Consider the following 72,089-nt stretch of genomic DNA (forward strand, 5'->3'; position numbering starts at 1 on the left):
TTGCATTTTCCTTTGGCTGGTTACACTGTTCTCTACATAGTTTAGTATAGGAACTTTCCAATATTCATTCAAAACTATTACTTGCATTTATATAGCGCCTTTAACGTAGTAAAACTTTCCAAGGCGCTTTACAGGAGCGTTATCAAACACATTTTGATACTGAGCCATAGGGTAGGCGACCAAAAGCTTGGTCAAAGAGTTAGGTTTTAAGGAGCATCTTAAAGGAGGACAGAGAGGTAGAGAGGAGGAGAGGTTTAGGAAGGACATTCCAGAGCTTAGAGCCGAGGCAGCTGAAGGCACGGCCACCAATGGTGGAGCGATGAAAATCAGAGATGCGCAAGAGACCAGAATTGGAAATGTGCAGAGATCTCGGAGGTTTGTAGGGCTGGAGGATGTTGCAGAGGTAGGGAGACGCAAGGCAATGGAAGGATTTGAAAACAAGGATGAGAATTTAAAAATTGAGGTGTTGCCGGACAAGAGAGTTTGAGAAATGCATCGATTCACATGATTCTCTCACTAGAGCCATAGTGAAAATCCCCATCCAAAACCCATTCCACTCAGGAAGCCTGCAATCGATTGTGTGAAAGAAAATAACTCGCAATTAATTAAATAGAATATTCTGTAACTGAAGTAAACGATGGACCAGGTTTTATTAGCGTGTATTTATCATTCTTTTACCTGCAGTGAACAACATCCCATAACACACAGGTTATTTAATATGTTATGGAACATTATTAAATAAATTAATGGAAAGGAATAATTTGAGTGTTCAAGAGAGCAGACGTTGGTGCCTGATGATGGTCTGCATTCTAAAACAAGTATGAAGGATCACAATGTGAGTTCTTAATGGGCTTGCCTTATTCTAAAAACGAATTCCCAAATTGTTCCATCTATTAATGGATGTACTGAATGCTCCAGCATCTTTTTAATGCCGGAATTGGGGACAGAGTGCTGATTAAAGCACGGGGTGCAGCCAAGTACTTTAATCAGCTCTCAGTCCCCAATTTCAGCATTAAACACACTGGAACATTCATTATAACCATATTCACCGTAGTGCACTCCTCGTTATAACATGCAAAAAAGCTTGGCTCCCAAGCACTGTGTTATAATGAGGGTGGAGTGTAATTATTAAGTACTTTACCTCAGTTTGTGTTCGTTGATTGCTTAAATCTTGCATTTAAAAACTTCTAAGCCGTAATATATTTTAATGATGTGCAACAAACTGAGTTTTAAAACTGAACAGATTTAAAATCTGGCAGTTATAAAGGACTGAAAGATTCAAAACCTGTTCCAAATCACAGCGGTTTTGGCACAATTCAAGCATAATGATGTTTGAAAAAGCATGTGTGCACTGTAGGTTGGACTAGAGGGTCGATTCCTAAGTGATGTCTTATTTACAGCAATCTAGGCCTGCTGTAGGCCTAGCAGATGCAGTACGAGTAACTTGAAATCAACTCAACGTACTGAACATTTGGCAGTTTGTGCGTGGTTATGTTTTAAAATTGGTATTCTATTTTTCTCTTCAGATTTCTACTTTATTGAATTCAAGTTTTATTTTTGGTACCAGCCAGAGCTGCAACGCATTGTCTAGACAAAAGAATATATAGTTTGTGTGGAGGAGTCAACAAAATGGTTTTTATTAATGACTGCATTACTTGAATACTTGGTCTGATATCAAGCTTTCAACAATAATGGCTTTCATCTTGCACCTATAGAGTTGTGTTACTCAGGCATATCCATCCATGGCATTTCATACCTACTGCTGCTTAGTTCATTATATACAGGCGTACACAGCAGTGTACAAAGTATTATTCCCTGTTAATTAAATGAAGCCAAACATTACTTAGTTAGACAAATTGATTTGTCTTTGTAACACTATCGCCAAACTTTCTTTTTGTCCTCCTCTTAGTTTAGGTTGTATGTGCATTCAGTACCTTAACTTTCTTTCCCCCCCTTTTTTTCCTCTGATCTGTGTCTGGAGTCGTGTGGAGGGATCTAATCTTTGGAGTGAAATTATAGGTCTACAGATGTTTTCAAGATGTTTCCCTGTCAGTAGCAGATTATCCCCTGTAGCAAAATCTCATTAAAGTGCAATTTACAGAGCTTTGCTGCTGTTGCCATCAACCAAAATTAAAGGCATTAATTTTTCAAAGTTCACCAGAAGTCTTTACATAAATGATGTAGCAGTTTGAGAGACCAATTTACATAAGTGATATTTGCAGAATTAACCCATATTAGTTGTACAAATGTTGCAGGGGTAAAAAGAAAGAGGGGGCGGGGGTGGACAATGAATTTGCAGATGTACTTGTAGAACATGAGTCACATTGTAAAGAAGTGTTGAAATAAAACAAGGGTCACATGCTGGGAGGAATGTCAAAAGAGAATGCTGATGTTTTTGCACCAAGCCCATAAGCGATGCAATTGCAGCTTTGATAACCAGAGCTAAGATCAGATGGGACACCCAATGAGCCTTTAAATTTCACTTTGAAACATCTGCAGACAAGATTGCACAGAAAACTTTATTATTTGCTGAATGCGTTTGTTTAGAGCATGTTGAGTCAAGAAAATAAAACAGCAGCAGAAGCTGACGTTAAAACAATTAGTTGACTGTTCAGCCATCCATCAATTACTGTACTTAAAGCCCGTAGTAAAGATTTTATGATAAATTGCTTGCAAATAACAATTGTCACTTTTCCCTTAAATAGTCCATATTTCCATCTTGGTGTTACCCATACCCAATTCCATCAGATTATAATGTTTATTAATGTAATGATTAATTAGTTAATAACTGTTCCAACATAATTGACTGCATATAATTAAGACACAGTACATTTCTGAACTATTGTTCCTGGTTTATTTATACTTTAGAAATTGCTGTGCGGTTGTCACTTTCCAAGCATTTCTACATATAGCAGTCATCCATTTATGTCAGTGATTATGTCACCGCTACTGAAATAATAAGATCAGTTGAAATTAACACATCATTTGAATCTTGGCACATGCTACACACTAAAATTAGGAATTCTTCAAAATCATTGGAATAAGCCGTTGGGTATATTTATGGAATTTTCAATAATCCAATATTACTGTGATATTTGCCATTTAAAGTTTCTTAATCTAAACGTTGAAATTACGCAAAAATCAGATTGATTTAAATTTGTTCATTATTTATTGTGTTACATTATTCTTTCCCATTCCCTCTTACAAATTGCCAATTTGACATGGTATTGGGTGGCGCCATTAAGAAGAAATTCCAATTTGTCTGTCTTGGACCCAAAATGGATGTCATAAGAACATAAGAAATAGGAGCAGGAGTAGGCCAATCGGCCCCTCAAGCCTGCTCCGCCATTCAATAAGATCATGGCTGATCTGATCCTAACCGCCAATCCACTATCACAGAACCATCTCCTGAATCTAACAGAATTAGACACACGAAATAGGAGCAGGATCAGGCTACACGGCCCCTGGGCCCGCTCCGCTACCCACAGGGCCATGACCGATCCGAACCTAGACTCATGTCCAAATTCCTGCCCGCTCCCCGTAACCCTTAATTCCCTTTACTTCTAGGAAACTGTCTATTTCTGTTTTAAATTTATGTAATGATGTAGCTTCTACAGCTTTTTGGGGCAGCATATTCCATGGACCTTATTCTAAGACTATGCCCCCTAGTTCTAGTTTCACCCATCATCGGGAACATCCTCCCCGCATCCACCCGATCCAACCCCTTCACAATCTTATATGTTTCAATAAGATCGCCTCTCATTCTTCTGAACTCCAATGAGTAGAGTCCCAATCTACTCAACCTCTCCTCATATGTCCATCCCCTCATCCCCGGGATTAGCCGAGTGAACCTTCTTCGTACTGACTCGAGAGCAAGTATGTCTTTTCTTAAGTATGGACACCAAAACTGTATGCAGTATTCCAGGTGCGGTCTCACCAATACCTTGTACAACTGAAGCAATACCTCCCTATTTTTATATTCTATCCCCCTAGCAATGAAAGCCAACATTCCATTGGCCTTCTTAATCACACTTCCCCACATTGAACTCCATCTGTCATTGTTTTGCTCACTTATTATGATGTCTATGTCCCTTTTTAACTATCTGTTTCCATCTGCACAACTTACTGTACCTCCTAATTTAGTGTCTTCTGCAAATTTGGATGTACAACTCTCTCCTCTTGTATCTAGATTATTGATATATATGGTAAAAAGCTGAGGACTCAGTACAGATCCCTGGAGAACACCACTTGTCACATTCCACCAATCAGCGTACATTTCCTTCCTCTCTGTCTCCTACCTCTCAACCAATTACCAGTCCATGTCACAAGATTGCTTCCAATTCCATGCTTTTATTTTTACTAATATTCTCTTGTGTGAAACCTTATCAAATGCCTTCTGGAAGTCCATATAGACATTCCTCTGTCCATCATGTCAGTAACATCCTGAAAAATTCAACTAGATTAGTCAAACATGAATTACCCTTCACATCCCTCTCTTTGATCAGTTCATACTTGTCCATATGCTCAGTCACTCTGTCCCTGATAATAGATTCCAGTAACTTCCCCACAACTGATGTTAAACTGACAAACCTGTAGTTTCCTGGTTTCTCCCTCCCTCCCTTCTTAAACAATGGAGTGACATTTGCAGTTTTTCCCAATCCAAAGGCACAATTCCCAAATCTAGAGAGCTTTGGAAAATTATGATTAATGATCTACAATTTCTTCACCTAGTTCTTTAAACACTCGGGGGTGGAAACCATCAGGTCCTGGAGATTTGTCTCCCTTAAGTCCTATTATTTTCTTCATTATCAATTTTAAACTTATATTAAATCCAATAAGTTCCTTCCCTTAACCTATTTATAGGTTTGTTTGTACCGCTGTTATTTTGTCCTCTTGCTTTACTGTGAAAACGGATATGAAGTATTAATTTTAAAAGTCTGACATTTCCTTATTATTCATTATAGACTTATCTGCATGGACCCACATTCCCCTTTACCACTCTTGCACTTCATGTACTTAAAAAACTTTTGGGGAAAAATTCAGTTGGTTAGTGCCTCCCATTAGTGCCAGCAGCTGGCACTAACAGGGCACTGATGCAGTAGCGCTGGGGTGAGGTGAATCCAGCGACGCACAGCAAATCCAGTCCCCCCATTGCGCCATCGGTACGAGGTACCACTGGGGACTTCAATGCCAGGCAGATCATGACATCAGAGAGTGTGCAACACTCCCTGGGCACTTGATTTGCAAAATTGATTTTCGCCACCTACCTTAGTGCCTTGACCAGACAGCGACAGGGAGAGGAGGTGTCTAGACGGAAGCTGACTCCAGGGATGTTATTTAAAGGGATCATGAGTAATGAGTCGCAGCTGTCAGGTTAGTGGAGTTTCAGTGCTTTCTTGTCAGTTTGACATTGTGCAACAGTTTAATTCAGTCAGTTAAAGGTTCTTTTGTATCAGGAGTGTTGTGGTAACTAAAAAGTAGTTACATTTATTCTTAAAAAATATCAAAGTGCTACATCTGGCCCTCCAGGATCTATGGCGGAGGGAGCTGAGGCAACGAGAAATACAGGAACATGTGGCCAGAGGGAGAAGGAGGGCCATCAGGGCTCTCAACAGGAGGCCTTACCCTCCGAGGGTATTCTGACAGCACTTCTCCTACCTTCAATTAAGTGAGGAGCAGTGTATTAGACGGCTCCGCATCACCAAGTTGGTGGTAACAGAACTCTGCCACCTCCTCCAAACAGACCTCCAGCCTCACAGCATGATAACTTAAACCCCAGATCCCTTTTGCTCAACACATCCCCATCATACATCCCTGTGTCATGCCATATCACAGCATCCTCCTGGGCACAAAGGTGAAATGAGAGAGACCATTAACTCCATTAATAAATTTATGCATGGACATATCACACATATCATATTCATTCTAATGCTAATGACCATTGTTGGTGGGCGAGCACTGGGGATGTGGTGCTTTGGGCAGTGTGTGAAGCTTGTGGTACAGATGGTGGCACGCAGCATTTGTTGAAGCATTCAATCACCCTGACCACCCGACTGAGGCGGATCTGCCATGAGCACACCTGCTTCAGACCTCCGACTCCTTCTCCTTGTTGTGCTTCTCCTTGCTGAGGCAACTGCACAGCCAGCAATGCTGAGAATGAGGTGCTGCAGCATCAATGAACCTCCCCTTTAAGTACTGGGCAAAGCCTGTGGCAATGATGAGTTGTGATTAGACCGCACCCGATATTGGTCCACCCGTTGAGTGTACCACCACTGAGCTAGGCCTTTAAGACTTGATTAAGCGCCCCAATAATTTTTTGAGCAATGAGAATAAATTTTGCGTGCAGTCTAAAGCATTAGCGCCTGGCGCTAATTCTCCAGCTTTTCTAATTTTACCGCCCATTCCTGGACTATAATGAATTTCTAGCCCATGTACTACTGTTAGCTTTGATATCCCTTGCAAGTTTTTTTTTTCATATTGCCTTTTATTACCTCCTACTGCTTTCTTTGTATCCCTTTGTTGCTTTTTATAGCTCTCCCAGTCTGCTGGATTGCCACATTTCCTTACATTTGAGGAAGCCTTTTCTTTAAGCTTCACACTGTCGCTTTCCTCATTTCTCACAATCTCGTTTTCAGCAGACAAAAGCAAAATACTGCGGGTGCTGGAAATCTGAAATAAAAACAGAAAATGCTGGAAATACTCAGCAGATCCGATGCTGCCTGACCTGCTGAGTATTTCCAGCATTTTCTGTTTTTATTCTAGTTTTCAGCATATTACACATTCATAATTTACAACTGGCCGGGGGTCCGATTTAATGCGTGGACCTACAGGGGCCCGGCTAAATATGGCCTCCCCAGTAAAACGCACCATAACACAGAAAAAATTGGATACAGCTGCTAATCAGTTTCATTTTAGAAAAGTATATTGTGATCAGGTTTGCTTTATTATTAATGCAGTATGCAAACATTCTGCAGGCCTAGTCATGTATTTTACTACACGTTTGTGTTTTATGGATTTGGGAACGGGGGTGGGGTGGGGTTGTTCGTGGGGTGTAGAGGGATCCTGGATATTCTAGGTGCCCAGGGTCCCGAGAATTCTTAAACTGACCCTGTAACTGGTGCAAAACTATTGGGGAAAGAAATCAAACCCCCACAGGCCTGATTTTCCTGAGCTGGCATTGTATAAATGCAATGGATCTTCCGCAATGCATGAACTTCAGAGACCCGGTGCTGACTCAGCAGGATCCTATCTTTTCTCGCGTGCGGTCTCCAGCATGGGCAGTCGGATAGCGATCACAGGTGTCCCTCAATTGCCCGCCTGAAATAAACGGGGAGCACACAATTGGTTTAAGATGAACAAGCCCTGAGTTGACCCCGGTAATTTGGCAGTTACCAAGAGAATCATCTTCTGGCCATCGCACGCTCGCTGTATTCAGAGGGAATAGCGATCATTCAGGGTGATGTCCAACACTGGATTGACTGGTGCACAGCACACCACTTGTGGTTCGCCACAGTCAACACTCTGGAAGACAGCTGTGTTACTATTCCAGGTGTTAATACTGTGAGAGTACTTGCTATTTAATTTGGTGCAGCAAGGAATTTATATTGATGTTCAGTTGAACCTAAAAAAAAATGATATGCATTCAAATCTAAGCTGATAAAAGCTCAATTTATTCTGGGTTTTTTTGATAGAAGTTACTCCAAATTCAAGGAGTGGAAAAATTGGGTTAATTTGAGCCTCTCGTTAGCACCCCCGGGGGGGCAGTAACGGGACGCAAATCCCCTAGCACCCAGGCGCAGTGCCGCTAACGCCCCCTGCGAAATTCAGCGGGAGGTTAGCAGCAGTAGCCGGAAGCGCCCCAGCGATGATGTCATCGCCGTGCGCAGCACCTCGTTTGCGCCCCGGCCACAAACTTCGCTTGTGCCCCCTGACCTATCGCCGCACGATATGTGCGACAGGGTCAGGGGGGTGCTTTTGCAGCACGGCGGCGCAAATTAAAGGGGCAGGTGTTGGGCGGCCATTTCTTTTGGGCTGACTGCCAGCACCTCCCCACTTTCCCTTTATTTCTCGGGGTGATGGCCACAATCGCTCAGCCTGGCACTCTTCTTGAGTGCTGGGCTGTTTTCACGGCACCCTGCTACCCGGTGGTCCAGCAGGGCCCCGGTGCACGCATCGCTAGGCCCCTCCCCTTTAATCAGGGGAGGGGGCCTGCAATGACGCGGCGCTATGTGCCAACGCACGTGGCTCTCTTGCACGTGGCGCTGCTATCTTCAGTTGTAGTACCCCAAGAAGGAGGTGGAGCGCGTCCAGTAGCACCCCGCCTCCTGCTTGGGGTGCTACTAATGAATTTCTGGCGGAGGGGCGCTAAATGTTTCGGGGCACTAGCGACGTTAGCGACCCAATAGGGCCGCCACCCAATTTTCCCCCCAAAGTCTTTCAGGTACAAAAAAAAGTGGAGGAATATGCCCTTTAATTTATTTGCAAAGTCTTCAGAAAGTTCTGCACAGCATATTATTCAAATGGATGCACATGGACTGCTGAGGGTAAGAATCCCTATCAGCTTTATATGTAGTGAACATTGTGAATGCATTTGTGAAGATTTTCTCAGATCACTAATTCTACCGAAGCCACAAATGTTTTCTTTCATAATGATTTCACTGGAAGCAGAAAGCAGAGGATGCCTTCATGAGCTCCATTCATGAGTGTTGCTACACAGAACAACCAGAATAATTCCTACCCTATGTTTCTGCCAAGAAAATGGCATCAGCATATCATTTATATATGCTATTGACAGAATCGGGGGGAATGTAATTGCATTTTCTATTTACAGTGAGATTTGCTGCAGTACTCAATTAAAATATGCTAAAAAAACAGGGGCTTTTATATTAGTAAAGGGGTTACACAAAGTATTTAGCATATGTCTTGGGAGTTATCCTTCTAATCCTTTTCTACAGAGCGTCAGCCAAAAATATATATAATGCAACTTCTGAGTCCTACTCTCTGAAAATAGAGTTCTCTTAATTTAATTGGGTTTTAAATAGTCTCACTCTGCTGTCCTTATGATTATTATTATATTATTCCTTCTAAAGGCCAACCCTTATCTTTCCTCGTTTAGCTGTGTACGAATTGCAGCTCACAGATTTAGAAAACAAAAATGATTTTGGTCTTAATTTTCTTAATTAATAGTGCATTTTCATTTTGTGCTATTTTAGTCCTCTTTTAATCATTGCACTCCCTTGCTCTGTTTACATGAGTAATAAATCCTCGAGGAATATTGAAATATGGTTTATTGTAAATATGGTGCTCTCAAATAACTCGTAAACTATAGTTGCATTCCTGGCCAATCAGGAGTAATATGCAATGCTAAAAAACCTCTTAATGGGTCGACAGATGCCTGCAACGTGCAGTCTTGGGCTGAATGCATGCTGTTTCCCTGGCACCTCTCAGAACCCTTCCTGCACCCTCCAGTTCACTTTCTATTGATTCTATTGCTTGACAAAAATATTTCAAAATCTTATCGAATATAAGAATCTTTTAAGGGAATGATGATTTATCAGCATACTATATTGAAAATGCTTATTTCTATGATAACAACTCTCGACTCCATTCTGCTGCTCAGCTATCGCCTCAATTTTGAAAAATGGGAGCACACATCTATTCAAGGCTCACCCTTTCGTTTTCCCTCCCTCTCCATCTGACACCTGCTCAGAAAACCTGAGATCAGAAGCTCACTGAATACGTAGGGAATTGTGGGTACAGTAACATAGTGGTTCTGTTACTGGATGAGTAATCCAGAGGCCTAGACTACTGATCCAGAGATATGAGTTCAAATCCCACCACGGCAGCTATGGAATTTAAATTCAGTTAATTAAATAAGTCTGGAATAAAAAGCTAGTATCAGCAATGGTGACCGGGAAAAACCCACTTGGTTCACTAATGTCCTTTAGGGAAGGAAATCTGCCGCCCTTATCGGGTCTGGCTTATATGTGACTCCAGACCCACAGCAATGAGGTTGACTCTTAACTGCCCTCTGAAATGACCCAGCGAGCCACTCAGTTGTATTCAAGAAGATGGCTCACCACCACCCTCTCGAGGGTAATTAGAGATGGGCATTAAATGCTGGCCTTGCCAGCGACGCCCACACCCCGTGAATGAATTGAAAAAATATCACAGGTGCCACAGACCCAATTCTTAAGCTGCAATTTTCATTCCATCTAACTTTTTACGCTGGTGGGGGAGTCTAGGATAAGGGGACATAGCCTTAAAATCAGAGCCAGACCATTCAGGGGAGAAGTTAGGAAACACTTCTTCACACAAAGGGTGGCAGAAGTATGGAACTTTCTCCCACAAAAAGCTGTTGAGGCTAGGTGGATTGCTAATTTGACAACTGATAGATTTGTGTTAGGCAAGGTTACAAAGAGTTATGGAACCAAGGCACAGATCAGCCACAATCTCACTGAATGGCGGAACAGGCTCGAGGGGCTGAATAGCCTACTCCTGTTACTATGTTCCTAATTGATCTATCTCTCCCTACCTTTGTCCAAGTCAAATAAGAAATTTAAAAAATGTTGTGATTTACAGTGCACTAAGCAGTTACATTTTGGCTTGTTATAATGATCAAATTCAACTGAATATAAATAACTAAACATGAAGGAACATGTTGTTGTTGTTGCTTACTTATGGTATTTAGAGTGGAGCATGGCTCCACATGCTTTGTCAAGCCTAGAGTACTTACAACACACTGGAATATCAAAACACTGCTCCATGTAAAGGTTAGATGTGGACTTGAATTTTCCATACCCCACTTAGTTTATAATCTCAGGAGAGATGCCAACTGGAGACAAAGGCAATGCCAGGAGAACAAATAAAAATCGGAAGTAACCCGAGCTGGTTATGTATCTCTGTGTATCGCCAGAGGCCTGCAAGTAAACTGCACTATGACCTCCTGTCCATGGAGTGGTGCAGGGAAAGGCCTCTAAGAGGGGACTATTGTAACTAAGTACTACTTGTAACTAAGTTAGAAAACTAAAAATCAAAACCGAGTACAGGAAACTCTCATTTAAACGGCACCTACATATCCGGAATTCTCTATTAACCGGCAAAATGCATACTCTGAAAACACCTCAATAACCGGAAATGTTGCCGAGTCCGAATCCGAGTCTCCCACGGTGGCCAAGTTAGTCAGTGGGGGTAGTTCTCCAAACTGCCATTACTCGGCTTCTTAGCGCTGTCAGAAGTCCGAACACCTCAATAACAGGAGTCTGACTCTTTGTTTGTTAAAAATTGCCTCGGTAGATAACCCTCTCTGTCATCCGGAATTTTTAATCAACCGGCACCATCCCGGTCCCGTCGGTGCTGGACACCAAAGAGTTTCCTGTATTTACTACATTCTTTCCCATGAAAGGATTGGCAAGTGTAGTGACATTAAATATAACTCCCAATCTCAGCCCCTCTTGTTGTCAAACACTGCACATGGCACGGTCACCAGGAAGATAACCAGGACCTCAAACCCGGCACTAAGCTCATGGTCTACAGAGCAGCAGTGATACCCGCCCTGCTGTATGCCTCAGAGACATGGACCATGTACAGCAGGCACCTCAAAGCACTGGAGAGGTACCACCAACGCTGCCTCCGCAAGATCCTGCAAATCCATTGGCAGGATAGGCGCACCAACGTCAGTGTTCTCGCTCAGGCCAATATCCCCAGGATTGAAGCTTTGACCACGCTCGATCAGCTCCGATGGACGGGTCACATTATCCGCATGCCCGATACGAGACTCCCAAAACAAGCGCTCTACTCGGAGCTCCGACACGGCAAGAGAGCCCCAGGTGGGCAGAGGAAACGCTTCAAGGACACCCTCAAAGCCTCCTTGAAAAAGTGTAACATCCCCACCGACACCTGGGAATCCCTGGCCCAAGACCGCACAAAGTGGAGGAGAAGCATCCGGGAAGGCGCCGAACACCTCAAGTCTCTTCGCCGGGAGCAAGCGGAAGCCAAGCGCAGGCAGCGCAAGGAGCGCACGTCAACCCAAGCACCCCACCCACCCGCCCCTTCAACCACCGTCTGCCCCACCTGTGACAGAGACTGTAGGTCCCGGATTGGACTCATCAGTCACCTGAGAACTCATTTATAATGTGGAAGCAAGTCATCCTCGGTTCCGAGGGACTGCCTAAGAAGAAGAATTTGATATTAAACTTGACCCTCGAGTGGATAAGCTGTCAGCATGGAGCCAAAGCTGACACCTACTTTGCAGCAGTTGGAGGTCCCATTGCAGATGAAGGCCATTGCATATGGTTTGCAGTAGGTCTTCTCACAGTAACATAAGGAATGAGAAAAAGCTGCTTGGCCCATCAAGTTAGCATCTTCCACAAACAAAATGCACTCTATTCTATCATAGAACCTATTTAATCATCTGAGGGAAAATTATGTGCAAATACTCCTTGACCGCTAATGATAATCAAACACATTTCCAGACTATCTCTGCATCTCTACATGCCCACTATTCAATTTTAATGCATTCCACAGACACCCAACCTCCCACCCTCAGCGTCGCTAGGCCCAACAGCAACAACTCGTATTTATTAACGCAGGACTTTGTGTCCCATGGAGTACTCAATCATCTCTAAAAGAAAGACTTGCATTTCTACAACGCCTTTTAAGACCTCGGGACGTCCCAAAGTGCTTTGCAGCCAATGAAGTACTTTTTGAAGTGTCATCACTGTTGTAATCTCTATTTATACTTACCCAATGACCTTCAGTCCCCTTCCCAACCAGGTATTTATCTAACTCTTTTTTGAAGAGTTCAACAACTTCAGATCATAACCTCGGCCCCTATTATATTTTTATATTTTTTATCCACACTTTTGGTTTGTGCCTTTTCCTTTTTTCTCTCTCTCCCACACGGCAGCTGTCTCTTACTCTGCCAGCGCATTTCACACTTCATCTCGAGCCATTGTCTGTTTCTTTACCTGTCCTATTACTATCTCGTCTCACCTTGAATATCTCTTCTTTCATCCCCGCCCCCATTTCCCAGACCCCAAACTGCCTTTTGTTTCATTTCCCGCCTTTTCTCTCAGTTCTGTAGAAGGGTTTCGACCCGAAACGTTAACTCTGTTTCTCTCTCCACGGATGTTGCCCGGCCTGCTGAGTTTTTCCAGCATTTTCTGTTGTTATTTTGGATTTCCAGCATCTGCAGTATTTTGCTATCCTCTTTTTTGAATGTAAGAAGTCACACAACACCAGGTTATAGTCCAACAGCTTTATTTGAAATCACAAGCTTTCGGAGCGCTGCTCCTTCATCAGGTGACTTCACCTGACGAAGGAGCAGCGCTCCGAAAGCTTGTGATTTCAAATAAAGCTGTTGGACTATAACCTGGTGTTGTGTGACTTCTTACATTTGTCCACCCCAGTCCAACTCCGGCATCTCCACACCATGGCTCTTTTTTGAAGGCGTTGATCTAAACAGCTTTACCTGCTTTTGCTGGAAGTCTATTCCACATATCTACCACCCTATGCTCTCTACCTTGCTTGAGTGTTGTTAATTTTCACTGTGTTCCCTGATGGCACTAACAGTCTTGGTCATTGTCTGCTTTTCAGATACAAACATATGTGCTTGCATTTATAGCATTTTCTGTTAGATGTCTAGAATTTGCAGTGTTTTCTTTTTATCTTCACTTGTAATAATTACCCTCTCAAAGTATTCCAGTGGATTCATGAGGCATAACCTATTACTTCTAAATCTGTGATGACTACTCCTTGTGCCCTCTGCACGCTAAATAATTGATAGTGTCCCATATAATGCTCTCAAGTATTTGCTCCCCCATAGGTGTGAGGTTAACTGGGCTATAATTTTCAAGTTCATGCCTCATGCCTTTCTGAATATCTACAAAAATGAATTATTCATATGCTTAGCATATCATACAATACTTTGCATTATCCATCTATGTATAAGATAACATAACCAGTAACTACTGCTGCTGCTGTAATTTAAAAAATATTCGCAGGATGTGGGCATCGCTGGCATTTATTGGCCCTCCCTAACAAGAGGGGCATGGATAATTACTTGACAGAAAATGTGAGTTAGTTCCAACGCCCCCAGGCATTTTCTTCCTATGAATTGGTTACCTGTCACCTAAAATGGTGTGGTGATATATGAAAGGAAATATTTCCCAATATTATGAGGCAGTCACTTTGGCTGTATTAGAGACCTGGCTTAACGTTGATTCTTTTGGAGGACATTGTGCTTTCTCAGGAATAACTTCAAGTCAAACATTCTAAAACCAAGCTCTTATAAATGTTACCATCGGCATTTAATTCAAAAAGAACAAAACTTGTTGCTCACCTAAGACAAAGTAAGACAATTAAAATCCAGGATAACAACAGAAAATGCTGGAAAAACTCAGCAGGTCAGGCAACATCCGTGGAGAGAAATTAGAGTTGACGTTTCGGGTTGGACCCTTCTTCAAAACTGGAAAGAAAAGAAACTAGATCGGAGGCAGGGCTGCGATCGGACAAAAGAATAAAAGAAACAAAAGAAGTAAAAGAGATTAGAAGCTAGACGAGATGGTGATAGGCTGGGATTAGGTGTAAAGTGTACTGGCAGGGCAAAAGATAGCTGCCAGGTGTGAGAGAGAAACAAAAGGAAAGGGGGGGGGGGGAAAGGAGTGGAACAATTACAAGAGAAAATGAAATGGGGGCCGAGCTTATGATCTGAAATTGTTGAACTCGATATTGAGTCCGGAAGGCTGCAGACTGCCTAATCGGAAGATGAGGTGCTGTTCCTCGAGTTTACGTTGAGCTTCCGTGGAACAATACAAGAGGCCAAGGACGGTGAGGTCCGAGTGGGAATGAAGCGGTGAATTAAAATGACAGGCGACCGGAAGCTTGGGGTCACCCTTACGGACTGAACGGAGGTGTTCCGCAAAGCGGTCACCCAATCTGCGTTTGGTCTCCTCAATGTAGAGGAGACCGCATCGTGAGCAGCGAATACAGTATACTAGATTGCGAGAAGTACAAGTAAATCGCTGTTTCACCTGGAAGGGGTGTTTGGGGCCCTGGACAGTGGGAAGGGGGGAGGTATAGGGGCAGGTGTTACATCTCCTCCGCTTGCACGGGAAGGTGCCAGGCGAAGAGGAAGGGCTGTTTGGGGTGATAGAGGAGTGGACTAGGGTGTCTCGGAGGGAGCGGTCCCTGCGGAATGCTGAAAGGGGAGGGGAGGGGAAGATACGTTTGGTGGTGGGATCACTTTGGAGGTAGCGGAAATGCCGGAGGATGATCCGTTGAATGTGGAGGCTGGTGGGGTGAAAGGTGAGGACAAGGGGAACCCTATCGTGGTTCCGGGAGGGAGGGGCAGGGGTGAGGGCAGAAGTGCGGGAGATAGAACTGACACGGTCGAGGGCAGTGTCAACCACAGTAGAGGGGAATCCTCGGTTGCGGAAAAAGGAAGACATGTCTGAAGCACTGGTGTGGAAGGTGGCGTCGTCGGAGCAGATACGGCGGAGGCGGAGAAACTGGGAGAATGGAATAGAGTCCTTACAGGAAGCGGGGTGGGAGGAAGTGTAGTCCAGGTAGCTGTGGGAGTCAGTGGGCTTGTAGTAAATATTGGTCGATAACCTATCCCCAGAGATGGAGACGGAGAAGTCGAGGAAGGGAAGGGAAGAGTCCGAGATGGACCATGTGAAGGTGAGGGAAGGGTGGAAATTGGAGGCAAAGTGAATGAAATTGTCAAGTTCGGGGCGAGAGCAGGAAACGGCACCGATACAGTCATCAATGTATCGGAAAAAGAGGTGAGGGAGGGGACCCGAGTAGGACTGGAACAAAGATTGTTCCACATAGCCCACGAATAGGCAGGCATAGCTAGGACCCATGCGGGTACCCATGGCAACACCTTTGATTTGGAGGAAATGAGTGAAGTTAAAGGAGAAGTTGTTCAATGTGAGAACAAGTTCAGCCAGGCGGAGGAGGGTCGTGGTGGATGGGGACTGGTCGGGCCTCTGTTCAAGGAAGAAGCGGAGCGCCCTCAGGCCATCCGGGTGGGGGATGGAGGTGTAGAGGGATTGTACGTCCATGGTGAAAAGGAAGCGGTTGGGGCCAGGAAACTGGAAACTGTTAAAGTGGCGGAGGGCGTCCGAAGAGTCGCGGATGTAGGTGAGAAGAGGCTGGACAAGGGGAGAAAAGATAGAGTCAAGATAGGAAGAGATAAGTTCTGTAGGGCAAGAACAGGCTGAAACGATGGGTCTACCAGGGCAGTCCTGTTTGTGGATCTTGGGAAGGAGGTAGAAGCGGGCTGTGCGGGGTTGGGGAACTATGAGGTTGGTGGCAGCAGGGGGAAGATCTCCAGAGGAGATGAGGTCAGTGACAGTCTTGGAAACGGTGGTTTGATGTTCGGTAGTGGGGTCATGGTCCAGGTGGAGGTAGGAGGAGGTGTCGGAGAGTTGGCGTTCAGCTTCCGCTAGGTAGAGGTCAGTACACCAAACAACAACAGCACCACCCTTGTCAGCGGGTTTAATGACAATGTCAGGGTTGGATCTAAGAGAATGGAGTGCTGCAAGTTCAGAGGGAGGTAGGTTGGAGTGAGTGAGGGGAGCAGAGAAATGGAGACGGCCGATGTCACGGCGGCAGTTAGCGATGAAAAGATCTAGAGAGGGTAAGAGGCCAGGGGGAGGGGTCCAGGTAGAACGGGAATTCTGCAAGCGGGAGAAAGGGTCAGTTGTGCGAGGGGAAGACTCCTGGCCAGTGAAGTGGGCACGGAGACGAAGGCGGCGGAAAAAGAGCTCAACATCGTGCCGAGCTCGAAATTCATTAGGCTTTTCTCTCTTTCCACAGCTCTATAAGGGACTAAAGCCTTTATATTTAGCTCCAAGGAACAAACTATAGAAGGGAAATTGTGAATTAAAATTACCAATCACTGGGCACTGTTGCATTCGATTACATGATTGAATGTCTTACTGAGCCCACCAATATAACATTGCGGCTGCTGTTAATTTATTTCCAATCTGCACCATCCACCACTTGTTATTTTTCACACTGCTTCATTGTCAAAATAATCAAGTCAAAGCCTGTTGTGCCCTGCATTACCTGGTACACGCAGAGAAATTCAGTGTTATCTTGCAACCAGTTGGTTAGTAAATCGAGAACTAACATGGAATCTTTGCATATTTCAAGTGAGTCAGTGCTCATAAACAGACTCCTGAAACTGGAAACATTTGCAAGACAGTCATTGAGCTGTGGCCCCACCTTGATATAATGGCAATGGGTGGCTGCTTTCAATCAGGTCAGCTGAAACCTGTATATTTGGGGACATATAAAAAATGAACGCAGGCATCAGTAAGGGCCCTACATGCATGTAAAGGGAATTCCCATGCAGAAGGGAGCTCTGGTATGTATTATAAGTCAATAAAAAGCAATTTGGAGTTACAGTCAACTGTCTGCATAAGGGTAGTAGAGTATTCAAGTCTTGTTCTTGGGAATTCTGTAAGTGGGCAATTAAGTATTACATTCATATGCAGTCTTGACCCAAAATGTAACTAAGTATCCAAATGAGTTAAAGGGCTAGTGTGAATCTTTTGATTATAAACATCAAAGATGGAAATAATTGTTCAAATTTGCCATTGAGTACCACATGGAAATGAAAGCAATATTGTTTCAGTTCTGTATAATAGACTGAATGTACAATGCTATAGCAGTAAAGTACCTGATTTGTTGCTGTAATAGAAAGTAGAATTAAATACCATAGCTGTGGTATATGTTTGGCATCACCACCAGTGTGCGATGGGACTTATCACATGCTCTCTGAAAGAGTTATCCACTTAGTCCCATTCCCCTGACCTGTACCCATATTCTTAATTTATTATTCTTTTTAAAATATGTAACCACTTTGGTTTTGAAAGATATCATGGATTCTGCTCCCACCACTGCTTCTGATGAGGCCTAATAATCCTTTGTGAATGGAGAGACTTGTCAATTATAAACATTCCCAGAATTAACCTCAGAAAAAAATTCTTTTGGGATTAAAAAAGGATTCAGTGGGCATAGGGAGCTGGTGGAGCTAAGCAAGTATGAAATGGGTGGTTGTGCTGGACTTTGGGTAGGGACTAGGGCTGCAGAGTTCTTGGTTAGCTGAAGTTTATTGAAGGGTGGATATCGGAAGGCTAGTGAGGACAGAATTGGAGAAAACAATTGTTGAGATAATGAAGGTGGAAGGATTGAGTTTGGTGCATAATCGGGCAATGTTTCAGAAGTGGAAAATGGTCGATGACAGATTGGATGTGGGGTTGAAAGCTCAGTTCAGGGTTGAACAGAAAGATTGCAAACCATTAGTCCTGGGTTCAGCCTGAGTGAACAGCCAAGGAGTTTGATGGATTCAGAGCCAAAAGCACGTAGGCAATGGTGAAAGCCAAACAACATAGCTTTAGTCCAGTTGATGTTCCTCTCATAGAATTATAGAATTGTGGAATGGTTACAGCATGGAAGAAGGCCATTTGGCCTGTCGAGCCCATGTCAGCTGTCTTCAAGAGTACCTCAGCTAGTCCCACTGTCCCGCCCTTTCCCTGTAGCCGTGCAAATTTTTTTCTTTCAGGTACTTATCCAACTCCCTTTGGAAAGCCGTGATTGAGTCTGCCTCCACCACCCTTTCAGGCAGTGCTTGAATGTCAGATGGGCAGATGAACAGTACAAGAACAACCTTGGACTCAATGGTGGTGGGGGAAGAGGTGGAGTTGGGTGTCATCGAAGTACATGTAGAAGCTTACCCTTTGCTTGAGGATAATGTTGCCTATGATTTAAATGATGATGATGAGTAGTAATGGGTCATGGTGGAGCTATGGAGCACACTGGATGTGATCGCGTGGTCATAGAACAACTCTTGGAACAGAGGTAGTGACTGTGTTGGAAGAAATACGAGTAGAATTTGAGAACTTAGTGCCATAGAGGTGGGGCATAGAAGGTGAGGTGAGACTGGAGGAGACTGGAATGGTCAAGTGCCAAAGATAACAGGGAGAGATAAGAAGGGTTTGAAATTACACAGGATATAGAACCATGGAGGAACCATAGAAGTTTACAGCACAAAAGAAAGCCATTAGGCCCTTCATATCTTTACTGGCTCTTTGAGTTTCATCAAGGGGTGGCTGGAAACTGGAATTCAGAGTGGGAGTCATGAGACACATCAATGCATAGTTCGGTGCCAATGAAGCATTCAAGGATTGTGGGGAGTTAGGGTAGGTTCTATTGATACTTTTACACCATGGTTCTGGCCTCTGGACTCATTGACTAAAATGTTTCTCCATGCTTCATCCAGTTTCATTTCAAGTATGAAATGTGCTATCTTCACATAATGGGTCACCTGGAATGGTGTGGGCAGGGGTGGGTGGGGGGGGAGGGGTGTGGGGGTGGCGCAGCAGAAAGGTTGGATCCTTTCCTGCCCCTCCATCATTATTTACTTACCTCAAATTGGAACAGGAGAGGGTCTAAAGATGAGAGGGAAATCCACACGGACACTTCAGTGTGAGGCCCAGACTATTTTAACTCCAGGCCTTCACTTAAATTTGACTGTACTTTCTCTTGCCCAAAACCAGCAGGAATGATGCAAGAGTCGGTGAGAGGAAGCGGGAAATCGTGAGTGTTCTCCCATTATAAGTGTTTACATATTTAGACAGTGTTTTCCCAAATGTCAACATAAAAAACATTATAGAAAGAGCCATTTATAGACAGGAAGTATGTATCAGATGCAAATTTTAGAATAATATATCAATATTCTAGATGTTGAATTCCAGTGGAAACATTCTGACATCAGAGTGGTTAATGACGAGGCCAACCAAATTGATACCTTGGATTACACAACTGAGGTTAACGAAACTGGGAACATTTACACTGAAGAAAAGAAGGCTCAGGAAAGATCTTACTGGGGTATTCAAGATTTTAAGGGGGAAAATTTTGGTTGGTGAGTGTTAAATCCGTGAATCTTGATGTTGTGTGTCCTTCAATAAATCGACAGAGGCTGCAGAGGAACAATCAACAAGTGTTTACTGGATGAGGATTACTCTAAAACTAAAGTACAGATCCCTACTCAGGGTTAATATACAGGTGTGGTCACTGCCGGTACTACAGTATACAGGAGCTGTAAAAAGTAGTTCTCCCCTTAAAGGCACATACACTACAATTCCTCCCCTTTTAGATTAACAGTACCATAACATTCATTTAACAATTAACACTTTTAACATGCAACATTAACTACAAATAGTCCATTTATAAATTCAGTCTTTGGGGCGGCTTCCTGATCCTTTCTGGATAGCGCCTTTCCTGAGTGTCTTGCTCTTGGTGCGGAGGTGATTCTGGCCCCCTCTCGTCGGTTGGTTCATCAGCTTCCGATGTTACTGTTTCTGGGGTAGATGCTACCTGTATGTCGGGTTCCTCACCAGGTACGCGAGACCTGGGGTTGACTCGTTCCTGTGACTCTAGGATCTGGTCGACATGGCGTCTCACAATGTTCTCCCCAACATCCACTGTGTACATTAGTGGGCCCTGCCGTGTGCATATCGTTCCTGGTTGCCATTTCTCTGTTCGGTAGTCGCGGGCCAAGACTGGTTGCCCTACATTGAAGCTCCTTGTCGGCTTCTCATTGATGTGCTGGAATTGCTTATTCTCAACATCTCTTCGTACATTTGGTCTGAGCAAATCCAGACGAGATCTCAACCTTCGGTTAAAGAACATCATGGCCAGGGTCTGGTTGGTGACTGCATGTGTCGCATTCCTGTAGGCTAACAGGAAATTGTCCACCTTATGCTGCAGTGGAATGTCGTCATCGCACATGGCCCTTACTGCTTTTTTAAAGGTTTGTATGAACCTCTCAGCCAATCCATTTGTGGCTGGATGATATGGGGTGGATGTGTAATGCCTTACCCCATTCCTATTCATAAATCTTCGAAACTCTTCGGACACAAACTGTGGTCCGTTATCAGAGCAAATCTGCTCTGGCAAGCCGTTCCTGGCAAATATGGTCCGTAGGACTGCAATAGTTTTCTCCGTGGTGGTGGAGGACATTTTGATCACCTCAGGCCATTTCGAGTGCGCATCCACGGCTATTAAAAACATTGAGTCCATGAATGGACCAGCAAAATCAATATGCACCCATTACCATGGAGATGAGGGCCACTCCCATGGGTGTAGAGGGGCATGTGGTGGTGCATTTTGGACCTTCTGGCATCCTGAGCAGCTCTTTGTCAGGTCCTCGATTTGCTGATCGATCCCCGGCCACCACACATAAGCCCTAACAAGGCTTTTCATTTTCACCCCTCCCAGATGGCCTTCGTGAAGCTCATTGAGCACTCTCTCGCTTAACTTGGGTGGAATTACCACTCGGGATCCACACATCAAGGTCCCCTGGCATACTGACAGCTGTTCTCTTCTGGATGAGAATGCTCGCAACAGTGAGTCGCCATGTGCTGGCCATCCCTTCACCGTCAAATCATATACCCGAGACAGTGTCGGGTCATTTCGGGTCTCCTTCTCTATACCAGCGTTAGTTACTGGCAAGCATTCAATTATAGTCGAATGAAATATTTTGACAGGATCCACTGCTGGTGCTTCTTACGCAGTAGGCAGTGGTAGGCGTGACCATCTTTGCAGCCGTTGCACCGTCATCACCGGAACGCCCTTCTTTGGGTTAAAAATGGAGACCAGGGGCTGATGATCAGTCAGTAGGGTGAATTTCTGCCCGTGCAGATAGTGATTGAACTTCTTCACCCCCCACACCAGGCTGAGGGCCTCCCTGTCAATCTGGGCGCAGTTACGCTCGGCTGAGGTTAACGAGCGCGACGCAAAGGCTATTGGCCTCTCTGAACCGTCAAGGAATTTGTGTGACAGCACCGCTCCAATGCCGTAGGGAGACGCATCACATGCCAACCGAATCGGTAGTGTTGGGTTGTAGTGGGCCAGTACTTCTTTTGAAGTGATTAGGCATTTACATTTCTGAAAGGCACGCTTACACTCATCACTCCATTTCCATGTTACTCCAGTTTGCAGCAGGGTGTTCAGTGGGTGCAGAATTGTAGATAAATTCGGCAAGAACTTATGGTAGTAGTTCACCAAACCAAGAAACGACCTCAGTTGCGACACATTTTCCGGTGCTGGAGCCTTGACTATAGCCTCAATCTTGTCTGGCGACTTATGCAACCCTTCCTCATCAATCATGTGGCCACAATACGAGATTTGTCTCCTGAAGAACTCGCATTTGGGGTGGTTGGCTCGTAGCCCATATTCCTGCAATCTAGTGAGCACCTGCTCCAGGTTGGCAAGGTGTTCACTCTCATTTTCGCCCGTAACCAGGATGTCGTCCAAATAACACTGGGTCCCCGGGATGCCTTGCAGGACTTGTTCCATCGCCCTCTGCCAAATAGCCAGGGCTGATGCTACCCCGAATACCAGTCGATTGTACTAGTAAAGGCCTTTGTGAGTGTTTATCGTGAGGTATTTCCTAGATGCTTCTTCCACCTCCATTTGTAGATACGCTTGGGCCAGATCAATCTTCGTAAAGCGTTTCCCTCCAGATAGTGAGGTGAAAATATCTTCTCTCCGTGGAAGTGGATATTGTACTGTGTGCAGGACTGGGTTCACAGTTACCTTGAAGTCCCCACAGATGCGAACCTTCTTCGGCTCCCCAGGCGTGCTGCTCAATGATTTCTTCATTACAGGAATGATGGGTGTGGCCCACTCGCTCCAGTCCACCTTGGACAGCATACCCAAATGCTCCAGACTCTCCAGTTCTGCTTCAATGGCTGGGCGGATCACGTACGGTACCGGTCTGGCCTTAAAAAATTTTGGGTTTGCGTTATCTTCGATTTTTATCATTGCCTTTACTCCTTTTAGAGTCCCAAGTCCTTGTTGGAACACCTCTTTCGCGTCAGTTAGAATTTTTGACAGTCGTCCAGGTGTGACGTCATCATCCTTTTTGTCAGTCACAGTTAGCGCCTGAAGGGAATGCCAATCCAATTGTATTTTTCGGATCCATTCACGTCCCAATAATGGTGGTCCTCCATCTTGTAGTATATATAGATACAGTTTCTGTGTTTCCTTGCCATTGTATTTAACTGGCACCATTATTTTTCCTCTGGGGTAGACTTTTTGCCCCGTGTATGTCTTTAAGGGTATGTGTGACAATAGCCGCTCATAGTCTCATCGATTCATAACAGTTAGGGCTGATCCTGTATCCAATTCCATCTTTACTTGGGACCCTGCTATCATGAGGGTGACACAAATGGTTCGGTGATCCTCCTTTGCGATCACGTTGTGTAACTTTAGACAACTTAGTCTCCTGCTCCCGGAGTCATTATCACTCTCCTGATCTTCCGAACTACTGTCTGTCATTTTTTTTACTTTCTTGTACTTTTCCTTAGTATTTCTTGTAGTGTTGGTTTTCTTTCCCGACCTGCAGACACTTGCTATATGTCCCATTTTCCCGCATTGCCTGCATACTTTGTCCTTAAACCAGCAGTCCTTCTGATCATGGGTTGTTCTGCCGCAGCGATAGCACTTTTCTGCTCCATACGCCATTTCGCTAGCGCTGTATCCTTGTGGTTTCTGTTGTATTTCCGCAGCTCCCCATGCTGCTGCTTCGTAGGATACTGCCATGCTGAAAGCCTGTTCTAGCGTCAGGTCCTTTTCCGAAAGTAGTCGTTTCTGGGTTCCTTCACTCTGGAGCTCGCAGACAAACTTATCCCGTAAGGTATCTGCCAGTCCTGCTCCGAACTGGCAGTGCTTCGATAACTTGCGTAGTTCCGTAAGATAGTCAGCATTGTTCTCATCTCTGTGCTGGTTTCTTTTATGGAACTTGAATCTTTCTGCTATCAGCAGTGGTGCAGGGTTTAGGTGTTCCTGTAAGATATTAACAATCTCTTCAAAACTTTTCTCCATTGGTTTAGCTGGGGTAATTCAATTCCGCAATAGGCCGTACGTTCTCGCGCCCATCAAATTTAATAATACCGACGCCTTCTTTCCATTGGCCACCTCATTGGCATTGCAGTAATCTTCAATTCTTTCCACATACGTGGTCCAGTCTTCTACCTCGTTGTTGAAAAAGCAGTGATACTGCCACTCTTCGGCATCTTGGGTGATTTAAAATGGCGCCTCCCGCGCTGTTTCTTCTTCCCCAATGGAATAAAATGGCGCCTCCCGCGCTTTTCCTTCTTCCCCTTGCTGCCACGCTGCTCCTAGTGTTCTACAGGGTAATGGCGGCGACCCGCGGCTTCGGCGCGTCTCACTTTTCCTTCCCCTCGTTTTATTTTCTCTACGCTGCCCGGTTCTTGAGCACCGACCGCGCCCTGTGCGCTCCACCCTCTCTCTCTCTCTTTCCACCCAGCAACGCTGCGCGGCCCCTTTGCAGAGCCGTTCGATCGAGCTCGAGCCCGCCGCAGTCCGGAAGGGTCAGCGCACTACCTGCTACCAGCATGATTTGCTGGAACACCTTGACTGGGGAGCCAAGCCCAGCTCTCCACAGCCTCTCTCGCTATTCTCCGAACACCGATGGATCCTTGGGCGGTTGCCCGCGGTCGACGCCCGTTGCTCTGACTTCGACCTCCAAGAAGCTTCTTCTCAGGGAAAGATCCCCGTGAGGTGATGCAGTACTGCAGATGAGTTCGAACCTGCCCGTCGCCAGTGTAGTGTCCGAGTATCAATTGTACACGGACTGCAGGAGAACAATAAAACAGGTATTTACTGAACAGAGGGTAAACGTCAGACTGAAGTACAGAAGCCTGCTAGGGCTTTTTATACAGGTGTGGTCACTGCCAGTACTGCGGTATAAAATCAGTTCTTCTCTTAAAGGTACATACACAACAACCTCCAGGGGCGATAGAGGCTAATTTTGCAGTCGGAGGCACTAATTAGTGTGAGGCAATAATTAGCGCCGAGCGCTAAACTTTGTGCCCGGCCGATATTAGTGCCCCAAAATGGCCAATACTGAATTTTTCCCCCTAAGGACCTTAGACATACTGGGGGAGAAATTCAGTATCGCCACGTTTGGGGCGTAATACTCGAGCGGGCGCGAAATTTAGCGCCCGGCGCAAATTATCGCCACCTACTGCTAAATTGACCAGCTTCGCCCCAGGAGGTGCTTGGAGCGCTAAAGCAGGCGCTGCACGACTGTCTTAAGGCGCTAAGCCGGAGAAGCGAGGCGCTACCACCGAGGGCTTGCGCAGCGCAGGTGCGGCCAGTTAGTGATTGCACACAGACACGCTGGTGCCGGTCAGCTCTTAAAGGGGAGGTTTGATCTTGGATTGCAGCCACACCCTGTGCATCGGAGCCCTGATTCTCGGCCTGGACAGACCTGCTGCCACATTCTTATGCCTAGGACCATGGAGAGGGCCAGGGAGCGAGCGCAGCAGTTAAGTGAGGGGGCCTTGCAGGTTCTGGTTGGCACAGTGGAGCGCAGGCGATCTATTCTGTTCCCGGACAGTGGCAGGAGGCCGCTGCCCGACTATCGCAAAGCTTGAAGGGAGGTGGCTCACAGAGTGACCTCCAGCAGCATGGTGTCTAGGACCCCTGTGCAATGTAGGAAGAAGTTCAACGACCTCACTCGGGTCGTCAGGGTGAGTACCCTTTTCAGTATCCTCTTCATCCCTGCATGTCCACCTCACTTTATGGCCAAAGGGTCTTGAAAGCCCCAATGCCCAGCCCTCATCCAACACCTATGGGTCTTTCATGAAACTCACACGCACATTCAGCACCTTACACACTTTAAGGGCTATTCCACCATGGGAGGCAGTGCAGCCAAGATCAGGGCTTCACACTGTAAGGGCTATTTGACCATGGGAGGCAGTGCAGCCAAGATCAGGGCTTCACACTGTACTCAGAGCCCATCCATTCTCTTGCAGGGCAAGCTGGTCCATAACAGGAGGCAGCAGCAATGGACCGAGGGAGGCCGGCCTCACCTTCAAGCCCTCACCGATCCTGAGCAGCGAGTCCAGCGGATTATGGCAGGCCGGATGATTGGCCCCGTCGCCACTGGAGATGCCGACCCCGTTCTGGACAGCAATGGTAAGGTGATCACCTTTTTGACCTCTCTCCTTCCACTTGTGCCTCACACCAGCATCCTTTGCCACTATCAAACCAATACAGTGCATTGCAGCACTCATGCCTCCCTCGCTGCCGCCCTGTCCTCACGCTGAAGCAACTCTTGTACCTCCCTGCTTTCAGATGCTCATTCGCCAGGTGAGGAGGCGGGCCCTCAAGCTGCCACTGTGATTGATTCTGAAGGCGACGACGAGGAGGAAGCCGGACCATCAGTGCCCCCCTCAGCCGAGGCAGCCCATGGCCATAATGGGGACATGTCTTCCCTGGAGGGGAGCAGGGGGGAATGGTCTGAGGAGGGTGAAGCTCCGGGGCCCAGCGGGCTGCAGCAACGCGGGGGGGCCGGCTAGGGAAGCTCGGCGGCCTTCTCCCCGGAGGGAGAGTCTGGCCTCGAGTCCTGCTACAGTGAGCGCAGAAGAGGTGCGGCTCCTCGCTGAAATGAGCGCCCAGGCGGAGCACAGGCACACTGAGCTCATGGCTGCAGTGGCAAGGATGCCCGAATCCATTGAGTCACTGGCAAGGAGTGTCCAGGACTTTGGCGCAGCACTGGCAAGGAGTCTGCAGGACTTCGGCGCAGCACAGGCAAGGAGTCTCCAGGACTTCGGCGCAGCACAGGCGGCTTCCACGCAAGTGCTTAGTGGTGTACTGCAGTCAGTGGCTGGTCTCATGCAGACACAGATTGAGGTCACATGAGCACTGACTGCTGCCACCCTCGCTGGATCGGGCACGAATCGCTGGGGCCCTCACCGCGCCGCAGCAGGCCAGCAGTCTGTGCTTCAGCAGATTGCTCCGCATGCTGCAGTGCTGCCCCATGGGAGTGCCAGTGTGTCGTCCGACCAGGGAGTTGCTGTCCTCTGTCAGGATGGCAGCATTCCTGCTGCCAACACTGTCACTTCTCCACTGCAGCTGCCACCACCTGTAGGACAGACTGCTGCCACCCATGCAGAGTTGGAGCAGTCAGCAGCCGGGCCCTCCAGGCCCAGAGCTGGTCCAGGCCATCCCTCAAGGGCATCTGCCGACTCAGCTTCTGACACTCAGCAGCCTTCCCCCAGCCTTGCTGCAGCCACTGGGGTCCCATTGCGGAGGAGCTGCAGGGTGGGAAGGGGCGAATCTCGCAAGTGAAGCAGATCACCCTCGAAGGGTAAAAAGTAGGAGGTGTGGCAAAATGCTGTTAAATGTTTTATTGAAGGCCGAGGATTGTGGTCATTTTTTGGTTACTGTTTTGTTCATTGTCTCCAGGTTGTGAGAGCCAGTTATGTGTCTGACTGCTTTTTTGGGGGTTTCCCTCTATTACTTTGTCATGCGGGAAGGGCACACAGTTTGTTAAATAAAGAAGTGTCTTTATTCAGAATGTGCATGTTTGCTCTTTGAACTATTTGTTGCCTTGACGGGCTCAGGGTTTGCGGAACGGTTCCATTCATGTTCTTTCAATGGCAGAAGCCATTCCCTCAGAGGGGGCCTAGAACCAACTTGCAATAAGCCGCTGACGGACGGCACTTGCACTTTGTGCCTCCCTCCCATCTTGGTGCTCCTCTTCCTCCTCCTCTGCTGGTGCTCTAATATCTGGTGGCAGTGGCTGAGTCCTCAGGATTGCCAGGTTATGCAGCATGCAACACACTACAACGAAATGGGAGACTCGCTCAGGTGAGTACTGAAGGGCTCCCCCGGAATGGTCCAGACAGCGGAACCGTTGCTTGAGCATGCCGATTGCGTGCTCAATGATGTCCCTGGTCGCTTGATGGCTCTCATTGTATCGTTCTTCAGCAGTGGGTGCTGGGCACACGGAGCGGGGTCATCAGCCAGGTGCACAGAGGATAGCCCTTGTCCCCGAGAAGCCAGCCTCCTGGGTGAGCCGGGGCCTCGAAAAGTTCTGCCACAGAAGTCTGGTGCAGGATGAAGGCGTCATAGCTGCCGCCTGGAAAGCGGGTATTGACAGCGAGTATCAGCTGTCTGTGGTCACGCACCAACTGGACGTTCAACGAATGGAACCCCTTCCGGTTGCGGTAATCCTCGGCATTCTCTTGCGCCGCCCGCAAAGCCACATGCATGCAGTCAATGGCGCCCTGGACCATGGGGAAGCCCGCTATTCTTGCAAATCCCATTGCACGCTCTTGCTGCTTGTCCGGGGTCATGGGGAAGGAAATGTACTGATGTCTCCTTTTAAAGAGGGCATTCGTGACTTGATGGATGCAGCAATGCACCGCGAACTGGGAGATATTGGCAATGTCCCCAGTAGCGGATTGGAAGGAGCCGGTGGCATAGAAGTTGAGAGCCACTGTCACCTTCACTGCCACCGATAGAGACGTCCTGCTCCTCAGTGGAGGTTGCAGACCTGGCTGAAGCAGGTGGCAGAGCTCAGTGACCACCTCCCTGCTGAATCGCAGCCTCCGAAAACACTGCTCCTCAGACATATTGAGGTATGAGAACTGTTGGCGGAAAACCCTGGGACGGTAAGGTCTCGTGTGCCGACGCCTATTGGCCCTCCTCCGTCTGGCCATGATTGGCACTCTCTCTCGGCGTCTCTGAGCCCTCTCAATATAATGGAGAAGCCCAACGTTCCCACCCATTGCAGCCCCCATAGTATGTGGCCACTCAAGGTTATGCCAGTGAAAAAGCAAACCAACTACAAAGTTCTGGTCAGAAGCCAGAAGTACCTGTGCGAGCGCTGACTCAATGCAGAAAGCTCTCTCCCTTTGTCTCTCTGCAAATCTCTCTCTCTCTCACAGAAGGAGTGGTCCAAAAATGGCTACCACAAAGAAGCCAGGAAGAGCCCCCTTTAAATAGCGCCACTCCAGCCCCACAGCGACTGGGAACCGTTCCAGTCAACCAGTTGCTGGGAGCGCCAGGCGGAAAGGGGGGCGCCACTGAATTTCCGGTTCGGAGCGCTCCAAGGGCATTGCACCATGAAATTACATCAGGATCTGCGCGCGCAGCGGAGCGGGCATTGCGGTTTTGCGCCACCACTAAATGTCCGCCTCGCACCCCACTTATCGCCCTCTTAAGGCGCTAACGGGTGGCGCAAACAACTGAATTTCTCCCCGCTGAGCCTTAATAACGTACTCGAAATAATTATGCACTGTGAAGGCTCAAGGTCAGTGTGGGGAAGGAGAACCATCAATTTAGATTTAACTACTTTGCACAAAGATGATGAATATTTGGAGTAGACTGTCCAGGGGAGACAGCGGAGGAGGATATTGTCAACAATCTCAAGAGGGAGCGGGATAGTTATTTGGCAGAAAAAGCAATTGAGGGGTTAAGAGCTAGAGCTGTGAATGATATCTTTAGGGATAGGCCAGATGGATTACTGTAGTCTTCCCTGTATGCTCCCATATTCCAACACCTTCTCTTCCAATAATACATTTTATTTATCTGTTAAAAAAATATGAAATCTGACTTCTGCCTTGCAGTTCATGATGTCATCTGAACCCTTCAACGATATTTCCTTGTAATCACTTCCTCTTATCTATTGTTATCGACATAAAACCCTCCTGTGAATCATGCAAGTGTATTATTCTGCAGTGATGGCATCACAATAGCCTCTCAGTCTTTCAGCTTTGCTTTTAACTGTCGTCACTATTGTTTTCACTTTATTGAAATTATAGTGCATATTATAAAAAATTACAGCTGGTAGCGAGTGAATGCAATTTAATCTCAGGGTTTAGATGTCATCCAAACATGCCTAGAGCAAATTATAGACTTATTAAACTCTTAACCATCCATAAATCTATTTATTTTCTGCTTTACGAAAGAGCAATTTAAATTGTTTTCTTCTACTATAAAGCCCGTGTTTTATTATACACTTAATACTTTCAATCTTTTATATACAGATACATTGGAGAAAAGGACAACTGAGATTTTGTTATCCCTCATTGCTAAAGTTATTTAATTTCTCCTCATGCACAACATTCTCTGCTTGAAGGACTGGACTTAGTCCCAGGCCTCTGCCAGTGTGACACTTGAGTTGAGTGCTAGGACATGTGCAACACGAGTCAGACATGACTTGCTCTCTGCTTTTCCCTCCCTCCATGCTTGTGGTGGGGGGAGGGGGCGGTGATGGGGGGAGGTAGTTGGTGGAGTGAGGGAGAAACACATGGGTACTGGTGGCATGACTGAGTTTGCAAATTCATGGCATGGAGAATCATCTGTGCAAAGTTACATGCTACCGCTCCATGGTACAACATGCTAGTGCCTCAGATACTGCTGTTCATCCCTCCATTGGCCACAAAATGATTTTAAATGGCTTATAGGCCTCTGATTTCCTCTCTTCTTGCGTTGGGGAAGATGTAACAGTGGGGAGGGAAAGTGCATAAATCAATGCGTGACCGCACAGCGCCAAAGTCCCACAATGCCCATACTTGAACATATTAGCATCGAGAGGGAGGAGGTGCTAGCGGTTTTAGCAGGCCAAAAAGTGGATAAATCCCCAGGCCCGGACGAGATGTATCCCAGGCTGCTGTGGGAGGCAAAGGAGGAGATTGCAGGGGCTCTGACACAAATTTTCAGAACCTCTCTGGCCACAGGGGATGTACCAGAAGACTGGAGAACAGCTAATGTAGTACCATTATTCAAGAAGGGTAGCAGGGATAAACCAGGGAATTACAGGCCAGTGAGCCTAACATCTGTGGTAGGGAAATTATTGGAAAAAATTCTGAGGGACAAAATTAGTCTCCACCTGGAGAGGCAAGGATTAATCGGGGACAGTCAGCATGGCTTTGTCAAGGGTAAATCATGTCTGACAAATCTGATTGAATTTTTCGGGGGGGTGACTAGGGGGGTGGATGAGGGAAATGCTGTGGATGTGGTTTACATGGACTTCAGTAAAGCTTTTGACAAAGTCCCGCATAGGAGACTGGTCAAGAAGGTAAGAGCCCATGGGATCCAGGGTGCCTTGGCGCGTTGGATCCTAAACTGGCTGAGTGGCAGGAGGCAGAGGGTGATGGTCGAAGGTTGCTTTTGTGACTGGAAGCCTGTGTCCAGTGGGGTACCTCAGGGATCGGTGCTGGGTCCCTTGTTGTTTGTGATCTACATAAATGATTTGGATGAGAATGTAAAAGGTATGATCAGTAAGTTCGCAGATGACACGAAAATTGGTGGGGTGGTAAATTGCGAGGAGGAAAGCCTCAGGCTACAGGACGATATAAACGGGTTGGTCAGATGGGCGGAAAAGTGGCAAATGGAATTTAACCCTGAAAAGTGCGAGGTGATGCATTTTGGACGGACAAATAAGGCAAGGGAATACACAATGAGTGGTAGGACCCTAGGAAGTACAGAGGGTCAGAGGGACCTTGGTGTACATGTACATAGATCCCTGAAGGCAGTGGAACAGGTAGATAAGGTGGTTAAAAAGGCATATGGGATACTTGCCTTCATTAGCCGAGGCATAGAATATAAGAGCAGGGAGGTTATGATGGAGCTGTACAAAACGCTGGTGAGGCCACAGCTGGAGTACTGTGTGCAGTTCTGGTCGCCTCACTATAGGAAGGATGTGATTGCTTTGGAGAGGGTGCAGAGAAGATTCACTAGGATGTTACCTGGGATGGAGCGCCTCAGCTATGAAGAAAGACTAAACAGGCTGGGGTTGTTTTCCTTGGAGCAAAGAAGGCTGAGGGGGGACCTGATTGAGGTGTACAAAATGATGAGGGGCATAGATAGGGTAGATAAAGAGGAACTTTTCCCCTTAGTAGGGGGGTCAATAACAAGGGGGCATAGATTCAGGGTAAGGGGCAGGAGATTTAGAGGGGATTTGAGGAGAAACTTTTTCACCCAGAGGGTGGTTGGAGTGTGGAACTCAATGCCTAAAAGGGTGGTAGAGGCAGGAACCCTCACAACATTCAAGAAGCATTTGGATGAGCACTTGAAATGCCATTGCATACAAGGCTATGGACCAAATGCTGGAAAATGGGATTAGACTGGACAGGGATGGATGGGCAGCGCAGACACGATGGGCCGAAGGGCCTCTTTCTGTGCTGTAAAACTCTATGACTCTATGACTCTAATGCCCCTGTGTTGTTTTCGGGCCTCTGATCTACGTTGCCTGAGAAGTGGCCACCCACTGAAGGATTCAAGGATGTGAATGAGGTCCAGAGACAGAAGAAGTTTTCACTGTCTTCATCCTTCTCGACCTCTTTGCAGCCTTTAACAAGGTCAACCATGTCGTCCTCCTCCAACGCCTCGCCTCGCCTCTGTTGTCCAGTTGAGAGGGGCTGCCATCTCCTGGTTCCACTCTCCCCTATCTGGTTGTAGCCAGAGAATCTCCTGCTATTACTTCTCTTCCTGCCCCCGCACCATTACCCCTGACCTATCCTTGGCCAACTCCTATTTCTCATCTATATGCTAAGCCTTGTTGGCATTACACAGTATAATGTAGTATTTACAGCACAGAAACAGGCCATTCATCCAACTGGTCCATGCCGGTGTTTATGCTCCACGCGAGCCTCCTCCCACCCGTCTTCATCTAACGCCAACAACATATTCCTCTATTCCTTTCTCTCTCATGTGTTTATCTAGCTTCCCCTTAAATGTACCTATGCTATTCGCCTCAACTACTCCTTGTGGTAGCGAGTTCCACGTTCTAACCATGGTCTGAGTAAAGAAGTTTCTCCTGAATTCCCTATTGGATGTGTTAGTGGCTTTCTTGTATTTACAGTCCCTAGTTTTGGTCTGGCCCACAAGTGGAAACATCTTCGCTACATCTATCCTGTCAAACCCTTTCATAATCTTAAAGACCTCTATCAGGTCACCCCTCAGTCTTCTCTTTTGTAGCGAAAAGTGCCCCAGCCTGTTCAATCTTTCCTGATGGATATAACCTCTCAGTTCAGGTATCATCCTAGTAAATCGTTTTTGCACCTTCTCCAATGCTTCTACATACTTTTTATAATATGGAGACCAGGGGATAGAAATTCAGCACCTTAGCGCCTTCCATTGGCGCCTCCGGGGGGCGATAACGGGGTGCTATTAACTTATTGACCGGGCGCGGCGAGAAGATCGACTCCCGCTATATTCGGCGGGAGGTTTGCGGCGGCGGTATGGCGTTGAGCCCTGAACGGGAGGACTCGTAAAAATCAACATTTCATTGTGCAGTACACACGTGTGCTGCATATATGACAAATAAAATTGAATTGAATTGAACTCCTTCGCCTAGAGATCGCAACGTCATCGCCGCGCGCATCGCCCCGGTAGCTCCCCGGATCCGAACTTCGGTTCTGCCCCCTGCAGCATCGCCCGGCCAAAACACCGGCAGCTGCAGGAGGCATTGATCGGGAGGTGGGGCGCTTCGGGGGCGATACTTAAAGCCGAGGTGGCCAAGGTAAGGGAAAAAATTGTGAAATGCTCTTTCAGGTTTTTTTTTCAGTTTTCTTCGCCGGCGCTCGATCAGCCTGGCACTCTGCTGTAGGGCATCGGGCTGATCGGGCCAGATCGCGGCTGTCGTCGGGGACCAGGTAAGTTTTCCCCTTGCAGAGCCTGCAGCGATGGCCCTTCCCTTTAAGGCAGGGAAGGAACCTTCCAACGCGGCAACGCTGCACGGCCCAGTGTACAGCGCTGCTCACCTCCCGCCCCGCCTGCTGCCTGTTGCACTCCAGGAAGGAAGTAGAGTGCTTGATTAGTGCAACACTTCCTTCCTGCAGCGCACAACCACATTTTTGAAATTTGAAAAACATTTGCGCCTGGCGCTAATTTTTTCAACTTTTAAAATTTAGTGCCCCAAATGGGGCGATACCTAATTTCTCCCCCCAGAACTGTGCACAGTGCTCCGAGTGTGGTCTAACCAAGGTTCTATACAAGTTGAACATAACTTCTCTGCTTTTCAATTCTATCTCTCTAGAAATGAACCCCAGTGCTTTTTCTTAATGTAAGAAGTCACACAACACCAAGTTATAGTCCAACAGTTTTATTTGAAATCACAAGCTTTCGGAGCGCTGCTCCTTCGTCAGGTGAAGTGGAGAGATGCATAAAGACACAGCTTATATAGTCAGAGAATAATGCCAGATGATTACAGGTAATCTTTCTAACTGCCATTTATCACACCTCGGCAGAGAGATAATCACAGCAATCAAAGGCGTGAATGGTGTCCAAACAGGTTAGTCAGGAAAACATTACATCAAAGAACAATTAGGTGGGGTCACAAGGGGTCAAATGTTGCAGATGCTGGGGTCTGTATGAAAAACAAAAAACAGACAAAAAAACATTTTTTTTGCTGGAAATCACAGCAGGTCCGACTTCTTACATTTGTCCACCCCAGTCCAACACCGGCATCTCCACACCACTTTTTCTTAATGGCCTTATTAACCTGCGTCGCTAATTATTTGTGTATCTGTACCCCCAGATCCCGCTGCTCCTCCACCCAATTTAGACATTTCCAAGGAGTATGCGGCTTGCTTATTCTTCCTACCAAAATGCACCACCTCACACTTATCTATATTAAAGTTCATTTGCCAATTACGTGCCTATTCTGCAAGTTTATTAATGTCTTCCTGTATTTTGTCCCAGTCCTCCTCTGTATTAACTATACCCACCAATTTGGTGTCGTCCGCACATGATGTCACGTTCCATATTAATGCTATCGACGTCCAGCTCTACCTCACCACCACATCTCTTAAACCCTCCACGGCCTCTGTGTTGTCAGCCTGCTTGTCCGACATCCAGTCTTGAATGAGCCGAAATTTCCTTCAATTGAACATTGGGAAGAGCAAAGCCATTGGACGGAATTTTTTCAAGGGAAGCAGGTTGGGGGTGGGGGGCCTCCGAGGCAGGTGGGAAACCCGGGAGGCTGGGTTTCCCCCCACAGGCCCTGCCGATTTTTCAACAGCAGGGCCTGATTTGAATGTGAGGCCTCGGATTCCCGCCTGCAGCCAGCCAGATTGAGAGGCTGGCTGACTGCGGGCAGGAAGGCCTCAGATGCAAGGGGTGGGACTGGGGGAGGAATCGCGGGTTTGGCATGGTTGGGGATTGGGGGGGGTGTTGGAGGATCGGCAGGGGGCCGGGGGTTGGGAGGGGGGGTCGCCCGGGGATCGGCGGGGTGGGGGGGGGGGCGGAGAGAGGATCGGGGCCGGCCACTGGAGGATTGTGGCTAGCCTCAGCATCATCGGTGGGGTGGGGGGGAGGCCTCATGGTGGGGATCGGAGGTCTGGGGAGGGGATCTGAGGCCCGGTGGGGGGGTCTCCGATCGCGGGGGTTGGTTAGGTACTGACCCTGGATCCAAGAGGTAGGTATAAAGCCACTTACCTCCTGGATGCAGCAGTCCCCACCTTAGTTTAACTGCCGGGTTTCACGAATTGTGTGAAACCCGTCCACATGTAGTTAACTTCAAAATGGAGGTGAAAAAAGAGGCTTCCAGCCTCATTATAATATTTAAATTAAAGTACTGCCCCCTCGGAGCGGGTTGGCTGCCTGTACCCCGTCCCACCTCCGAAAAACTGGAAGTGGGTGAGTTGGAGGGGGGATCAGGTCGGGAATCCCATTTTTAACAATTTAACTGCCCCCCACGCTCCAAACCCACCCGTTTTTTTAGGGGAATATTCCAGCCATTGTCTTCGCCCCCCCCTGCCACAAACTCTGTTCCCTAGCCATTGGTTCCATTCCCCTTCACTGGCCCATTCTTTTCCTTTGTGAAGCTCTTGGGGTGATTTTATAAATGCAAGCTTTGGCCAAGGTAAGGAGAAGTCTCTGCACATGACATTTTCCATCTACATCGAGTAGCACCCTGCCCCGTTCCCCCAGCCTTACTTTACATCGATGGTGTAACCTGACCTGGTTTCCGGATGCTTCCGCAGACTCCTGCCAAAGTTGTGGGACAGACACAGGTTTTCATTCTGTTGCCCCACGTGCTTACATGGATCTTGTGCTAAACTGAGGTGGCTAGAATGCACTGAAGGACCCTCATAATTTCCTTCATATTTTGACTTCAGAAACAGTATGATGGAAGCTGTAATGCTGTGAGTGATTGGCAATCAATGTGATAAAATATTACTGTGATTCTATAATTGGACTGTCAGGTACAAAAGCTGAGTCGGCTATGCAATGTTAATCACTGCTGAACTGCTTATGTTCAATATTCCGATCCAATGAATTTTTAACTTGCTGCTGATAATATCCAATAAGGTATTGGAACAAAAGTTTGAAAATGTCAATCAGTAAGAGGAAATGAGCCAGATGACATTTGCAACTGAGCAGTACAGGGCAGAGGTTGATGACCATGTAGGTGAAGTTTATTTTTAGCAAAGAAACACATGCATCAAACCAAACGGAAGCATAACAGCAATATCTCCAACACAGTCTGTGAAGTTTTAAAAAACTTTTTAAACATTAATGATTGAAAACATGGCTAGACCAAAGGGAGTACACAAGAAAGTATGTTCTGCAGAAGAGAAACGGCAACATGGATTCCAGAAAGATCTTTTACATGGTCAAACAAAGTGATTGCCAAGGTGTCCAATCTTCTTGGCAAGAGGGGCAGCACATCGGCTGAGTATCTACATTATGATGAGTGATAATTCTTTTTAAATGTACTTGTAACTAAGACATAGTATAATGGTAATGTTCGAAAGGTCTTCTATAATAGACTTGCCAACAATATTTAGTATAAAAACAGAAAATGCTGGAAACACTCAGCAAGTCAGGCAGCATCTGTGGAGAGAGAAACAGAGTTAACGTTTCAGGTCAATGACCTTCCGTCAGAATATTTATTATATTGTTTTGAAAATCCTTCCAGTCTAGTCTACAGTTGTTTACTGTGCTTGAAAGGAATAAGTTTATTACTGATACTGTGTCTTCTGGAACAGTCTTACTTTAAAAACCTGCCTGCCATGAACAGTCCAAAGTTAATGAGAATATTCTTTTGTGTATCCATAGATGAATTTTCCAGATCCTGTTTTTTGAAGTTACGTCAAGATCTAAATCACTATTTTCATTGAGAAGGGCACAGATGATAAAGTCAATGATAAGGTGAGGGGAGCGTGCTACAGCCTGTGAAGACAAATGATTTGGGATCCAGACCTTGCACTGTGCCCTTGAGCTATACAATGGGCTCGATTTTGCCAGGCCCGAGGAGGCGGGATTCAGGGCATGTGAGGTGTTAAAATCACAAAAAATGGTGTGCTGATGCTCACTTGTGAGCTGTGATACACCAGGTGCCAACACTACTCTATCTCGCGAAGGTACCACCGAGGTGTGAGTGTCTGCGCTGGTGCTGGGTGCACTGAATTCTGCTGACGGAGCGCCCTCAGAGGTTGCAGCTTCCTCTGAGGGGTCTGGCTGCTCAGCCTTTTCTTCCTGGCTAGGGGGGGACGAGGGCTTTCGATGGTCCTGTGGGGGAGTAAAGGAAAGAATTTGGGATGTGAGGTAAAGGTTGCATGCATATTGAATAGTGCAGATGATCATAATTCAATCTGTTAGAGCACCAGACTCATTATCAGTGACTCATGCAATGTCAATGAGAGAGATGCCAAACTATTCTGTCACCAGCTTGCTGTGATGCGCCCGCCTGTCCGTCCCCCACTTGTGAATCCTCTTCGATCCTGCCGATTTCTAGGGCCGCCTCCTCCCAGGGGGTGAGCTGGGCTACTGAGGGTGGCCCTCCTCCTGTCATGGCTCTTTCCCTCTTATCGTGGGCTCTCTTTTCCTGCAATGAGGGACACAAGTGGAGTTTGAGTGAGAATGAAGGAGTGAGTGTAGAGAATGCATAGCATAGATGCTTAGAAGGAGACAAAGGGCCCTCCCTGTGTGTTGTAAGTTGTTATTGTTGCGTCACAGTGATAGGGAGTGTGAGGGCTACATGGTCAAATAGTTAAGTGAATGTGACAATAGAGAGAGGGGGAATGGGTAAGGGTGCAGGGATGTAAGTGTCAAGTGGGATGTGGAGGAAGAGGTTAGCAAAGCAGAGTGCTGGTGAGGAGAGGCGATGGGGATCAGATTGAGGATGATGGGAAAGTCATATTCACTTTTCCTGTGCAGAAAAGGTCATGAAACCTCTTCCTGCATTGCAGCCAGGTTCTGCAGCTCATCGATATGGAGTTGACCTCCTGGGCCACTTGCAGCCACACAGCTTTAGTCTGCTGGGGTGGCTTTTTTCTCCCTGAGGAAGGGAAGAGCACCTCCTTATTGGATCTTGCTCCCTCCACCAGAGCTTTGAGGGAAGGCTCATCGAAGCGTGGAGCACACTTTTGCCTGCTGGTGGACATAGTCGATCAATTAATTCCTTACTTCAATCACCATAAAGTTTGCAGTCTCCAGAAGAAGCAAGGCTGCTTGCAGGCCTTAAATCCAGCAGCATTGATGACGTCATCGGAGGTGACTTTCTGTATGAAAAGACTAATTGGGCCAGGGGTTCCCACACACTGGAAATCAATTGCCCAATTAGGGGAAAATCGCACTTTTTCCCCACTTCACTTCAGAGTCGGGGTCCTGACACGAATGCCACCTGACATACCCCAGCCCGCCCACACTGGCAAAATCGAGCCCAATGACTCTCCAGGGCTATCTCTCTGCCATACAAGCCAGGGGGCTATCAAGAAAGACCAAGAAACACATATCGGCCACAGTGGGAAAGGGCAGGCACCTTATTTTTTTGACGGTTCTCCATTCCCGTTTCACATACGAATTGAAACATAGAAACCTAGAAGATAGGAGCAGGAGTAGGCCATTCGGCCCTTCGAGCCTGCTCCGCCATTCAGTGAGATCATGGCTGATCATCCAAATTCAGTACCCTGTCCCTGTCTTCTCCCCATATCTCTTGATCCCTTTAGCCTCAAGAAATATATCGAACTCTTTCTTGAATATATTTAATGAACTGGCCTCACCGCCCTCTGTGGCAGAGAATTCCACAGGTTCACCACTCTCTGGGTGAAGAAATTCCTCCTCATTTCAGTCCTAAATGGCCTACCCCTTATCCTTAGACTATGACCCCTGGTTCTGGACTCCCCGGCCATCAAAAACATCCTTTCTGCATCTAGTCTGTCCAGACCTGACAGAATTTTATAGGTTTCGATGAGATCCCCTCTCAATCTTCTAAACTCCAGTGAGTATAAGCCCAATTGACACAATCTTTCCTCGTACGTCATTCCTGCCATCCCAGGTATCAGCCTGGTGAATCTTCGCTGCACTCCCTCCATGGCAAGAACGTCCTTCCTCAGGTAAGGTGACCAAAACTGCACACAATACTCAAGGTGTGGTCTCACCAAGGCCCTGTACAACTGCAGCAAGACATCCTTGTTCTTGTACTCGAACCCTCTTGCTACGTAGGCCAACATACCATTTGCCTTCTTAACCGCCTGCTGCACCTGCATGCTTACCTTCAGCGACTGGTGCACAAGAACACCCAGGTCTCTTTGCACTTCCCCTTTTCCCAATCTATTGCCATTCAAATAATAATCTGCCTTCCTGTTTTTGCCACCAAAGTGGATAACCTCACATTTATCCACATTATAGTGCATTTGCCATGTTTCTGCCCAATCACCCAACCTGTCCAAATTGTACTGGCGTTTCATGACATCCTCCTCACAGCATACCCTCCCACCCAGCTTTGTGTCATCTGCAAATTTGGAGATATTACATCCAATTCCCTCATCCAGATCATTAATATATATTGTGAACAGCTGGGGTCCTAGGACTGATCCTTGCGGTACCCCACTAGTCACTGCCTGCCACTCGGAAAATGACCCGTTTATTCCAACTCTTTGCTTTCTGTCCACCAACCAGTTCTCTATCCAAGTCAATACCTTGCCCCCAATCCCATGTGCCTTAATGAAGAGCGACAGCACACTACCTGTTCTGCCTCCTTGGTGTAGCCCCAATAGTTTCTGGAACTTTTGTTCATATGATACTGCTTTTTATCCTCTGTGTTCCTTTCATTACTATATTGTTCCAGAAGATTGTCTGCTTTGTGTCCTTAAATTAGCTTCTTCGCAGCAACATTTTGACTGGAAGTTTGAAAAATGTCAATTAGCATGTGGAAATGAGTCAATCGACACATGCTACTGAGTAGCGAAGGGCAGACGTTGATGACAGAGCAAGTGACGTTGCAGTGGCTGAAAACTTTTAATTTAAAATCTGTTTTATGGTGCAAATTCTGTCATGTGCTGAATTGATTTTGAATGCATCTCTTGTTCTCTATGCCCATAAATGATTGGCCGTGGGTATAAAGTATCAAAAATTGCTGACAATACCATATTGCGGGTCAGGTTAAGCTGCACAAGTATGTGGGAGATTGCAGGAGGATATGACCGGTTAGGGCAGTGGGGAGCCAAGTATAGCAAATGCTGTTTAAAGTAGATAAATATGAGGCAGTACATTTTGGGAAAAATTAACAGATAATGGAGTTGTATCTGAAATGATAACATTTTCAATGGAGTGCAGGAACAGAGAGATCTGGGAGTGCACATACAGAGATCTTTTAAAAGCAGAATTGTAGGTGGAAAAAGCAATCAAAAGGGAAAATGGAATTTTGGGTTTGCTTATGGGGCATTGAATATAAAATCAAGGAAGTGATGATGAATCTGTTCAAGACCTATGTTAAGCTGCACCTGGAGTAATGATAGCAATTCTGACCAACCCATTATAGAAACAAATTGCAATCATGGAAAATATTCACTAGGATGATACGAGGGAAGAGAGAATATGTTTATGGTGAGCGTCTTGCAAAACTATTTTTGCATTCACTAGTAAAAAAGGGTTAAGGGGAAGGGGGGAGCTAATAGAAAATTGGATAAATAGGAAAAAGATAATTTCCACTGGTAGGTGAAACAGTAACAAGGGGGCATTAATTTAGGATTAGTACCAGAAACATAATGGGGAGGTTAAAAAATGTTTTCATGTAAAGGATTATTTGAATATTGAATATATATTATTGCAAGTGGCTATTGAAGTTGAGTCAATCAGGATAATTAATAAACATTTGAAGAAGAAGAAGAATAAAAACATTAAACAGATGGAAAAGAACAGGGAAATGGGATGGCAGTAGATAACATTGATGCACAGCTAATATCTGAACAGGGACAATGGGCAAAATGGCCGCCTACACTGACTTATCCATGATGCCGCTTTAAGTATGACTGCAGTAATAAACCCGGAGTTCAATTGTATAATGTAAGGGCTGGTACCATAAGAGATTCTGAATGTTGGAATATGATAAATTACTTCATTGGCTGTGAAGTGATTTGGGACATAATGGTGCTACAGAAATGCACATTCTTTCTTTTGTTATAGTATTTCATTGGTTTTAAAGCGCTTTGGGATGTCCAGTGGTCATGAAAAGGGCGATATAAATGCAAGTCTTATTTTTTTAATGTTTACCCCTGTGTTAAACTATATTTGGAATACATATAGGGGTGAAATTGGGCTTGGTAGCCATTTTTTGGGCGCTACGAGTCCCATTAAGGTTCCAAAATGGCATCCGGGGCACGTGCGCACACTTCTGATGCAATGCGCGCCAGATGCCATATTGGTAGAGGAGATAGCGTGCGCGTACTTAACGTCCGCCGGAGGTATGCAGAGCAGGCAGGTTATGACGTCAATCAGCGTGCAACTCTGATTTGACGCCAGCGCTGCCATTTTGGAGCTCCATGCTCCAGCCGACATCCTGTCTTAACCTTGCACAGCTGAACACTATGTGAAGCAGCATGAAGGACTCCCCACCAGCACTATTTAAAGGGATTATCATCCAATTACAGGTTAGTTGCTGGTTTATTTCTTCTGGCTGTTGCTACAATTCTACACATTGTTGGTGCTTTCCATAGTTGTTTCAAGTTTCAAAAGTAGTGTGGCAGGTGCTGAAGTACTTTTTGCTGTCTTCAAGGCTTCTGCACAAACCAGTTGCTCCCAGGCATGGGTGCACTAGTAGGTGTTCCTCTTGGAAGCATGACTGGGAGAATGAGCAAAGGCCATGCCAAGCAGGACAAGCTGCGAGAAGAGGGAGGAGGAGGAAGGCTCTCATCAGGAGGCCATATCTGCCCAGTGTGTTCAGGGAGCAATTCTCCTACCTGAACTTCAGTGACGACCAACGTTTGAGACATCTGCGCTTCACTAAGGAGGCCATCTGCCAAATGTGTGGGTCTCAAGATTTGTGGTGGTATGCAACATGCTGTGCAACCCTTGCCATCATGAGGAAACAGCCATTGCCACCACCTATCAGGTGAGAAGCTGAGGAGCAGGAGGACAAGGAAGAGGAGGAAGCAGAAGAACAGGAAGGGAGGCTGCAACCTAGACAGCCCCTTTCTGCCCTGGCTGTGACGTAATAAAACTCACTACACACTTGGTTTGAGTATAAAGCAAGGCTTTAATCAACTTATTTCAGAACATGGAGGTCTAGTTGTACTTCACTAGTTCCTTGTCTTACAAAATGTCCCTGGCAAGCTGGGGCCAACGCCCGAGTATTTATACTCATTGGATGGCGCCACCAGCTGGCCGTCCAGTGTTATTTCATAGGCAGTTTCTCGATGATGAGATTTAGGACAGGCTGTACATGAAGAACTAATTCAATTGCGATACCAGTAACCTCAACCCCAATTCCCCATTCACCAACAGTCCCACACTCCTTACCTTCCCTGTGTTATTGACCATCACTTCATCCTCTTGGCCACAATGCAAAAATAGAAGCCAACACAAAATACACATTCCAATCCAAATTTCTAAATTAAATCATGCCATATTGCATACAGAATTAAAATAATCACCCTGGTGATCATTGCAATCCAGAGCCATGATGGCAGCAGTCTGAGCTTCCACTGCAGCACTCAGATGTTAAATGGCCGCTGCTTGTGCTGCAATGGAAGCTGAGACATCGACCATCAGACACTGCATCATGCTTGTTTCCCCAGTGTGTTCATGAAGTTGGCCACTAGTTCCATGCTGGAAAGGGTGGGCTCCAAGCTCTGTTCAAAGCCCTGTGCCAAGTTAGTGCCAGACTCCTCCATGCTCCTTGACATTGCATTCAGGCTTTCTGTCAGGCTTCTCAATGCACCAAGCATTTTGGTGTGTACACCCATCAGCCCTTTTCTGTAGCCTGGCCCATCGAAGTCCTCCTCAGAGTCCTCTGCAGTAGAACTCTTGAGTGACCTCTCTCTCCGGTGAGCTGGCACCTGCGCTATGCTTGCCCCCGGCCTTGGCTGCAGCGCACTTGTACCCGGTGTCTCGCCACGTGCAGATCCCGCCTCTATGCTATCCTCTAAATTACGCGCAGTGTCAGTATCTGAGCTGGTGGCTGCGAGTGTGAAATCGAGTGATGGTGTGTCTTCATCATCACTGTCTTCTTGCTCTTCCTCCATGGCCTGGGTAGGTTGCAGTTCTTGATACCTGAAAGGAAAAAGGGACAAGAATAAGTTCGTGGTGAGGGGAGAGGAGAAAGTAAGAAGTGCACTCTTACACCATTTATAGCTTGTAAGTCAGAAGAGATTGTGGGATGAGGGAGAAGTGGGATGTGAGAATGAGGAATAGGTATGAGGATACTGACATCTTCAATGGATTAAGTCCTGCCGGTGGCCACGGCCTCAGCGGTGGCCCTTCCCATAATGACCAGCACCATCTCCTCCATGGAGGTTAGAGCATGCAGGCATGCCTCTCCTCCTCTAGTTAGTTCCTGCTGCCTCCGGTTGTGTGCCACCTTCTCCTGCAAGAGAGAGGGAAGTCTGTCAGTGCGTGTCATGCAATATGTTTGGATGATGTGCCTGTCATGGTTGAATAGCTGGCAGTGTGTGCAATGTGTGAGATGTGGATGTGAGGCTTGTAGCAATGCTACATGTGTGAGGGTCATGCGAAGCATATGAATGTTAGGTATGAGTCCTGATTAATAGAGATTGTTGGTAGGTGAGTGATGGGGATGTGGTGAATTGAGCAGTGGTTGAGGCTAGTGGTGCTGTTGGTACGATATGGCATTTGAAGATGCATTCACTGACCTTGACCACTCGTGTGAGGTCATTAAACTTCTTGCGGCACTGCATCCAAGTCCTTAGGGCTAAACTCCTGGCTTTGACCTCTGTGACTGTCTGTTCCCACTGCCTTCTCATTGTGTCTCTGGAGGGCCTCCTGCCCCCCTGAGGATACAGGACATCTCTCCTCCTTTCCACCTGCTCCACCAAGATGCCAGTGCAGCATCCAAAAACTGGGTGCCTGCTCTCCCCCATAGTCAACCATTCTGCACTCTTTCACTGGTCAGATTCAGTTGCAGAATGACTCCCAGCACCTGCTCCAGCCACAGTGCACCTCCCCTTTAAGAGGTGCAGGCTAGCTTTAAGAAGTGCAAGTTACTAATGATATTGGGCCCTGTGCCGATGCGTGCAGCCAATGAACAGTGCGGTTAGCACTGGCTGCACGCAGAAATCATTATAATGAGCAGGCAGCACGAAGTTGATGTGCTGCACAGAATGGGCACGGGTTAATCGCGCATCGTGATGCCCATGCCCGTTTTTGGGGGCTATTCAATTTAACCCCCATAGTTTGTGGTTAACACAGCTATAAGTACCATTAATGCTGAGAATGCAGTTGTCATTTGGTGAAATGACCAAAATTCCGATAATATGTCCCCTGGAGTTTTCCCTTTAATTCTGTAATTGCTTTTGAAATATTAAAAAAGCTTTTCCACAAAACGATTCACAATTGATTGTGTATCCCATTAATAAAATAAATAAATGAAAGCAATCTCCACCTGGTTACTCTTAGTACTTTGGGACATTTAAATACATTACTTGAACTTAATATAGTGAAATTTGTCTTACCTAGCTTTTCAATGTATCATTGAATTAAAACTAGTCAGTGAAAAATTGTAATAAATTTAGAGTCTCCAGAGTCCCTCCAGTTTGCATATTCAGTTGACTAATCTAATCTCTCCTGCTGTTCTGGGTTCTCACTTTTAAATACCGAGCATTCCATTCATTTGCATTTAAGAAAAAAATTGTACTTATTTTTGCAAACAAAAAAAATTGAAAGCATTTAATAAACATTCCTGACAGATATTGGTTACCCAGACTTGACCCAGTTTATAGCTTTACTTTATTAGTCTAATCTCCCATGATCCTTGGCCCTGCGTTAGATAATATATTACGAAAGGTGTTCTTTCGCGTTCCTCCTCCCTGTCCCAATCAGCGCTAATAGAAATACGGTGTGTTGCCCCACAGTTTTAACAAGCCATTCTTTATTTGTAATCTATTATGGCTGTGTAAGGGAATATTACACATCTGCACTGTGGTAAAATGCTACACTTACAATATGATTCATGGTGATAAATCATACACAATCAAGCTCAATAAAACTTTAATAAGCTAACACAGCATCTCGGGCTATTTGTATTTTCACATGCTGTGTAATAGTCTGGCATAATTTCTTTTGTTACTTTTTATTGATAATTTGCATTGATTACCTCCTGCAATGGATGCTCCTCTCATTAAGATGTATCATCTTTGAAGTAAAATTAAGAATAATTGAAAAAAAAAAACTTTTGGAAATCTATAGATTGCATTGCGAAAGATATTGTACCAGGACAAGATAATTCCCCTCGCTGACTAGCCTGGGACAAGGTACTTTCCTGCTTTAGTAAGGACAAGAACACAAAGCAACTTGTCAGTAAAATCAGTGAGTGTGTCTCATCTCCAATCTTTCATTGTTTCTTTTGCTGTTTTTATTGCTACATCTCATCCTTTGTGGCCTGTTATAGCCCTTGATTCATTTATATTTTATTCTTTTTCTAGGATTAAATTCCCCTGATTATAGTTTGAGTAACAGTGTCTGGCAAGTGAAAAGTTAATTTAGCCGTGTTCAAAAGTGATGCACCGAAACATTTTATTAACTTATTAATGCAGTGGTAATTCATAACTATAGTTGCTTCAAGTCCCAGTCCTTCAATCATTATTGCCTACCTCAGATTCAAAATAACCAAGACAACTTCATTGTGTTACAAGCTTAATTTGACCTATTTACTTCCTAATTTTAGAAAAACACAGTAATTTACGCAAATCAATAACAACAAATTGCCCACTCAGTGTCTGCATCTTCCCTACAGTCTTCTGGCATAAAGTCAATACCAGAAGTCTTGCATATTGCAGTTGGTTAAATTATCTCAATTGTATTTACATGCAATACTGTACTTGCCAATTAATGAGGATTCTGTAAATGGAGATTTTGTTTAAATGGACCATCTGCTCAGGTACCTACTTATTACCCATCTATCAGAAAGGAAAATTGCTGATTTAGAGGAACATTTTACACTGTGGCAGTTATTTTAGATTCCATATCTTATTGAGTGCTGCAATTGGTTCAGAATCATTGGTATGGAAGATGTAAACGGCTTAAACAAATTCAGAGTAACCAGGTAAATGCGACATTTGATGTTTGTAGAAACCAAGGGGGTCATTTTAACATAACCCGCCCGGTGGGAAACTGATGGGAGCAGCTCGGCAGCCCGTTTTATACCTCGCCGGATTTTACTTTCCAGTTGGGCGTAAATGGGGCGGTCAATCCGATCGGGCTAGTTTCCTGCCGGGCGGGTTAGATTCAAATTACCCCCAAAGGAAGCTCAGCGCTCATTGAAAAATGATTTTCTTTTCTTCCCTGGCTAAGAGAGCAGTGGAGTCACGTGCTCCTTGATTGTTGATAGTGTAGCTCTTCCATGGACCACTGGGAGGCGCACAAGTGCCTGTTGGGCTAATTCATAGAAACATAGAAGATAGGAGCAGGAGTAGGCCATTCGGCCCCTCGAGCCTGCTCCGCCATTCAATGAGATCATGGCTGATCATCCAAATTCAGTACCCTGTCCCTGCCTTCTCCCCATATCCCTTGATCCCTTTAGCCTTAAGAAATATATCCAACTCCTTCTTGAATATATTTAATGAACTGGCCTCCACTGCCTTCTGTGGTAGAGAATTCCACAGGTTCACCACTCTCTGGGTGAAGAAATTCCTCCTCATCTCAGTCCTAAATGGCTTACCCCTTATCCTTAGACTATGACCCCTGGTTCTGGACTCCCCGGCCATCGGAAACATCCTTCCTGCATCTAGTCTGTCCAGGCCTGACAGAATTTTATAGATTTCGATGAGATCCCCTCTCAATCTTCTAAACTCCAGTGAGTATAAGCCCAATCGACACAATCTCTCCTCAAACGTCATTCCTGCCACCCCAGGTATCAGCCTGGTGAATCTTCGCTACTCTCCTTCCATGGCAAGAACATCCTTCCTCAGATAAGGCGACCAAAACTGCACACAATACTCAAGGTGCGGTCTCACCAAGGCCCTGTACAACTGCAGCAAGACATCCTTGTTCCTGTACTCGAACCCTCTTGCTACGAAGGCCAACATACCATTTGCCTTCTTAACCGCCTACTGCACCTGCATGCTTACCTTCAGCGACTGGTGCACAAGAACACCCAGGTCTCTTTGCACTTCCCCTTCTCCCAATCTATTGCCATTCAAATAATAATCTGCCTTCCTGTTTTTGCCACCAAAGTGGATAACCTCACATTTATCCACATTATAGTGCATTTGCCATGTTTCTGCCCAATCACCCAACCTGTCCAAATCGTAATGGAGTTTCACGACATCCTCCTCACAGCATACCCTCCCACCTAGCTTTGTGTCGTCTGCAAATTTGGAGATATTACATCCAATTCCCTCGTCCAGATCATTAATATATATTGTGAACAGCTGGGGTCCTAGGACCGATCCTTGCGGTACCCCACTAGTCACTGCCTGCCACTCGGAAAATGACCCGTTTATTGCAACTCTTTGCTTTCTATCTGCCAACCAGTTCTCTATCCAAGTCAATTCCTTACCCCCAATCCCATGTGCCTTAATTTTGTATGCTAATCTCTTATGTGGGACCTTATCGAAAGCCATCTGAAAGTCCAAATACACCACATCCACTGGTTCTCCCTTATCTATTTTACCAGTTACATCCTCAAAAAATTCCAGTAGATTAGTCAAGCACGATTTACCTTTTGTAAATCCATGTTGACTTTGTCCGATCCTGTCACTGCTTTCCAAGTGCTCTGCTATTACATCTTTTATAATGGACTCTAGTATTTTCCCCACTACCGATGTCAGGCTTACCGGTCTATAATTCCCCACTTTTTCTCTACCACCTTTTTTGAATAGTGGGGTAACATTAGCTACCTTCCAATCGATGGGTACTGTTCCAGAGTCTATCGAGTTCTGGAAGATGACCAGCAATGCATCTACTATTTCTAGGGCCACTTCCTTAAGTACCCTGGGATGTAGATTATCAGGCCCTGGGGATTTATCGGCCTTCAGTCCCATCAATTTTCCTAACACCATTTCGCTACAAATACTGATTTCTTTCAGTTCCACCCTTTCATCAGACCCTATGTTCCCCGGCATCTCTGGGAGATTATTTGTGTCCTCCTTTGTGAAGACAGAACCAAAATATGTATTTAGTTGGTCTGCCATTTCTTTGTTCCCCATTATAAATTCCCCTGATTCTGACTGCAAGGGACCTATGCTTGACTTCACCAATCTTTTTCTCTTCATGTATCGATAAAAGCTTTTACAGTCAGTTTTTATATTCCCTGCAAGCTTACTCTCATATTCTATTTTCCCCTTCTTAATTAATCCCTTTGTCCTCCTTTGTTGAACCCTAAACTGCTCCCAATCCTCAGGATTATTGCTTTTTCTGGCCAATTTATATGTTCTCTCCTTGGATCTTATGCTATCCCTAATTTCCCTTGTTAGCCACGGTTGAGTCACCTTTTTTGTTTTATTTTTATGCTAAACTGGGATGAACAAATTCTGTAGGTCATTCATTCAGTATCTGAATGTCTCCCTGCTCAGGTTCTGAAACCCCTGCCATTTAAGCTTAAACCCTCCCCCAGAGCACTAGCAAATACTCCCCCTAGGACATCGTTTCCAGCCCTGCCCAGGTGCAAACCGACTGGTTTGAACTGGTCCCACCTCCCCCAGAACCGGTTCCAATGTCCCAGGAACTTGAATCCCTCCCCATTGCACCATTCCTCTAGCCATGTATTCATCTGAAATATCCTTCTATTTCTACTCTGACTAGCACGTGGCACTGGTAGCAATCCTGAGATTACTACCTTTGAGGTCCTATTTTTTAATTTACCTCCCAACGCCCTATATTCCGCTTTTAGGACCTCATCCCGCTTTTTACCTATATCGTTGGTGCCTATGTGCACCACGACAACTGGCTGTTTACCCTCCCCTTCCAAGATGTTCTGCAGCCGCTCTGAGACATGCTTGACCCTTGCACCAGGGAGGCAACACACCACCCTGGAGTCTCGTTTGCTGCCGCAGAAACGCCTATCTATTACCCTTACAATAGAATCCCCTATTACTATAGCTCTACCCCTCTTTTTCCTCCCATCTTGTGGAGCAGAGCCACCCCTGGTGCCAGGAAGTTGGCTGCTGCTGCTTTCCTCTGGTAAGCCACCCCCCCCAACACACTCAAAGTGGTGTATCTGTTTGAGAGGGGGATATCCACAGGGGATCCCTGCACTACCTGCCTGCGCCTAGTACTCTACCTATTGGTCACCCATTCCCTTTCTGCCTGTTCAACCTCTACCTGCGGTGTGTCCAACTCCGTAAACGTGCTATTCATGACATCCCGAGCATCGCGAACGGTCCAGTATGCATCCAATTGCAGCTCCAGTGCCGCAATGCGGTCTGTCAGTAGCTGCAGCTGGATGCACTTCCTGCACACATAGTTGTCAGGGACACAGGAAGTGTACCTGAGTTCCCACATATCGCAGGAGGAGCATACCACATGGCCGGGCTGTCCTGCCATGACTTACCCTTTAATTAATTGAATTTAAATTAAATCAATCAATCCCACTAATTACACTACAGTTAAATGGTTTACCAACAGTCCCTGCTACACTAGAGAGACCTTAGTAACTATAAACCACAGAGTTACAGTTTAAAAAGAGAGAAATACTCACCAACCAATCACTTACCTGCTTTCTGGTGATGTCACACTTTGATTACCTTTTACCTCTCTCTCCCGCTGCTGAATTGGTAAGCCTCGCTCACTGCCGCTGCTTTTAAACTGCCGCCACGCTCATCAATCCACTCCCACGTCCGCCGCTGCGGTCGGGCCTCGCTCACTGCCGCCGCTTTTAAACTGCCGCCGCGCTCCTCAATCCACTCCCAGGTCCACCGCTGTGGTCGGGCCTCGCTCACTGCCGCCGGTTTTAAACTGCCGCCGCGCTCCTCAATCCACTCCCACGTCCGCCGCTGTGGTCGGGCCTCACTCACTGCCGCCGCTTTTAAACTGCCGCCGCGCTTCCCAATCCACTCCCAGGTCCGCCGCTGTGGTCGGGCCTCGCTCACTGCCGCCGCTTTTAAACTGCCGCCGTGCTCCTCAATCCACTCCCAGGTCCGCCGCTGTGGTCGGGCCTCGCTCACTGCCATCGCTTTTAAATTCATCCTATACTTTTCCCTCCTCATTTGAGGAGATACTACATGTGCCCCAAGTGATGCAGGAAAATTTGGCAAAGCCTTGGGTTGTAAATGATCACAGTATCAGCTGTGGCTCAGTGGGTAGCACTCTCTAGGGGGAGGGGCTAGGAGTGAGCCAGGTTTGACTGGTTGCCTAATTGCAGCTGGGTGTTGGAGGAAGTTTTGTAAAAAGTTGGTGGAGGGTTTTGGGGTGTTATTTTCAGGTTTTAGGGCCTTTTTAGCCCACAAAAAACAGCCAGATGGCTGCTGAGGGGTCCGGAGTGCCGGGCCCCTCAGAGGACAATATTCCCGAGAGGAATTTTATTAGGGAAGAAACTGTGGTGGGAAGGGGAAAAAAAAGGCCCAAAGATTTGGGCCGGGACTTCAGGAGGTTTGGTAAAGAAAATACGGTGGTGGTGCAATGTGAAGATTAGAAGATTCGAGCTTGGGATATAATCCAGGCGGTTCATGAGGACTGTGGTGAGGGAAGCTGTTTTGCCTGCCGACCAAAACCAAACGTCAACTCAAATTTCTGTCCACGGATGTTGCCTGACCTGCTGAGTTTTTCCAGCATTTTCTGTTGTTATTTCGGATTTCCAACATCCGCAGTATTTTGCTATCGTATGTGTGATTTGAGGTGACGGTCAGTGGCCGTGAGGAGGTGGAAAAACTGCTGCTCAGTCTGAAAGTTGGCGAGAAATTTTTGGAAGTGACTCTGCTATATTCAGAGGAGATGGTGGTTTCATTTTTGAACTTGCCTGTGTACATCGAGGACGAAGTGCTGAGCAAAAAGTTGGAGTCGTGGGACATTAAAATCTGTTCCGAAATAAAGAGGAGGTACTATCCGGGAACACGGGTAGCAGACGGAACCTGGTATGTAAAGGTGCGGTTCCCAGAGTGGGTGAGGTCTTTGCCTTACAGTATGAAGTTCGAGACACTGGAAGGAGTACAGTACTTTCGTGTGCTGCACGATAACCAAGTAAAGGTGTGTTACTATTGTCTGGGACATGACCATCTCGTAAGAAACTGTCCTGATTTGTATTGTTACTATTGCGGTGAGTCGGGACATATCGCACAGAGCTGCAAGGCGGAGAGCTGTGGGGTGTGTCATAAAGGCCCTGCCCGCTGTGAATGTGTGGCAGAAGGGAGCGAAATGAGTGATGAGGAGATGGGAGAAGGAGCAGGAGAGGAGTGTGGAACGGCCGGAGGTGCGGTGCAGTCGGAGGACACAGCCGGTAAAATGAAGGAAAAAGGAGCACAGGAAGAGGCAGAGGTTGGCGGAGCGGAGATCGAGATGGAGATGGCGGAAAACATGGTGAGTGCTATGGAGCGGAATAAAGACAGCAGTGGGCAGCAAGGGTCGAGTGCAGACTCGAGCCTTAGTGCAGTTCGGCTCCCCCTGGGGAGTCTGGTGTCTGCGGGAGGAGAGGAGGCAGGAGTGGGGTGTGTGGTGGAAGTGAGTGCTCCAGGGAGAGGCGGGGAGTCGGATATTTTGGTGAGTGGGAGGGGGCAGGGTGGGGAGAGGGTGCAAGAGGCAGGAGCCTTAAAGGGACAGCAGAATGGGATCGGCGAGATAGAGACGTCAGAAGGGAACAATTTAGGTGCGCCATTGTCCCATGGAGTGAGGGAACAAGGTGCAAGGGTCAGAGGTAGAGACGTGGTTGAAGGGGGCAGCACAGTGGGAGAAACTGCGATAGCAGGAAGACTCTCTATGGGAGATGAAGTATCTGACGGGGAGCAGGATTATGTATCTGACGGGGAGCAGGCACAAGGGGTTGCAGAAGAGCTTGAGTGTGAGGAATTAGAGAGGGACAGAGGCATGGAAGTCGGGGATGGGGTGGCATCATGTGGAAAGGGAAAGGTTAGTGAGGGGCAGAAGGAGGGAGAAAGGGCAGCTCCTGGGTCCAAACTTAAGGCAAGGAAGAGGCTGAAATAGCAGGGAGGGGTCAAACAGGAGGGGAAAAAGAGCTGGAGGCTGCAGGAAAAAGCAACAGCTGCCCAAAAAGTTGAGAAGGAGCATGAGAGGAGGGAAGAGCCTGAGATTAAATGATGGGGAGATTATTGGGCATACTTCCCTTCTTTGGAGCCATGATTACATTGGTCTCGATCAATGTGAACGGACTGAGGGGTGAGAAGAAACTGCAGCAGTTGTTGCAGGGTTTTAAAGGCACAGACTTGTTGTGTCTGCAAGAAACCTTTTGGGATGAGGATATTCTAGAAAGAGTTCAGAAGGTTTGGAAGGGAGAGGTGTTTGCAAGTTGTGCAAACAATAACCGTAGAGGGGTGGCTGTTTTGGTGAGTCCGTCCATAGAAGAGAACGTTGCCTTGGAGGACAAGGACACTGAGGGGAGATTTTTACGGCTAAGGGTAAAATTGGAGGGATTTAATTGCGATCTTTTTAATATCTATGCACCGAACGACCATTGCAAGCGTCGCGAGTTTTTTCGGGGGTTATTCACTGAAGTGGCAGAGGTGGAAAATCCTTGTATAGTGGGGGATTTTAATGTATTTTTATCTTGGATGGACATTTCAGCCCAGATGACCTTTAAAGAGGATAACTCCAGAGGGATGATTATAAAAATGATGGCAAATTTAAATTTGAGAGACTTATGGAGGGACCAGAACCCCATAAAAAGGGAGTTCTCCAGAGCAGGTTGGGTGGGTGATGTTTTAAAACAGAGCCGAATAGATTTTGTATTAATGCGGGAAGGGTTAAGTTCGGAGGTGATGGAGATTTATTATAAAAAAGTATTTTTTAGTGATCACTCAGCTTTGGTTCTTAGAATTAGGAACAGCAGAGTTAAGATCGGTTCAGGGGTGTGGATTTTAAACAATCAATACCTGAAGGAAAGTGCTTATAAAGAAGGGATTCTAAATATAATAAAGAATGCTCGGAAGGAACTTTTGTTCTTGAAAGAAAGAAGAGTTTGGTGGGACAATTTCAAATATGAGGTAAAAGTTTTTTCGGTACGTTATGGGAAAAAGAGGGCGGCAGCTAACCAGCATCGAGAAGAGAATATAAACAAAAGGTTTACGGATGTCTGTAAAGCAGTTGACGGAGGGGATAAGGGAGCTGAGACTAAGTTCCGGGTGCTAAAGGAAGAGTGGGAATTATTGCAAGCTGAAAAATGCAAGGGGGCCATTCTCCGTGCAAAGGCTAGAGATGCATTGGAGGGCGAAAGATGCACTAGATATTTTCTAGAGCAAGAGAAGCTGCGACAGAGATTATCGTTAATTGAGGAGTTGAAGGTTGGGGAGAAGATCATTCATGAAAGTGAGGAGATTTTGGAGGTGGCTAGCAGCTTTTATCAAGAGCTATATACAAAAAAAGACATTTCCAATTTGGAGATGGAGAAGGTTACTGCTTTTATTGAAAAGGGTTTAAAGGAGGATGAGAGAAGCATGTGTGATAAAGAAGTAGGATTAGCGGAAATAAAAATAGCAATAAGTGGAATGAAGGGGGGGAAAAGCCCAGGGTCCGATGGACTAGGTGCAGAATTTTATAAGGAATTTTTCGAGATTTTAAGTCCATTGCTCTTAGGAGTTTTTAAGGAAATTAAAATTGAGGGAAGCCTGGCCCCATCTATGAGGAGAGGTATCATAAGCTTAGCTTATAAAAATAAAGGGGATAGACGGGATCTGAAGAATTGGAGGCCCATCACACTATTAAATGTGGATTATAAGATCTTGGCGAGGGTTATGGCAAATCGTTTGAAGGAGGTGTTACCGGAGATAGTTTGGCCCTCTCAGTCCTATGGGGTCATAGGCCGGGACATCGCAGACTCTGTGGTCTCAATCCGAGATGCGATAGAGCTCATGGAAGAGAGTGGGAGGGAGGCTTATGTATTAAAGATAGATCAAGAGAAAGCCTTTGATAGGGTCTCTCATGAGTTTTTATTGAAGGTTTTGGAAGCATTTGGTTTCAAGGAAAATTTCATTCAGTGGATAAGGATTTTTTATTCAAACATATTTAGCTGTGTTAAATGTAATGCTTTTTTATCTAAGTATTTTCCGATACAGAGATCAGTGAGACAGGGTTGTCCCCTGTCCCCACTGCTGTACACATTGGTAGCAGAACCATTAGGTTACATGATGCGAAAGAAACAAGGTGTAGTTGGGATTGTGGTACCCAGTTCCGGGCTGGTGTCGGTGATACACCAATATGCAGATGAGACAACCATAACATTGAGAAATGGGGAGTCAGTGAGGAAAGCTATGGAGGTAGTGGAGGAATATTGTAGAGCTTCAGGTGCCAGAGTGAATTATAGTAAGTCCCAATGCCTGGTTGCAGGGAGGGGTAGGAAGGAATGGTTGGGGGAATGTCCCTTTAAGGTGGTGGAGGTTTTGGAAGTTCTGGGGGTGCATATGGGGTGCAAGAAAGACAGGGAAGAAGTGGATCGATTAAATTGGGACCGAAGGTTATGAAAATTAAAAAGATTTTGGGAAGATGGGAAAGAAGGTGGTTGAAAGTGCAAGGAAGAGCGACAGTGGTGTCTGCTCTCCTGCTATCTAAGCTATGGTACTTATTGACGGTGGAGGATATTCCTGAGTGGGCAGAAAAGTCCATCCGAGAGGCTTGTGTGAGGTTTTTATGGGAAGGGAAACCAGCCTTGGTGGCTTACAATACCATCATTGGACGGAGAAATCAAGGAGGACTCAACTTCCCAGATATTGATTTGAAGAAAAAATCCTTTAGAATCAAATGGGTGAAGAGATTTCTTCAAAAGTCAAATTCAAGTTTTTGGAAGAGTTGTTTTGAGCATTTTTTAAAATAAAGTGGGATAGGAGGGCAGGGCATTGGGGAAACACTGTGTGTATGTAGATAAACCTGTATAATCCCCTTTTAACTGCTGTATTCCCCTCCCCCCGCAAGACAGTTGCAAGCTGAGAGGAATAAGGCACGTTCAGACTTGCCTGCTGCTGAGAGAAGGAAAACCAATCAGGTTCCAGCAGGTGACCAATCCGTGAGTCATCACAGGTTCGCGGGCTGTACGAATTCAGTACTGTATTGTGAGAGTTGGAGTAAAGACCTATTTCTTGTAGCTCGCTGTGTTGCCTATTTCTTTACGCGGGAGACTGTAGTCTCCCACAGGATATTGGATATGGAATACAATAATATGTTTTTGAAATTGATTAAGCTTCTCCCTAGGTTTTATAAGGGGGTTGTAGAGACTTGGGCTCAATTTTTAAAAAGTGTGCAGTTTATGCCCAAGGGGGCTGAGGAATTTTAGAACAGCCTTTATTTTTGAACAGGTGGGTCAACATCGAAGGAGAGGTTTTATTTAATCAAGCTTTTATAAAAGCTGGGATTATATAGGTGAAAGATGTATTATACGAGGTGATTCCAGGTTGGTTGCCGGAAGCGATAGTGAGGGACATGGTGTGGGAGGAGGATCAGGAGGTAGAAGGAAAAGCAATAGAAATCATGTATGAGAAGATTGTGAGGGCAATGCCACAGGATTGGATGGAAGAAATAAATGCGGAAATCTCCAAAGGAAGTAAAATGCATCCTGCTTTTCCAAGCTTTGTACTGGAGAAAGGGGGAGAGTTAATCCAATTTGACAACTGTAATACTCGAGATTTCTATGAGGTATTCACAGAATGGAGATTCAAGACACCTGCTGGTCAGGAGTTTTGGCAGAGTATATACCCACAGCTGGATTTCAACAGGATTTGGAAGGGAGTGTGGGCGAATTTTAAATGCCCAGAATGGATTGAACTGGATTTCAAATTGGCTCATAACCGGATTTTTACCATGGCGGTCTTGTGCAAGATTGGACGAGTGGAGGCGGCAACTTGCCCAATGTGTGGGACACAGGATGAGACTCTGTCCCATTTACTGGTGTTATGTCCGCAGTTAAATGACTTTACGTACTATGTTCGACAGTTGTGTGAAGCTTTTTTGCTGGGTGGGGACCGAACAGCGAGAATGGGAATCCCGTGGGACTCAATTTTGAGATGGGGATTGCAGGAGAGTCTGCCAGAGTCTATCGGAGCGGCAATTAATTTAATGTTCAGTTTGGTTAGATTCGTGATTGTGCAAAGAAGGAATGCTCTGTTTTTTAAGGGGAGGAGAATCAATCTAAAAGAGTATTTTAAATATAAGCTAAAAGACCATTATAAGGCTCTGTGGATGTTTTATACATAAAGGAATTTAAGGACAGTATTTTACAACCAATTTTTAAAGTACAATCGATTAATGGCCCTGAAATTAGGATCGGGAGCTTGCCGCGCGTGCAAGCCCCCGATGTGCACTCACCCTGCGCGCCAACATCTGAAGCCCGGGCCTGCTCGCATTTCCTGTCACTGGCCCGGTTCAGATGTCGGCGTGATGTGCTTACCTGATCCAGCGGCGTAGTTAGTGCGATGTGCCGGCTGGGATTAGGTGAGCACTGTGCAGCCAATCAGGGGAGGGGAAACTCATTCATGAGTTTGACAGTAAGAGCTGTCAAACTCATGAAAAGTATGGGCTGCCAAAACACTACTTTAACTTTAAATAAATTTTTTAAAAACATCCCACTGATTATATTAACTATAAATAAGTTTTAAAAAATGTTTTAAACAATTAATCAATTTTTTGTAAAAAATAAATTTTTTAAAAATAGGGTCTAAAACTAAACTTACCTTACTGTAAATTCTTTAAAAATAACAAACCTGTGGAAAAAAAATGTCTACATTGTACTAAAAGCCCACTTACCTGTAAAACTAAATACTTACGTCTGGTTTTTCCACGCGTAAAGACCAGAGGCCTTTACACTCGGGCAACTGTGAAAAAAAAATGGAATTTCACTGCGCACGCGCTGCCTGTGCAGTCGCGCGTGTACTGCCTCTTAACCCCTTGTGTCAGAGGACAGGAAATGCCGGTTTTCAGCGCATGCGCTGTGCATGCTGAAAACTGGCAATTCCTCCGGGCACACGCGTGAGTGCCCCGTCCTTACTCACGCGTTGTGCCCGGAATTACTGGACCAATATATGTTACAGGAGACAAATTAAACTTCAGGTTTGATGTTAAAATGTGGTGGCGGAATGGCTGTGCAGGGCGGTGGAATTGATTTGTATCATACAATGTGATGATCACGATGTTGTAAATGTTCTTAATGTTCAATAAAGTATTATAAAAAATAAAAAAAAGTTGGTAGCACTCTCACCTCTAAGTCTGAAGATTCTGGGTTCAAATCCCATTGTGCAAATTGGCTGCCACGTTTCCAACATTACAACAATGACTACACTTCAAAAGTACTTCATTGGCTGTTTAGTGCTTTGGGGCATTCTGAGGTTGCTAAAGTCGCTCTATAAATAAATCAAAGTTCTTTTTTCTTTATAGGTATGAACTCACCTTTTTATAACTCCAACTGTAAAACTTTATATCCTTGAATGAGCACAGCTGAATAACTCGAGGTACTGTTACAACTGGGTTACAGTCATCCTCACTAAATGAAACAAGAAAACATTTCACAGGAGAAGACGCTAGGCAGGATTTTCCTTTGATTGCAGTCTGATTTTTGGGTGGTATTCAGAGGAGGGGTATAAATTTGGGTGAGTGCCCATTCCACCGGATAGCTGTTCATCTTAACCTGCATTGCAATATTCCAGCATCACTTCTGACGGACTCCAGAACTGCCTGCCCAAATACAGGTAGGTATAGTTAAATGAGATGGTAATAATGTAGTGATGTTGTACTTCACATTTTCCATCGTTGCCACTTAATTTATGCTGGACTTTACTAACGTCTATGTAAGCCAGGCATCCAGCATTGCTAGGCACTAGAAAGGTTCAAGTGAATTTAAAGGATCACAGAAAGCAATTTAAAAAATTGGTTAAAACCATGATGCATGGCATCTGCCTGCGAATACCTTCACTCCAGAGTGTATGCTAAAGCACTCCTACCTTCTGACTCCACGGGGGAAAAATTCAGTATCGCCCCATTTGGGGCGCCGTTATCGGCCGTGCACAAAGTTTAGCGCCTGGCGCTAATTATCACCTCCGTCGGCAAACTTGGCTTTTATCGCCCCTGGAGGTGATTGGAGCGCTAAATCAGGCGCTTCACACCTGTCTTAAGGCGCAAAGTCCGAGGAGCGAGGCGCTACCTCAGAGCGCTGGCGAAGCAAGGAAGGGCAAATCAAAATGAACCTGCAAAGTGCTGCTCAGTACCCAAAACTCCTTCACACAGCGTTGAATCTCTCCAGAAGTCTCTCTCTATCAGAATGCATGGTGCAAAAATGTCACCAACAAAAAAAAGGCAGGAAGCGGTCGCCTTTAAATAGTGCTCCCCCAGTCCCTTTCTGACTGCAAAATGCTCCCCTCAACCTGTCGTTGCTAGCGGCAGGCGGTAAGGCAGGGGGCGCCACTCAATATCCGGTCCGGGGCGCTACCGGGGCATTGCGCACTCGACTGACGTCACAATCTGCCGGCGCAGGAGATCATGACGGTAGTGTTTAGTGCCGCCGCAAAATGTCTAGTTAATTTTGCGAGCGGCGCAAACATCGCCGCGCCCGGGTGCTAGTTGCTTTGCGCCCCATTAACGCCCTGTTAAGGCGCTAACGGGAGGCGTAAACAGCTGAATTTTTCCCCCCACGTGACTCAAGAGTGTTGTTTGGGAGAAGGAATTTGTGCATCACAAGGAAAGCCATCAGTTAATTATGCCACTTACTGTAACCTGACCTGCAGCCCACCTCCAGCATAGGATAGGCATTGCAGTGCCAGTGATCCTCAAGATCGCCAACTGAATTATGCCACAGTGACATTCCAGGCTGCCTCTGCTTTGGCACGAAGGCCTTTTAAAGAAGACTCCTCATGGAAGCACTGGAGGAGGAAGGCTCCTAAGGATAGCAGGGAGATCAGGCTGACGTGCAGGAACAGCACAAAGAGGACAACTAGCTGCCAGATGCCAGAGACACTTGTGCCAATCTGATACAGGAGATTACCACATCTCCACAGTACATTAACAGCCCTGTAACATCTTCCTCCTTTCCATCACATATTTGTGATACAAAAATATCCTGTTTATACAAAAACATATATGCAACACTTAAGCAAAACGACACCCTATAGACCCTTCTCTGTGTGTTTCAAATCACACAGCCCATTTGTGCAGCCTCCTCAAAACTACTTCCCAACATTGACAAAAACAATGTCTGCACGTCCAACCATAATTTTATTTACAACTCAAAGTTGACTGCCTTCTCACCTTTAATCATTATCTCCACTTACCCACGCATGCTCAGTAAATGACCCTGCATGCCTCCCTCCAATTCGTTATCTACTCCCCCCTCGGGCGAACGTTCCTGGTGCATGTGCTTAGTGCTTCCCCTTGGTGACATGTGTATGATATTGGAATTCCCAGCTCTAATCTTGTGCTCTTCCTATCAGAGTGGCAGAAACACGCGAGATGACTAACTGTTGCTTCTCAATATCAGCCTCTTGTGAATCATGTGACCCTCGATTTACATCAACTAAGTCCTGAGATGTTGTCTGCATTCCTCGTGCTGCAGCATGGGCAGCCTGGTCCTGCATTCTTTTTGCCACATGCAAAAATGTTATGGGGTTGGTAGGAGGACATGCATGTGCATCTATCCTGACAGACAGCAGCATTATGTAAGTGTATTCTTGCTATGCCACCAGTAGTGGGCCCTGGCTCTTATGACTAGTGATCAGTGAGAAAGCAGACCGAATGTTAATAATTAGGTCAATGAAGCTTTGAGAGATAGTTGTCTGTAGCTAAACGAGAAAGCCCATGTTGGCAGCCAAAGTCCCTCTCCCTCTCAAAATTGTCATCATTTCCCTCCTCAGAAAATCACTTGACCCATCTATACAACACAACTACCATCTCATCTCTGCCCTCTTGAAAGTGTCATAGCCTCAGCTCCATGCCAGTTTCTTTCAAAATTCTTTGTTTGAATTTCTCTAGTCCAGCTTCCAGCCTTCTCACAGCATCAGGGTGGCTTTGGCCTAAGTCATAGAAACATAGAAGATAGGAGCAGGAGTAGGCCATTCGGCCCCTCTAGCCTGCTCTGCCATTTAATGAGATCATGGCTGATCATCCAAATTCAGTACCCTGTCCCTGCTTTCTCCCCATATCCCTTGATCCCTTTAGCCTTAAGAAATATATCTAACTCCTTCTTGAATATATTTAATGAATTGGCCTCAACTGCCTTTTGTGGCAGAGAATTCCACAGGTTCACCACTCTCTGGGTGAAGAAATTCCTCCTCATCTCTGTCCTAAATGGCTTACTCCTTATCTTTAGACTGTGACCCCTGGTTCTGGACTTCCCCACCATCGGAAACATCCTTCCTGCATCTAGTCTGTCCAGTCCTGTTAGAATTTTATAAGTTTCAATGAGATCCCCTCTCATTCTTCTAAACTCCAGCGAATATAAGCCCAATCGACCCAATCTCTCCTCATATGTCATTCCTGCCATCCCAGGTATCAGTCTGGTGAATCTTCACTGCACTCCCTCCATGGCAAGAACATCCTTCCTCAGATAAGACGACCAAAGCTGCACACAATACTCAAGGTGTGGCCTCACCATGGCCCTGTACAACTGCAACAAGACATCCTTGCTCCTGTACTCGAATCCTCTCGCTATGAAGGCCAACATACCATTTGGCTTCTTAACTGCCTGCTGCACCTGTATGCTTACCTTCAGCAACTGGTGCACAAGGACGCCTAGGTCTCATTGACTTCCCCTTTTCCCAATCTATTGCTGTTCAGATAATAATCTGCCTTCCTGTTTTTGCCACCAAAGTGGATAACCTCGCATTTATCCACATTATACTGCATCTGCCATGCATCTGCCCAATCACCCAACCTGTCCAAATCATACTGGAGTTTCTCAGCATCCTCCTCACAGCACACATGCCCACCCAGCTTTGTCTCATCTGCAAACTTGGAGATATTACATCCAGTTTCCTCATCTAGATCATTTATATATATTGTGAATAGCTGGGGTCCTAGCACCGATCCCTGCGGTACCCCACTAGTCACTGCCTGCCACTCAGAAAAAGACCCGTTTATTCCAACTCTTTGCTTCCTGTCTGCCAACCAGTTCTCTATCCAAGTAAGTACCTTACCCCCAATCCCATGTGCTTTAACTTTGCACGCTAATCTCTTATGCGGGACCTTATCGATAGCCTTTTGAAAGTCCAAATACACCACATCCACTGGTTCTCCCTTATCTATTCTCCCAGTTACATCCTCAAAAAATTCCAGTAGATTAGTCAAGCATGATTTACCTTTTGTAAATCCATGTTGACTTTGTCTGATCCTGTCACTGTTTTCCAAGTGCTCTGCTATTACATCTTTTATAATGGACTCTAGCATTTTCCCCACTACCGATGTCAGGCTTACCGGTCTATAATTCCCCGTTTTCTCTCTACCACCTTTTTTTAATAGTGGGGTAACATTAGCTACCCTCCAATCCATGGGAACTGTGCCAGAGTCGATAGAATTTTGGAAGATGACCAGCAATGCATCTACTATTTCTAGGGCCACTTCCTTAAGTACCCTAGGATGTAGATTATCAGGCCCTGGGGATTTATCGGCCTTCAATCCTATCAATTTCCCTAACACCATTTCCCTACAAATACTGATTTCATTCAGTTCCTCCCTCTCATTAGATGCTATGTTCCCCGACATCTCTGGGAGTATATTCGTGTCCTCCTTTGTGAAGACAGAACCAAAGTATGTATTTAATTGGTCAGCCATTTCTTTGTTCCCCATTATAAATTCCCCTGATTCTGACTGCAAGGAACCTGTGCTTGACTTCACCAATCTTTTTCTCTTCACATATCTATAGAAGCTTTTACAGTCAGTTTTTATGTCCCCTGCAAGCTTACTCTCATACTCTATTTTCTCCCTCTTAATTAATCCTTTTGTCCTCCTTTGCTGAATCCTAAACTACTCCCAATCCTCAGGTTTGGTGCTTTTTCTGGCCAATTTATATGTCCTCTCCTTGGATCTTATGCTATCCCTAATTTCCCTTGTTAGCCACGGTTGCGCCACCTTTTTTGTTTCATTTTTATGCCAGACAGGGATGAACAAATTCTGTAGTTCATCCATGCGATCTTTAAATGTTTGCCATTGCCTATCCACCATCAACCATTTAAGTAACGTTCTCTAATCCATCCTAGCCAACTCATAGAAACATAGAAACATAGAAGATAGGAGCAGGAGTAGGCCATTCGGCCCTTCGAGCCTGCTCCACCATTCAACGAGATCATGGCTGATCATCCAAACCCTAACACCCGGTCCCTACACCGACAGCCATCCCACCCAAGCCCTATCCCCGTAACCCCATGTATTAATCCCCCCTAACACTAAGGGCCAATTTTTTTATCATGGCCAATCAACCTAACCCGCACATCTTTGGACTGTGGGAGGAAACCGGAGCACCCGGAGGAAACCCACACAAACACGGGGAGAATGTGCAAACTCCACACAGACAGTCACCCGAGGCCGGATTTGAATCCGGGTCCCTGGCGCTGTGAGGCAACAGTGCTAACCACTATGCCACCGTACTGCCCTCATACCATCGCGCCTCATACCATCATATTTTCCTTTATTTAAATTCAGGACCCTAGCCTCTGAGTCAACTACTTCACTCTCCATCTTAATGAAGAATTCTATCATATTATGATCGCTCCTCCTCAAGGGGCTTTGCACAACAAGATTGCTAATCAATCCTTTCTCATTACATAATACCCAGTCTAAGATGGCTTGATCTCTAGTTGGTTCCTTGACATATTGGTCCAGGAAAACCATCCCTGATGCACTCTAGGAATTCCTCCTGCACAGTATTGTTACTAATTTGGTTAGCGCAATCTATATGTAGATTAAAGTCACCCATGATAACTGCTGTGCCCTTATTATACGCATCTCTAATTTCCTTTTTAATGCCATCCCCAACCTCAGCATTACTGTTTGGGGGTCTGTATACAACTCCCACTAATGTTTTCTGCCCTTTGGTATTTCTCAGCTCCACCCATACAGATTCCACATCATCAGAGCTAATATCCTTTCTTACTATTGTGTTAATCTCCTCTTTAACCAGCAATGCTACCATACCTCCTTCCTTTTTGCCTCTCCTTCCTGAATATTGAATACCCCTGGATGTTGAATTCCCAGCCTTGGTTACCCTGGAGCCTTGTCTCCGTAATCACAATAATATCATATCCGTTTACATCTATTTGCGCAGCTAATTCATCCACCCTATTATGCATGCTCCTCGCATTAAGACACCAAGCCTTCAGGCTTATTTTTTTAACACTCTTAGTCCTTTTAGAATTATTATTTACTGTGGCCCTGTTTGATTTACACACTTGATTTCTCTGCCTTCCACTTTTGCTTTTCTCCTTCCTGTCTTTTGCTTCTATCCTTGCTTCACTTTCCCCTGTCTCCCTGCACAGGTTCCCAACTCCCTGCCATTTTAGTTAGAAAAACATCATCTGTGACTTGACCATGGTGCATTATCTTCCTGGTCTTCCTTGATCTCTCTGTCGGATTTGATTCCTTTGATCATGCCATTGTTTCTCCTCCACTAGCGTTGCCACCTGTGGCACATTCTGGGTGCCTAACCTCAGATCCTGCATTTTTGCCTGATGTAGAGCCCGACCCACGAGACCATAGTCCCGAGGTCTTCATCGGAGGGAACACTGTTCCTGACCCCCTCAACTTTCTTCTTTAATGACTACCGTCTCAACTTTCACCCGCAAGCTCCATCAACCCACTTCTCCGTGCACTATCCCATGTGCCCCCCCACCCGCACCCCCCTCACTCTAACTCACTATCTACTGCCCTTGGGTAAATGTTTCAAGGCTGGTGCTTGGTAGGGAGTGTGAATGAAGACATGTGTGCTGCAGTGCTGAGAGTCCTGAAGTAGAGCAGCTGCTCTTCCTTCTCTGCTTTTTGTGCCGAGTTTAAACGAGAGGAGGAGGACAACGAGAGCTCGGAATAGATTGCTGAGGAGCAAAGTTCACATGTGACTTGCAGTAAAGGAGTAACATGACTGTTTCATAATGTAGTCTGCTGACATAATGTGCGGTTCTATAGCATGAAAAGGAAGAGAAACAGATGTCATGGCAAACATGCAGCTGGCATCTGTCTTCCAACTTCCTTCTCTCTCTAACTACATCTCTTCTGTACATCCTTCCTCCTTCTAAGGAAAATGTCTAAGGGTGGGAAGTGGTAACACCTGTGCCTAATTTTCCTTGTGTTATGGGTTATCTTCTCATTTAAGAAGAATACAAAAACTCCAGGTAGTTAAATCTTGCAACAGTAGCCAGTTCCTGCAATCATCCCGCACCGCGCCCCCCCCCCACCCCAAAATGGTGAGCTCCCACTGGAGGATGGAATACTGCTTGAAGCCCAACTAAAACATTTAAGGGAGGCAGCCCTCAGTCCTGGCTCAGCTGGGCTGGGGAAAATCCTATCCCAGCACACTTCCAGTGGCAATGCTGCTGAAGAGGGAAATCTAGCCTTCTATGATTCTACAGGGTGTGCAGAAAGGGTAGGGATTGAGAATAAATGGATAACTGATATTCCTCACCAGCACAATGAGCCAAATGGCCTTCTTGTGCACTCTAATATTCCATGATTCTGTAAAAATTTTACTTATCACTTACTGGCCCATGACTGTGACGTGCCATCACAGAACCCCTGAAGAAATGGTGCAAACGGCTGTCTTCAACTGTTTGTGCCATTTCTCTAGGGGTTCTGCCAATCCCACTCCAAAGTAACCACAGGAGATTGGAGTTTCCCCATGGAATTTCTGGGCCACTATCACTTTTTAAAAAGTTTTTTGTTAATTTAGTAGTGGGGCAGAAAGAAGATCTAAACCTGTGACTGACATCATTAAACAATTGTCACAGCAACTATGGAAACTTAGAAAATCAAATCATGCAAGTAAGATTTTCAGAAACTGGTAAGAATAACTAACTATCCTAGTCATCTGAGATTTTGCATAACCTCCCTTATTGGCATAGCATGCAACATCTAACAACTGACTAGTGACTCTCTTGCTTGGAGGGGGAGGCTGGCTACATAGTTTTAGCTGGTTAAATTCCATCAGTACTTCTGTGTGCACTTGATAATCCCGAAGCCTTTGCTTAGCCAACTCGTGCCAAAGCTATCTGGACTTGGGTGTGTGTCTCTATGGGGTGAGAGCGTACAGTCCATATTGGGCAAACAGAAATTCTACAGTATATTGGTTTGGCAAATTTCTTTTTAGTAAATATAGTCACATTTTATAAAGCTGTATTTTCCCCTGTATGTTAGACTTGGTTCAGTGGTAGCACGTTTGCTTCTGAGTTGGAATGTTATGGGTTCAAGCCCCATTCTAGGATTCGAGCGCATAATCCAAGCAGACACATCAGTGTAGTGCTGAGGGAATGTTGCATTGTTGGAGATGAGATGTTAAACTAAGGCCCTGTCTGCCCTTTCAGATGGAGGTAAGAGATCTCGGGCAGGATTTTCATTGGGCCGTGGAGGCTGGATTGGAAGCGTGTGGGGGGTTAAAATCCCAAAATCAGGGGGCACGAACCCATCCCGCCCCCAACCCACCTCCATGCTGTAATGTTATCTTATATCTTAGATATAGAGGCTTACGAGTAGATATTGTTGAGTACTCTTTATTAGGTCTTCAGTCAGTGCCAGCTTGTGCAGTACTGCCGCATGGCCAAGATGGCTTCCTATTTATACGACTGCCGTCAAGCAGCTGTCTTTACTACAGCTACCGTAAAGCAGCTGTCTTTACTACAGCTACAGTTATCTGTACATCTTTCCCCCTCAACGATGACATAAACAGTAAACACCATAACATAACATAACACATAGAACACATATTAACAACATATAAAAACAGTCAGTGTAACTACTATTAATTACTATTAACAACATGTAAAAACTGTCAGTGTAACTATACCTTGCAATAACTGCCGGTACATATAAACACTACCCACACCCAGAAGTCCATTAGCTGTTTACAGTTTTTCCCTTGTCTACAGATCGAGTCTAACGACAGGCTTTCTGGTGCGCTGTGACCTGCGTAGCTGAGCAGATATTTGCTGGGCCAACCCAGTTATGTCCATTAAGTTAATTTCTGTACCACACGGATCCCTTGTCTCATTGTCACCCCTGTGTACTTCATCACTTTGTGGCATTGCCCTCGTCTCCTCGTCACTCTGTCGGATTTCCATCATCAGCTCATCCTCTCTGTCCTCCTGCGGCTGATAGGTCTCGGTGGTTTTCAGTAGGTGCCTCCTGTTTCTGCGATACACATTGCCATTTTCTGTCATGACACTGTATGACCTGGGGGCGACCTGTTGTAGAACGGTGGCTCTTTGATTCCATGACCCAGGCCCTTCAATGCAAACGACATCCTTCTCCTGTAGAGGCACTAGTGCAGTGGCTGTGCGGTCATGGAGCGTTTTTTGTTTCCGCTGAAGTTTCCGGGCCTTGTCTGCCCATACCTCATCTCTGTGATCAGGTGTGACATGCCTGGGAAGTTGAGTACGGATTTTGCGACCCAGTAAGAGCTCAGCTGGAGACTTGCCACTTTCCAGCGGGTCCGCCCTGTACGACATCATGGCCAGATATGGGTCAGTGTTGCTGTGTGCTGCTTTCTTTAATAGCCTTTTCACAATCTGTACCCCCTTCTCCGCTTTTCCATTGGCTTGAGGGTAGAGCGGGCTGGAGGTTACATGCTTAAACTCATACTCTGTAGCAAATGACTGAAACTCAGGACTGGCATAGGGAGAGCCATTATCAGAGACCAGAGTTAGAGGGATGCCCTACCTGGAAAAGATTGACTTCAGGTGAGTTATCACAGCTCTTGATGTGGTGCTGGGTAGGAGAGCAATCTCAGGATAATTAGAGTAATAATCAATAACTAACAAATAGTCTTTTCCTTCGTAGTGAAAAATATCAGTTCCTACCTTTTCCCAAGGTTGTGATGGGAGCGCTGTGGTAATGAGGGGCTCTTTTGTTTGCTTGTAGTGATACTCCTGACATGTAGCACACTCACTGATCATCTGGTCAATATCAGAGTTCATGTTTGGCCAGTAGAGTGCCTCACGTGCTCTCCTTTTTGACTTTTCCACACCCAGGTGCCCTTCATGTATCCTAAAGATGGGCACTACAATCCTGTCACACTTAAGCAGTAGTCCATTGACCACAGAAAGCTCAGACTGAATATGATGATATTGTTTACATGACCCTTTCTTCCAACCCTCTTGAAGATTTCTCATCACTTTCCTCAGAACAGGGTCCTTTGATGTCTCTGTGGCAGCAGTTTTCTCAAGTGAGCGGTTTTCACTGCCAGATTTGGAATGAATTTCCCTAGGTAATTAACCATGCCAAGGGCCTGCTGAACCCCTTTCTTGTCCTTTGGTTTTTCCATGTCATGTATGGCCTTTACCTTTGACTTGTCTGGCTAAGTCCCTTCTGCAGAAATCTTGTCCCCGAGGAATGTGATTTCATTGACGCTGAACTGACATTTGTCTTTATTTAGTTTGAGTCCATACTGCTGTATCCTCTGAAGTGTTTTTTCCAGTCTGGTGTCGTGCTCTCCCTGAGTGGAGCCCCATACTACCAGATCATCCACATACACCCGCACACCATCCAGGCCCTCGATGATTTGCTCCATTGCTCTGTGGAAGATTTCTGGGGCGGAGTTAATGCTGAAGGGCAGGCGCTGGTAAGAGTATCGACCAAACGGGGTGTTAAAGGTGCACAGCTTAGCACTCTCTTCATCAAGTTTCAGCTGCCAGAATCCATGCGAGGCGTCCATCTTGGAGAAGAATTTTGCTCCTGTCATTTCGCTGACTATTTCCTCTCTCTTTGGGATTTGATAGTGCTCTCTTTTTATATTAGCGTTAAGGTCCTTGGTATCCATGCAGACACGCAATTTATCAGTCTTTTTTGAATTGACGCAAACCATGGAATTTACCCAGTCAGTCGGTTCCTCAGTCTTCTTTATGACACCTAGTCCCTCCATGCGGTCTAGCTCTTTCCGCAGTTTCTCACGGAGGGCCACCGGAACTCTCCTGGGTGCGTGAATCACAGGTTGTGCGTCATCTCTCAGTTTGATGGAGTATGTAAAGGGCAGTGCTCTGAAACCCTGAAATACATCTGCGTACTTGTGTGTTATAGCATCATCATGCTTTATATTTGTACTGTCTTGGGGGGCACTCTGCACACAGTTCAGTTCATTAATAGCATAGACTCATTTTACCAAGCCCAAGTCCACACATGCCTTATCCCCCAACAGTGACTCATGTCCTTCAGGCACTATAACAAGTGTCAATGGGTGAATGCGATTTTTTACCTTAACATTCAGCCTACACGTTCCTCTTGTTTCAATACTTTGTCCATTGTACGCCTTCAAAGCCACTGTCTTGTTCAGTATTTTTGGTCTCACTTTGAGATTCCGTGCATCACTCCAGCTTATGAGGTTTGCCTTAGCACCTGTATCTAGCTTGAAGGGAACAATGGTGCCATTTACCAGCAAGGGGGCTATCCAAACTTCAGTCTTTAGTCCTACGAATGTACTTCCTTTTCCATATCTTTACCCTGTTTTAAGTCATTTTGCACCATTCCAACATACAAAGTCTCCGATTCCGTGTCTTCAGTCTCAATAGCATGCACTGTCTTTTTACCTTCGGTTTTCTCTTCCCAAAAGCACATTTTAGCAAAGTGATTCCTGCCTTTACATTTTGCACAGTTCGTCCCATAAGCCGGACATTGTCTTGCCACGTGTCTATTGCCGCACCGTCTGCAATCATATGGCGTCATAGTCTTGAACTCTGTGTGCCCTCTTGTGTCCCTTCTGTGTACTACATCCACTGGTAGGTTGTCCAGTCCCAGCACTCTCACACCCGTTGCTGTAGTTCTCCCATCGAATGTTTGTGTGTGCATGGCTGAGAGTTCACTAGCATGACATATTTTTACTGCAGCATCCAAAGTTAAGTCATTGTCCCTAAGCATTCTCTCCCTCACCTTCTTGTCAAGTATTCCAAAAACGACCTGATCGCGTATCATCGATTCCTTCAAGCCTCCAAAGTTACATGTTTGTGCTTTTTGTAACATCCGTGTGTAATTGAGACACGGACTGCAGGAGTTGGTTATAACAGGTGTTTACTGAATGGAGACAAAACTGGAACTACTATACAAAGTTACTTCACAGGCTTATATACCGGGGTGGTCACTACTGGTACTGCAGTATACAGGGGCTGCAGAATATAGTTCCTTCTTCAAAGTACATACACTACAATTCCTCCCCTTTTAGCTGAACAGTACATAACATTCGATTAATAATTAAATAACATATTTACAATTACAGTTGCTATATACATTAGCTGAAGTTAAGCAATTATAAATTCAGTCTTTGAGGAGGCTTCCTGATTCTGTCCGGATAACGCCTCTTTGGGGTATCAGGTTCTTCTGGCAAAGTTGATTCGGATCAATGGCGTTGTTTGGTTCGTCTGCTTCCAATATCACCGATTCTGAGGTAGATGCAATTGGTACTTCGGTTTCATCACCAGGTGTATCGGATCGTGGTGTGGATTTGACGTTTTCCAGTGACTCTAGAATCTGGTCAGCATGGCATCTTACAATGCTCTCTCCACCGTCCACGGTATACATTAGAGGTCCTTGCCGTGTGCAGATCGTTCCTGGCTGCCATTTCTCTGTGTGGTAGTCCCGGGCCAAAACTGGTTGACCTATCTTAAAACTCCTGGTTGGCCTTTCATTCATATTCTGAAACTGCCTGTTCTCCACATCTCTTCTGATGTTTGGCTTAACCAAATGCAAGCGGCATTTTAGTCTTCGATTGAAGAACATCATGGCTGGAGTTTGGTTGGTAACCGCATGTGTCGCATTCCGGTAGGCAAACAAGAAGTTATCCACCTTGTGTTGTAGGGGTATGTCTTCATTACACATTGCCTTGATAGCCTTCTTGAATGTTTGAACGAACCTCTCAGCCAATCCATTGGTGGCTGGATGATATGGGGCGGATGTGTAATGCTTAACACTATTGTTCTTTAAGAACCTCCGGAACTCTTCAGACACAAACTGTGGTCCATTGTCGGAGCAAATCTGTTCAGGCAGCCCATTTCTGGCGAATATGGTTCATAAGACTGTGATGGTTTTTTCTGTGGTGGTTGAGGACATTTTTATTACCTCTGGCCACTTTGAATGTTCATCCACCGCAATTAAAAACATCGAGTCCATAAATGGACCAGCAAAATCAATGTGTACCCTTTGCCATGGAGATGAGGGCCACTCCCATGGATGTAGAGGGGCTTGTGGTGGGGCGTTTTGGACCTTCTGGCATCCTGTACAGCTCTTGGTCATCTCTTCGATTTCTCTATCGATTCCCGGCCACCACACAAACGCTCTGGCTAAGTTCTTCACTTTTACCCCTCCCAGATGACTCTCATGAAGCTCATTGAGCACTCTATCCTTCAATTTGGGTGGAATTACTACTCTGGATCCACACATCAAGGTTCCTCGGCACACTGACAGCTGTTCTCTTCTCGGCGAGAATGCTGGCAACAGTGGTTCGCCATGTGCTGGCCATCCCTTCACCGTTAAATCATAGACCTTGGAGAGTGTCGGGTCATTTCGTGTTTCCTTTTCTATGTTTGCATTCGTCACAGGTAGACATTCGACTATGGTCGAGTGGAATATCTCCACAGGATCCACTGCAGGTGCTTCTTCCACCGTCTGCAACGGTAGGCGCGACAATCCATCAGCATTCCCATGCTGTTTAGTTCCTTTGTACTCGATGTCATATTGGTGTGCCCCTAGGAAAAGGGACCACCTCTGTAGTCATTGTGCTGTCATTATCAGGACGCCCTTCTTAGGGTTGAAAATGGAGACAAGAGGTTGATGATCAGTTAGTAGAGTAAATTTCTGTCCGTGCAGGTAGTGATTGAACTTCTTCACCCCCCACACCAGGCTGAGGGCCTCTCTGTCAATCTGGGTGTAGTTACGCTCGGCTGCAGTTAACGAGCGTGATGCAAAAGCTATCGGCCTCTCTGAACCATCAAGGGATTTATGTGACAGTGCCGCTCCAACGCCGTAGGGAGACGCATCACACGCCAGTCTTATCGGTAGTGATGGGTTGTAGTGAGCCAATACTTCTCTTGAAGTGATCAGGCCTTTACACTTCTGAAAGGCCCGCTTACATTCATCGCTCCATTTCCATGCTACTCCAGTTTGTAGCAGGGTGTTCAGTGGGTGCAGAATTGTGGACAAATTCGGCAAAAACTAATGGTAGTAATTCACCAATCCGAGGAATGACCTCAGTTGTGACACATTTTCAGGCGCTGGAGCCTTAACTACCACTTCAATTTTGTCAGGGGACTTATGTAACCCCTCTTCATCAATCACGTGGCCACAATACGATATTTGTTTCTTAAAAAACTCGCACTTGGGGCGATTGGCTCGTAGCCCATGTTCTCTTAGTCTAGTGAGCACCTGCTCTAGGTTGGCAAGGTGTTCACTGTCATTTTCACCTGTCACTAGGATGTCGTCCAAGTAACACTGAGTCCCCGGAATCCCTTGCAGGACTTGTTCCATCGCTCTTTGCCATATAGCCGGAGCTGATGCAACTCCGAATACCAGTCGATTATACTGGTAAAGACCTTTGT

The sequence above is a fragment of the Somniosus microcephalus genome, chromosome 6 (assembly GCF_052327205.1).
Source record: "Somniosus microcephalus isolate GS21.2 chromosome 6, FLI_Smic_1.0, whole genome shotgun sequence".
Classification (NCBI taxonomy): domain Eukaryota; kingdom Metazoa; phylum Chordata; class Chondrichthyes; order Squaliformes; family Somniosidae; genus Somniosus; species Somniosus microcephalus.